The sequence below is a fragment of the Ursus maritimus genome, unplaced genomic scaffold, assembly GCF_017311325.1.
Source record: "Ursus maritimus isolate PB19 unplaced genomic scaffold, ASM1731132v1 scaffold_24, whole genome shotgun sequence".
NCBI classification, from domain to species: Eukaryota; Metazoa; Chordata; class Mammalia; order Carnivora; family Ursidae; genus Ursus; species Ursus maritimus.
This window is the reverse complement of record NW_024424897.1, coordinates 16,074,028-16,146,116: the sequence shown is the minus strand read 5'-3', so window position 1 is coordinate 16,146,116 and position 72,089 is coordinate 16,074,028.

Here is a 72,089-nt window from a genome sequence, read left to right as displayed (position 1 = left end):
CCATTTTACTGGGGAAGTATTTCTATTGTTTAGAATATTGATTGGCAAACTTTGACCCTTGGGCCAAATCTGCTCTGGTCTTGTAAACAGTTTCAGTGGGACACATCCACCTCCATTAGTTTATGTATTATTTATGGCTGCTTTTACAGTACAGTGGTGGAGCTGAGTAGTTGTGACAGGGATCATATGTCCTACAGGACCTAAAACATTTTCCATTGTTTTACTAGCTTGTTTTACAGAAAAGTTTGCTGACTCATAGCCTAGAGTTTAATTTTAGAGTGATCTTACATTCTGGTTTTCTCTAGACAGTTATGGCTTACCACCAAGGTAGGATAATTTTAACTAATTACTTTTAACACCCTCTTTTACTCTGAGTAGTCCTTATTTACATGATAAATTATGTGCAATTTTAACCTTAGATTATTTACACTATATACTTCAGTGCAATGCCTTGATAGAAAATTCTTTATTCTCTGGGATTTATTCCAAACAATATGTCAATATGCATAATCTGAGTATCATGAAGAGACATTTGCTGCAATTATAGCCTCAAAGTATACTACCCGGCAAGCTAGCCCAAAGTTCACAGAACAGAAAGGCTCAAGGACCCAGTTAAAATGTTTGAATCACACAGTTTATTAAATCATTTTAAACACACAACAATTAGTAAGGGGGAATACAGAATAAATTAACAAATTTAGGGTATGGTGAATGGAAGGACCATACTACCTGAATCTAAGGTACACAGGTGCATAGTAAGTTTTGTGTCTCTCTCTGTTCAGTAGCATTAGTTTTCTCTGCCACTGATGTGGTGACGAGAACCAGGGTTGAGGTTCAAGCAGATGGGCCAACAGATGGAAAGTGCTTTAGCCGATGATACAGACTTGCTCGTTCAGAAAGACACAGGGACAAGTACCTCTAGCTAATAGTTGTAGCTTGCCATTAAGGCTGTTGAAAGAGCCATAGGTTTTGTGTTCCTCGAACAGAAGACACATAAGACCTAAATGGGTGTCACCAATGAGTTGCCAAATTAAAGTTATTTGAATAATGGGTTTCATGAATATTTACCATATCTTGAATATTTAGTGCTTCTTTTAGTGTCTTGAGCAATTTTAGAGTATCATAAATATTTAGAGCTTGTTATATATTTAGTCTAACGCATATATATATAGTGAACAGTTTCTTCATGTATATTTAAAGCCTCATGAACATTAGGACATCAGTCCTTCCATTCCTTTCTAACTTATATATCCTTTACTTAAAAACTACTCATCCATACTGCACACATCTTAAAAGATTTAGCCCCTGTTTTATACACTACAGACTTGAACTAATGTACTTACTTAACTTCTGTAATAGAATTAAATGTTCTCAAAAGCAAATGCACATTACACTGGATTAACATATTAAGTAGTGAAGTAAAATCAGATAGAACACTCATAATTCAGGGAATAACAGAGACACTGAATTTTAAATAAATATCGGTGATATTTTAAATAACTTGGAATCCCCCAAGCCACTTATATCTTGTTTAAATTACTTTACTCCATAATTATGGATACTGAATTTTTTGGGCTAAGGGAACAATTCTGTTTCCATGATCTCTTGCTACTTTGTTCATAGCTGTTGAATGATCTACCAAATAGATAAATGATTGCTTTTTTTCATAATTTGGATATTCATATTTCATATTTAGGTCATATTCAAACTTTCCATGTACTTTCATTTTTTCTTTGAAGGAGGAGAAGTTAATGTCAGCGATATTGAAAGTGTTTTGGAAAAAACTGGGATAGAGCTCACAGATAAGGAGGGCTTGGAACTAAAGAAGTATCTGCCAGTTGATGGTGAGCATTTAAAATAACAATGTAGCCTTTAAGGAACTTAGAGTTGTGTTTATTCTTTTGAGAACTTCCAGAATTATCTCCATTTGATAAAGAAAAAGGATTAGAAGGAATCATACAATTCTATCTTAAGTTATCCCTGCTGTGCCACTTTATTTATAGTAATTGGCCCCTTCAGTCACTAACCTGGTATTCGGTCAAGAAAGGGCCTATTCTAACTTCTGATTCCAGTCAGAAGGCATCCTCAAGAATGAACAGGGACATATGGGAAAGTAAAAAGAATGAGAAAATACTAGGAGGGGAAATGGAGAAATGAAAGGAAGACAGAGAATTAAGATGTGTGTATTTCAGCATAGTAGAACTCCAGCCAGGAGCCAGAATTTTCTCTACTTGTTACTGGTTTTTTGTTATTTAAAATTAAATTGGGCCTTTTCTGGGGTAAATTATGATGCCTGCCTTCTAAAATTAAGGCTTTGGTAATGCCTAATTTAACCTCTCATTGATGTGGTCTGGTTTGTGTCTTCTTTACAGCTGTTGGAAAGGTGTACCAAAATAGGTTGATGGATGGTGTGAAAACTCTTAAAGGTGAGTGACAAGTATAATGAAAAAGGAGATGAATCTGAAGCTGAAAAGGAGATGAAGAGACTTTTGCGCACTTAATTTAGAATCCTGCTACCGTGTATGCATGTATGTGTGTGAATGAAAATATTGATGTTTTTTTCCAAAGATCTTTTCTGTGTATATTTTACCAGATGGCCTCCTGTACCATTCTTTAACCTTAAGATGGAAGTGAAAACCCACATAAAAGTAGGACTTTGAATGACTTCACCCTTAATGAAATGGTAAACTAGAAAAATGCCTGATCAGTACAAGTAGATAAAAGGAAGTTTATCTGTGTAGTCATGGACTCTAAGATCATGAAGAAATATGTTCTTGGAAAATTCATGACAATGGGTCTATGCTCACATTGGTTCCTGTTCATATTTGCACTCCCTGCATGACCCAGAAACTCACAAAAAATTGACAAAAAGCACCAGCATTGTAGTAACTCTAGTGTTTAAGAAATATACCCTCATATCATGGTCAGTGAGATTTTCCCTATAAAACCTTTCTTAAAATGATCTTGAAACATAAAATTACAAAAGATATGAAAAAATCTATCCCCAATTAATACCAATATATACAATAAAAAGACTGAACCTGGAAGACTTCCCAAGATACAAATATTTTAGGTAGACTATAAAATAAGTATGCTTTAAATGATTAAATTCATAAAAGACAAATGGCAATAATTTTAGAAGAAATAGTAACTACCACAGGAAAAAGTGGAATTGAAAGGAGTCAAAATAAAATTTCAAAAAATGAAAAGTCTAGCCTGAAAAAATTGAAAAACATATGGTTTCATTAGCAGATTAGATGTAACCAAAGAATTAATTAGATAACTGGAATAGAACTCTGAAAAAATTGCCAAGATTCCAGCATAGAGACACAAAGATTACAAATAGGTAGGAGGAATAGGAGACATGAAGGTCAGAGTGAGCCATCTGCCAATTTATCCAGTAGTAGTACAAAGAGCTAACAGAGAGAAAGAAGGAAAATGCTAATTTGAAGACCTAATAGTTGGTAATTTTTGTGATTGTTGAAAGACATGGATCCTAAAATACAGGACACATAATGAATCCTAAGATGATAATTAAGGGGTCTCTGCTTAATCATATCATAAGGAAATCACAGAATTACAAAACAAAACAAAACAAAAAACCCTAAGAGCAACCAGGGTACATTCTGACTATCTACAAATGAGTAACAATTAGACTTATATTGGACTACAATGAGATGCCACCTCACACCCCATAAAATGGCTACTTTAAAAAAAAGAACAGAATATGACAAGTGTTGGTGAGAATGTAGAGAAATTGGAAGACTTGTGCACTGGTGGTAGGCATGTGAAATGGTGCAACCACTATGAAAACTAGTATGGTGGCTCCTCAAAAGCTTAAAAATAAAATTTCTATATGATTCAGCAGTTCCACTTCTAGATATATGTCTTAGTTCATTCAGGCTGCTTTAACAAACTGCCAGACTAGATGGCTTATAAACAACAGAAATTCATTTCTCACAGTTCTGGAGGCTGGAATCCAAGATCAAGGTGCCAGCATGGTCTGGTCAGGACCCCTTCCAAGTTGCAGACTTCTCATTGTATCCTCACAAGGGGAAGGGGCAAAGGGATCTCTCTGGGGCATCTTTTATAAAGACTAATTTCATTTATAAGGGCTCTGCCCTCATGACCTAATCACCTCCCAAAAGACCCACTTCTTAATACCATCACTTTAGGCAGTAGGTTTTCAACATATGAATTTTGGAAGGACACAAACATTCAGACTATTGTGTATATCCAGCACTATTCAAATAGCCAAGAGATGAAATCAATCCATGTGTTCACCAGCCTTAAAATGGATGGAGATTTTGCCACATTCTACAACATGGGTGGGCCTTGAAGACATTTTGCTAGTGAAACAAGCCAATCACAAAAAGACAAATATTGTCTGATTCCATTTATGTAAGATACCTAGAGTAGTTAAATTCATAGAGACAGAGGCTGGGTATAGGGGGGAATGGGGAGTATTGTTTAATGAGTAGGGACTTTTGATTTGGGAAGATAAAATTTCTGAGCATAGATAGTGGTGAAAGTTACAAACCAAGGTGAGTATACTTAGTTCCACTGAACTGTACACAGAAAAATGGTTAAAATGGTAAACATATGTTATTCATATTTTGCTATATGTATATAATAAAAGTAGCAGGAAAAGATACCTGGCTTTAACAGGGTAATAAGGGTATAGTATGAATAAGTACATGTCAGTAAGTTTGGTAACTTAGATGAGATGGTAAGCCACTCTGTCCTAATAGTAAGCAAAAAGCTGAACAAATTTAAAAATCAACAACTCTTCTTGGATCCACATGAGAAATGAGGTCACAGGGAAACTGTGGCACCCCGATTGGAGGGAAAGACATGCAAACCACAACTTCCTGAGCAGAAACCTCTCTGGGAACCAGCGGCAGGGCAGGAAAACCTAAACTGTAATTGATGAAATGCTAAAGGCTCAGTGCGGTCGAGTCTAAGAGTCAAAAACTCAAAGGATGGGTCATAGAGGAAGTGCCCACACCTTTTGTGGGTTTTACCACTAGGAGTTCAACCAGGTTCTCACAGTGAATATTGGAGAAGAATCTCCTCAAGAAGCTTCTGGCAGGGGGAGAGGAAAAGTAACCATTTTGAAATGTACCAGAGCATTCTGTTCTTCATAAAAAGGTTGCCCTAAGGAGAAACTATTTAACCATAGCCTAACCTGCTGAGGTTTTATCAGAGCCTAACTGACCTGGGGGAAGGGAAGCACCCAACTTCAGCACATTCTAGCCACAGCACATATGATGTTCACAGCCCAAGAGGCAAAGGCTCACGAAAAGATTGAGACTTAATCATAGGATTATAGTATGCTTCTCTTCCCCGTACACCTTACCACCAGATCACTAAAGGCCTGCTTATAGCAGTTATTTTTACCCAGTACGTTATGCCAAGCTATCAAGAAAAAATCACAAGCATTGTAAAAGGCAAAAAACACGATGGGAAGAGACAGCATGCATTAGAACCAGATTTAAATTTGGCAGGGATGTCGGCATTCGAAACAATTATGATTAATATGCTAAGGGCTCCCTAATGGATGAAGCAGATAGCAGGCAAGAACAGCAGGCACAATGTAAGTAGAGAGGTGAAAATCCTAACAAAGAAGCAAAAAGAAATGCTAGCGACAAAAACACTATGACAGAAATGAAGAATGCCTTTGATGGGCTTATTAGTAGATTGGACATAGATGAATACACTTGATTTAAGAAAAGGCCAAAGATTTTTTTCTGACTGACAGATTTCACATAGCATTATACTCTCTAACTCCATCCATGTCATTGCAAATGGCAAGATTTCATTCTTTTTTATGGCTGAATAACAACCTCCCCAAAGAAGATACACAGATGGCAATTAAACATATGAAAAGATACTCTACATCATATATCATTAGAGAAGTACAAATTAAACCTCAAAGAGATACCACTACACACTCATTAGAAAGGCCAAAATCTGTAAGAACAAGCCGAAGAACTAGTATTGAAGTGAACAAATATGGGATTTGACAAAAGAGATCTCTGTGGGGCCAATCACTTACAAAAAGTACTTCATTTCACACATAATCATGGAAGTCTAAGTTAAAACAACAGTAAAATACTAGTTCACAGATCTCAAGTTCACCAAAGTTGTAACAGTCAAGCCACACTAAGTTAATGGCAATGATATGGAGCAATGGAAATTCTTGTGCACTGCTAATATTAATAGTAGCACTTTCAAAAGCAACTGGATAAAATCTTAAGAAATTAAAAATGTATGTATTTCACTTCAGCTATTCCACTCCTGAATATATTACTCAGATTCTTACCCTTGTCAACAAAGAGACGTACACGAGAATGTATGTTGCAGTATATTTTGTAATGACAAAAAATTTGGATACAACCTAAATGTTATATATGGGAGAATAGATCAGTATATGATGATATAACATTGTAATTATGTTAATAGTATTTAGTATTTAAAATGTATGAAGTATTTAATGTGGAGAAAGGGGATCCCTCCGACATTGCTGGTGGGAATGCAAGTTGGTACAGCCACTTTGGAAAACAGTGTGGATGTCCCTTAAAAAGTTAAAAATTGAGCTACCCTATGATCCAGCCATTGCACTTCTGGGTATTTACCCCAAAGATACAGACGTAGTGAAGAGAAGGGCCATATGCACCCCAATGTTCATAGCAGCATTGTCCACAATAGCTAAATCGTGGAAGAAGCCGAGATGCCCTTCAACAGATGATTGGGTTGAGAAGATGTGGTCCATATATACAGTGGAATATTACTTAGCCATCAGAAAGAACGATTTCTCAACATTTGCTGCAACATGGGCGGGACTGGAGGAGATAATGCTAAGCGAAATAAGTCAACCAGAGAAAGACAATTATCATATGGTTTCACTCATTTATGGAACAAAAGAAGTAGGAAGATCAGTAGGAGAAGAAAGGGAAGAAGAAAAGGGGTAAACAGAAGGGGGAACAAACCATGAGAGACTGTGGACTCTGGGAAATAAACAGGGCTTCAGAGGGGAGGGGGGTGGGGGAATGGGATAGGCTGGTGATGGGTATTAAGGAGGGCACGTATTGCGTGGTGCACTGGGTGTTATATGCAAGTAATGAATTATGGAACTTTACATCAAAAACTAGGGATATACTGTATGGTGACTAACATAATAAAAAATATTATTAAAAAATAAAATGAAGTATTTAAATGTATTAAAAACGAATGTATTTAAAATGAATGTATTTAAAATGAATGACGGGCCGCCTGGGTGGCTCAGTTGGTTAAGCGTCCAACTCTTAGTTTCAGCTCAGGTCATGATCTCAGGGTCATGAGATCAAGCCCCACATCTGGCTCCATGCTGAGCATGGAACCTGCTTAAGATTCTCTCTCTCTCGGGGTGCCTGGGTGGCGCAGTCGTTGGGCACCTGCCTTCAGCTCAGGGCGTGATCTTGGCGTTATGGGATCGAGCCCCACATCAGGCTCCTCCGCTATGAGCCTGCTTCTTCCTCTCCCACTCCCTCTGCTTGTGTTCCCTCTTTCGCTGGCTGTCTCTGTCTCTGTTAAATAAATAAATAAAATCTTTAAAAAAAAAAAAAGATTCTCTCTCTCCTCTCCCTCTGCCCCTCCCCTACCCCTGCTCACATGCTCTCTTCAAAAATATAAATGAATGAATGAATGAATGAATGAATGAATAAAATGAATGAAAGCGTTCCATGTTTCAACACGAACAAATATAAAAAACAGGAATTCGATGAAAATGCATGTGGCAAAAGGAAACTCACATTGCGATATGATTTATATAAACTTTAAAGTTCTGCAAAACCATTTAATATATGCCGTTAAAACATGCATGAGAATTATAAACACTATAAGTCAGTAAGTCACCCTGGGAAAGGTGGGGAAAGAAGGGGGATGAGGAGGGACCTAGAAGACAGTTTTGTCGTATCTATTCTGTTTATTAATGAAGCTGGGTGAGATACATAGGTGTCAGTGATGTCATCATAAAAGTCTGTATCCCTGTAATATTTCATAATCTAACAAAAAATGAGAAGAATTATTAGACATTTTTTGGAAAATGTATTCAGAGGAAAGAACCATGTGAACTTTTTTAAGATTATATTTATTCATGAGAGACAGAGAGAGAATAGCAGAGTCAGAGGGAGAAGGAGGCTCCCTGTAGAGCAGGGAGCCCGATGCGGGTCTCCATCCTAGGACCCTGGGATCATGACCTGAGCCAAAGGCAGACGCTTAACCCACTGAGCCACCTAGGTGCCCCCCCGCCCCTGCAATGTGAACTTCTGTTTAGGAAACAAAAATAATACTTTCCTGCTGGCAGCATATGAATTTTATTTTCTCTATTTCTGTAAATAGTCTTGAAGTTACACCACAAGCTTTAAAAGCTAGTTATATAAATTGATTCCCAAAAAAAACCTCAGTGGAGGAAGTTCTAATTTCACCATTATTACTGACAGTTTTTATACAACTGAATAGACATTCAACCTTATTCTTTAAGGTGTAGCCAATATCTGTAACACAGAGCAATTCGTAGCTTCTGTCACATTCTAAGGTTATTCAATTTTGCTTCTATTTTTTTCTTTCTCCCAAGGAGGGGTTGTTGATGTCGCTAAACTAGACACTGCTTTGCAAAACATGGGAATGAAACTCACAGGAATGGAAAGTGTTGATTTGATAAAGAACCTACCTGTTGATGGTGAGTAAGCATATTAAATTTTCGCACTGCTAATTATAACTTGAGGTGTGAGCCCAGTAAGAAGATATTTATTAAAAACTTAGAAAGGAGCTGAGAAAGAAAATAAAGCAATATTCTTTCTTGTTGTTTTATTAACAAGTATCATCAACCTTTTAAATTTTGGATCCAAAGAAATACTGAAAACACAGATAAGTCCTATTATTAGGAATATAAAAAGCGATAGAAAAACAAGCAATTAGGGACAAAATAGCATGAAAAACAGTTGGGAAGGAGATTAATGCAGAAAAAATAGGAAAATAAAAGAGAAAATATGGGATATTATTAACTTGAGAAACACATTCCATAGCCATATGATAGCACTCGTCACATTCTCAGAGTTAGGGGTCGTCAGACATTCAGGCTTTAATATATAGAATTTTGCCTTTTTTTGGAGCCATATCATATTCCACTCCCTATTTCAAATTCCATGATCTAAAGGCCATAGATTCTCAGGCATCTTCCTTGATGAATTAGAAACAAACTCTGAAATATAATTAAAGCTGAATTAGGACTGAAGTGCAGTGGATCAATGAAAATATGAAGCTAGAAAAAAGCCAATCACAAAAGACGACGTATTGTGTGATTCCATTTATATGAAATGTCCAGAATAAGTAGATCTGTATTACTACATATTAAGGTTTCCGTTTGGATTTCAGAAATTATCTCCTCATGTAATGTATTGACACTTAGTAGTCATTCCTGACATTTTCCCTGACACAGATTTTAGTGATTGCCTAGTATTAAGGTTGGGGCAATGGGCAGGAACTGCAAACTAACGGTATGAGGTTTCCTTTTTTTCTAATGAAGTTTCTTTTTGTGATGATGACAATGTTCTAAAATTAGATGTGGTGATAGTTGCAGAATTCAGTGCATATCCTAAAAATGTTCATCTTTGTACTTTAAATGAGTGAATTGTTTGGTATGTAAATTGTATCTCAGTAAATTGTTTAAAAATGAAAAATGGCCTGCTCTATACTTTTAGAGCCAGAAGAAAATAAAGAACAACATGAATCTTCTATTTAAATATTTGTCATCTACAATTAGACAAAAAACAATATTTTATGCAAATGCAATATCTTAGTTGTTTTTTGTCTAATAAAGAAAAATCTGAGATCCTATAGTATTCCAAATTTCTGAGTTAATTCTATCTTTGTAATATGCTTTCATGTTAATGTCTTTAAATATTGATTTAAAAATACACAGAATCTCTACTTTTAAAATTATCTTAAGCTGATCACTGAAGTGATCTTTAATTTATTTTCACAGAATAAAGGAATAAGAAACTCTGTCAAAGGGGCGCCTGGGTGGCTCAGTCGTTAAGCGTTTGCCTTTGGCTCAGGGCGTGATCCCGGCCTTATGGGATCGAGCCCCACATCAGGCTCCTCCGCTATGAGCCTGCTTCTTCCTCTCCCACTCCCCCTGCTTGTGTTCCCTCTCTCACTGGCTGTCTCTATCTCTGTCAAATAAATAAATAAAATCTTAAAAAAAAAAAAAAAGAAAGAAACTCTGTCAAAGAAAAGTCAAGAACTACTAAGTATTAGCTTATTACATAAGGAGATCAATTATAACAGCCAAATACAAACATTAATATGTAGCACAAACAAATTGTAAATCCTATTCTTTGTGCTTGATATAAACAGTAGAGGGTTTTCAAATACATAGGAGCCATGAAGCGACTCTATGGAAAATGGTGATTTAATTTTGTATCTCATCCTTAACTGCCAGAGGTTTAATTTCCTACAGCTGAATGATTTTAGTAATATTTTAGAATTTCTGGCCCATGGTAGGAATGAATATATGATAAAATATTAGAATATACTTACATTGTTTTATTGTTAAAGTTTCATATTGCTAATGAGTGTCAGTGTTATATCTGTTTGATTTACATGTGTTTCCTAACAGATAATGGTAAGGTGAAAATGAAAAAGTTAATAGATGCATCGAAAGCTTTTTCTGGTGAGTGGCAAGTTACTGTAAAATTGTACTGTTTTATTAAGAGAATGGGAGAAAAAAAAAAGAAAAGAAACATAGAGGCAAACCAGAAACAGACTCTTAACTATAGAGAACATACTGATGGTTATCCGAAGGGAGGTGGGCAGGGGGATGGATGAAATAGGTGATGGGAACCTAAGGAGCTCACTATTGTGATGAGCACCAGGTGTTGTATGGAACTGTTGAATCACTATATTGTACATCAGAGTCTAATATTACACTAACTAACTGACCGGAACTAAAATAAAAACATAAAAAAAATATATCATCTTAAAAATATCTTTTCAGGGGCACCTGGGTGGCGCAGTCGTTAAGCATCTGCCTTCGGCTCAGGGCGTGATCCCGGCGTTCTGGGATCGAGCCCCACGTCAGGCTCCTCTGCTAGGAGCCTGCTTCTTCCTCTCCCACTCCCCCTGCTTGTGTTCCCTCTCTCGCTGGCTGTCTCTCTCTGTCAAATAAATAAATAAAATCTTTAAAAAAAAAATATCTTTTCAACTTACCCAAACTGTTATATTTTGTCTTTATATTATGTTTCATCAAATACTTACTTTCAGAGTCCTACACTGTACTTATTTGCACAACTTAAAATTTTGAAATACAATTAAAATTCTGTACTTTGTTAAGAAATTTGGCAGATGTTTTCCGTAAGGCAGTAATATCATTTACCTCACCAATATTCAAATAACCTCATACTTTGACAGACATATATAAAGAGAAAAATCACATAATTTACACTCTCCCCACAATTCTAAATTCCCCTGCTGGAATCACAAATTTACATTATTTCCATTATCCTAATTTGTAGGCCAAACTTACCCTCTGCTTCATTAGATGCACACAATCCATTGCTGAGAGTATTCCTTTTTTTTTTTTATTTTTAAGATTTTATTTATTTATTTGAGAAAGAGAGAAAGACAAACCATGAGTGGGGTGGCGGGGGCAGGGGGAAAGGGAGAAGCAGACTCCCCACTGAGCAGAGCTCAGATGAAGGGATTGATTCCAGATCCCTGGGATCATGACCTGAGCCAAAGGCAGATGCTTTACCAACTGAGCCACCCAGGCACCCAAGAAGTATTCCTTTGATGACTTTAAGGACCTGTGTTCTGTTTGTGGTTTCCCTGTAATTCTGAGTAGTTGGGTGTGTCTCATCTTACCCATTCACTACCGCCAAGATGAAGGTGGTCATTTCATCATTATTTGGAATCATTAGATTCCCAATCATCAAGCTCTGATGTTCCTGTCTTTTGAAAGGAAAAAAGATTGATGCCAACGATCTGCTAAAAGTTCTGGGAAGCATGGGGATCGAGCTCCCTGAGAAAGAATTTGTGAAGCTGAAACACACTGTGCCAATTGACGGTGAGCCATCTAAGTGCCAGGGTAGCCTTTCTGGGGTCATTGTAGACAGTTCTAGAATGTTGTCTCTTAAAAAGGATTTTTAAAAAAGGTGAGTTCACTGACATACAGATTCAATCTAGGAGTCACCAAACTCTTGCACTGAGAATTTTGCCATCAAAGCTGATGCAGATTGTTATAATGCTACCAGCTCCCACTCCTGAGAGGCCTAAAGGATGGGAAGGGAAAGGAAGGAAACTGAGGGGAGTGAGAGACTAGGGGGGAAAAAGGAACAGGGACACAGAGAAGTAGTGATGTTTTATTTCTACACAGTAGAGTTGCCATCATTCTTCTTGGTCGCTGAACACTATCTACATTTTTGTCACCAAGACCATGTTCTTTTTCCCAAAATAATTTTTATTTGATGGAAAGATGGAAGAGATTTCTCAGGGAAAAAACCTTTCCTACTGAAATTACCCAGTTGCCAATAACTCTGTGTCTGTCCATGTCCTTTTCCTTCAGATATAAACTGTGCTTTTTCTATTTTCTAATAGCTACTGGAAAGGTGTATCAGAACAGATTGTTGGATGGTGTGAAGTCTATAAAAGGTATTTAAGAACCATGATTAGCAGGAAGGTCTGCTAAATATCAACACAAATATCAACACAGACATCTTTACCAGCAGGTTTTGAAGCATGTCCACATTACTATGTTTAGATTTTGTATTTCATTACATTCACCACACAGTACTTTTATATAATCACCCATGTTATAGCATTGCAAGGAATCCATTCTCTCTTGAACGGATGTGAAATCTAATTTATACAACAAATAATATAGAGAGCATCATAGGCAGTTTTTCTGGGGATTTGCCCAACAACAACAACAGAAAGAATTTTGGAGTGCTCTTTAATATCATTTCATTGCACGAATCAAGTTATTTTCTATAAAACGTTCTTACCCAAAGAACAGTTAGCAACAACAGCAGTAACAACAAATGTGGAAAAGAAGTATGGTATTGTGGCCACGATACTTTTTTACTTCCTCTTCCTATCAGTCCTCAGAAAAAGATAGGAAGGGGAAGAAGGAAGGGAAAGAAGAAAGTTTACAGGTTTGTTGCTTCCTATTTGATGAGAAAACTCCTGCAGGTGGCTGGTCTGCCAGCCCAGATCCTTGGAATAATGACAGTCAGCAACATTCCTTGCAGAATTTTGTGGTGAATGTGTTGTTCGTGACACTCTTCCCTGTGAGAACAAATGAATCCACTTGTATAATCTTTTAATCTTTAATACACTTTCTGTGTATTGCAAGCACAGAACATTGATGATCTGAAACTTGAACTATCCCTCTCAGCTGATGCCTTGACTTTGTTTTGGGGACAGACATGCACAGTATTCTCTCTGTATTCCCCATGGGGATGATCTTACCATTGGTATTCTTTTGGTCCCTCTTTTAACAGGTGAGTATTACTTACTATTGCAAATAATACCTCTAAACACATAATACAACCCAACACCCAGTAATGCTTCAACCTCAAAATAATGTTTAACTAAGCTCAATACCCAGTGTGGGTCTCAAACTGATGACACTGAGATCAAGAGTCACGTAGTCTACTGACTGAGCCAGCCAAGCGCCCCCAGCATCAGAACATTTTTATCTAAGTTGTTCTTGATCTCATTATAGGTGATGTGCTGAGCTAACCTTATATGCATGTTCACTAATAGAAATAAGTTGTACATTTGTCTTTGTTTTCTATTAAACTAAATGCATGTGAGATAAAAAAAATTTACATATGTACCTTAATCTTTTGAAATCATGTACTAATTTTTCTTCATGATTCTTTCCTGTTTGTTTCTTAAGGAGGAATGTTTAAAGTCAATAACCTAGACAATGTTCTGGAAAACCTAGGAATCAAACTCACAGAAAAGGAACGTGAAGGTCTGACAGAATATTTAACACCTGATGGTGAGGACTGTAGATACTAATGACCCTTAGAGAGGAGTTTACATTTATGGGCTGGTGTCAGAAAATGCACGTGAATTAGTGATATTGGGTATACCAAAAGAACGTAGAAGCATTTTGCAAAGATAGGGATAAACCAGTCCTAATTTAAGAACAGAGCATGGGTTATTTAGGGTAAACTAAACTTTTATTTAAAAACAAACCTAAAACGTGTCATGGTTAAACACAATAGAAGTTTAGTTCTCTTCTCCATGAAAGTCCAAGGTGAGAGTGTTCTTGGTTGATGGAGAGTGGCTCTTCTCCATTCAGTGACACAGGTTGCTTGCCTCTTGGATTCCGTCTTAGGGCCTTTTCATTGTTTTTATCTAATTAATGGAATGGAAAAGAGAGCGCGAAGGAGAGAGCTGTGGCATGCATCATTTCCATAAGCATTCTTTTGTGGGGAACTAGTCACATGGTCCATCTAAATGCAAGGGGGAGGTGGGTTGGGCAGTGGTAGGAACATACTATCTGGCTGGGCATCTACTTCCCTCTATAATTCTATATTATGAGAGGAAATAAGAGTTTTGGTAGATAGCCGTTTCTCTGTTTTGTTTTCATTAACAATTGCCTAAAATATATATGCACCGTGTGATTTGAGGCCAAGTAGCACTTTCCTAAAAAGCCTCACGTGTCTACAACTAAAGAAGATAACGGCAAACGAAATCCAATCAAAATAAATCAATAAAGGAGGACTGTTTCCCAGTCATCTGCACTGAAGTAAGAATATATATTTCCAGGTTGACATCCAAAAACCAGATTGCAGCAGATAGGTTTGCTTTGTCCCCAGCTGAGACTTGTTCATTCTTAGAGGAGCCTGGCACCAGCCACAATTTAGACAAGCCTTAAATTTCACAGTAGGGAAACTGGCTCATATCCAGATTATTCTGGTGTAATCTTAGGCTTCTTTCCTCCTCTTGCACACACTCAGCTTCTCTGTCACCTCCCATCTCAACTTCATGCTCTTTGAGTCCTAATCACTATTTACTATATTGTGATGCATTATCTTCTCATTATATTTTAAAACATTATTCAGAAACTTTACGAAGACCTAAGGAATGGGGATTATGGATTATGCAGTTACCCCTCCTCTTGAGTCTTTTGCTTCATAAGTTTGAGGCACTACGGGCCTTCCTTTTATCTTGCTTTGGGTAATGACAGTGTGTGACCAGTGCAGTTAGCAGGACAGAGCCCTAAGCCAAAAAGAGTGCCATGCTTGGGGTTTAATGCTCTGTTTTGGCTATCATTGAGAGTATCTTCATGATTTTATCTTTGAATTTGTGTTTCCTAATTGATATCCGATGGCAAACTAGAGCATGGCTGGGGCTTGGCACCCTGGCTCAGGCATCTATTTCTTAATTTAGCTCCTTTATCTTTTTATAGCATTGCCACGTCCTAATTATATTTCTTACAGCTAATGGGAAGATTGGTCTCAAAAAATTGGTGGAAGCAGTGGAAACTATTACAGGTTAGTTAGAAGTTTCTATAAATCTAATGTCTTAATTCTTTACACTGATTTATATTTTTATGTAGACCCATCATTTCTCCATTTCCTTCTTTATTCTACCCATTTTCTTCTATATTGATGAATACCTGCATTCAGTTGCCCAGAATTACACTTTAGAATATCTACCCTTTAGCACTAATTTTTCAGTGCAAAATTCTAGTAGCAAATTTCTTTGTTCTGAAATATTTGCCAAGAGTAGTCACTATTCTTGATTTTGACTGCCAAATTTAAATTAGCACAGCAAATGATAGAGCAAATTTTCACAAAGATAAAGTTCTCTTATCATTAAGAAATTAGGGGAGAAATAATATCCTTACAAAATAAATGGATCTTATGCCTACAGTGTCCTAATTTGCATTATATAAACTGCACCAGTATGTCTATTACTTTAGTAAGAGTAAGGAAGAAATTCTGTTCCTACCCCAATTAAAGGCAGTGGTGAACAGTTAGCATATTCGTGTTTGTGTGTGTGTGTTGGTCATTCAGCTATGGTAGCTGAAGCTGAAAAGACATCAACATGTTTTTGGAGGTGTTAGACCCTTCTCTATACTAATCTGTGCCCATTTTGTTATGTTGAAGGAGGAGAGGTTGATGTCAGTGATGTGGGAAATGTCCTGGAAAACATAGGAGTGAGTGTCACAGATAAGGAATGTGGAGAGCTAGTAAAAAATCTGCCAGTTAATGGTAAGCATTTAAAATGTTACTGTGGTCTTGAAGGAAGCATACATTTCTTATTTTGTGAGAACATCTATAAACTTTCTAATATAGCATAGAAAAACTACTTTCAACAATTACTTAGAATAAATGATTTCACTAATGTAACTATGTATCTATACATATATTGATAGATAATGTAAAGATATATTCTAGATTCTAGATTGTTAATGTGAGCTATCTGGGGGCTTGTGGCTGGACCGTAAACTGAGAAGGGAGAAGTAGAGAGGCATTTATACAAAAACGAAACCAAAGACTAGACTGGAAAAGTATAGCCATTATATTATGGTTCAGTTTATACATTTAAGTAAAATTATGTCTATAGTCCAATTAATTTTTCAAGAAAATGATCCAGTTTCACCTTAAAAGGATTCTATCAAATGGTAGAACATCGGTAACTGAGCAGAGTACGTAGGGGGATTCATTGTTTCTATTCTGCTTTTGTATATGGTTAAAAGTTTTCATAATAAACACATTTTAAGAGAAGATTTTTAAGAAGGAATCCTATCCATTACAGAGTTTTAGTTGGAAATCAGCTGCTGCTTTATTCACAACCTGCCGTCAAGGTTAAGAAATATCTTTTGTAGCCGTGATTCCATAGACAGGGGATTCTAAAAGGTATACCAGATCCTAACTAGATGAAAGAGTGGCAAAGGAATTTTTTTTTCAAAAGCATGAAAGCATGGGACACCTGGGTAGCCCAGTCGTTAAGCGTCTGCCTTCAGCTCAGGGCGTGATCCCGGAGTCCTCCTCCACTGGGAGCCTGCTTCTTCCTCTCCCACTACCCCTGCTTGTGTTCCCTCTCTCACTGGCTGTCTCTCTCTCTCTCTCTCTGTCAAATAAATAAATAAATAAAATCTTTAAAAAAAAGCCATGAAAGCGTTGCAGATTGCCAGCATTAACATGCTTAGGTGCCAACAATTGAATAGAGTGGATACATTGGTGGCCATTTCACTTTTTTAAAATTTGAAAGTAATTTGGAAATTTTCTAGAGAAAAGTACAAATTCTCCTTACATTAACTTATGACTTGCTGCCTTGGCGAATCTCCACATCACTTACTTGTGTATGATTTGATTTATGTTTCCTGTAGCTAATGGGACAGTCTACAAGAATAGGTTGCTGGATGGTTTGAAGTCTCTTACTGGTAAGTGAGAAGTGTAGTCAAAAGCCAGATGAATCTAGGAGGCACATACATACTACTTCCTAGATACCCAGTTGTGAGTTTCACTAACCTGCTTAACTACTGATGTCATTCCTAGCTTCTGATATAGACCTGTGAGCAAATTATCTCCACTTTGGACTTTTAAATAATATTTTGCAGGAAAGGAACTAATATTTGTGTTAGAACAGTGAAATTAAAGGGAAAATATTTGGGGAATTTGGTGAGGAGTTGAGACAACTAATAAAGTAAACAAAAATGAGCCCACTTATGAGTGAGAAGATGAGACTGTTTTTTCCATTTCTTTCATTCAAGTCCATTTAAGTAATTTCAGTTCAAAAACTATATAGCATGCTAACTACTACAACAGAATTCATTCTGGACAATGAGTTTAAGATTTCAGATTTTCTTCCCACAGAGGGAGATTTCTAAGAAGTAAACTCCCCAAAACCAAAATTTTAGGAAAATATCCCTTGCCGGCAAAAGGAAAATATTTCTGACAGAAAACACTCTTTACATTTCCACCTATACTTCAGTCCTGTGGGGCCCTGAGTTGTTTAAATATATACACTATATTTTTCTTTCATTTTGTTCTTTTTTGATCATTTTTCATTTCCAAGGAGGGATTGTTAATGTCAATAAACTCGATTCGGTTTTGAAAACCATGGGATGGAAACTCACGGAAGACGAAATTAAGGATCTCAAATGCAACCTGCCCGCTGATGGTGAGCACGTAAAAAAAATATTTTTAAGTTCTTTGGGAAAATCCTCCCATGGTGATTACATTCCCAGCCCATTGTTCTTTATGGATCCTGGCTATGGCATTGAGGAAATCCTACTTTTTTCATTATTTGTCTTCCCACATCTGAAGAAGGCACTGAAGAATAGCCCCTTCTCGTGGGCTTAGGCAACTTTTTTAGTCTCCTTACTGTTTGTTGAGAGCAGGAGACAGATTTTAAGTCATGAGCAGAGTATGTTTTAGTTTAGGTTTTATACTAAAATAGAGTGGACTTTTTATTTGATTGACTATGACTAGCTTTTTGTGGCAGCAGTTACATCTACAATTCTTTTTGAGACTTGTTTCTCATTAGATTTAATTATAGATCCCTTGAGTTTTATTAGACTTCCTAGGAGAAAAGCACCTAAGTTGCTTATTCCTGAATTGTTTTTTCAAACTTAGAGGATTTACTAGCCACCGCATTAATCAAATCAGAGAGTCTAACAAAAGGAATGATGACCTCACTTTTCATTTTTTCTTTGCCAGAAGCCTTATTTTTAAATGCCCTTGGTCACTAAAAGAAATCCTCAGGGTTACCTCCTATTTGTCAAAGATGAGAAATAGTTCACTTTTGTTTACCATGCAGGACCCAGAATTTCTGGATTCTCTTTTCTTTCCAGCCAGTCAGTTGTTTCCTGAGCTCATTTCTTTTTTCTAGTAACTTCTCCATGGCAGCCAGTATCAACCAGATACTCCAGGAACACTGTATTTCCTCACCTTTTCTTTTAAAGCACAAGCATATTCAGTACATTATCTGCCCTCTCGGTGGTTGAAGTTGATAGACTCACCAACACCATTACAAGGCAGGAGTTCATTCCAGCCTCCAGGGACAATTTCCTCACCAACCACTCCCAGCTCAGAGCCAATGCCACATATTTTCAGTGTTCCTGCTATTGCTGCTGTTGTTGCTAAGATAGCACCACACTTGTGTTTCTAGTTTCTGTATCAGTTAGCTATGGTGGGTAGTAACAAACAACCCCCACATCTCTGTGGCTTATGGCAACAGGATTTTTTCATGTCACTCAAAATTGACATAGGTTGCTGCCCATAGGTTGGCTGTAACTCTGCTCTCCATTATGGGGCACAGGCTGAAGGAGCAGTCCAGTCTGGGTGATGTCACCTTTGTGACAAGGAAAAGAGAGATGATGGCACCATGTGGTAGCTCTGGAAGTTTCTGTTCAGAAGAGACACAAACATTCCATTAGGCAAAGCACCTTACGTGATATCATTAGGAACAGAAGTATGATCCTCCCACAAGGACAGCCTTGATAGAGAGGGGTAGAGAATATTTGAACAAACAATATACGTTCTCTTAAAACAAGATACCCTAAAATAAAGGGAAAAGCAATATATATCTTTTTAGCGCATTTTAAAATTGATTCCATAATTACAGAACATCTATTCAGTGAAATATATAGAGCCATCAAAGGAAGCAGCCAACTTTATATTTGTATACAAATATATGTATAGAATATCTCTAAAACAGATTAAAATGTCAGTGTTTGTTCCTTAGAGGGAAGAGAACTCTGATAGAAGATATGTTTATGAGGGAGATTTATTTTTCACTATATACCCATTGGTATATTTGAGCTATGTAATTTATGCTTATGTTACCTAGTAAAAGTAAATTAATTTAGAAACATATTACCTGAAAAGCATGAATCATAAGAGGAAAAATGGATAAGTTAAACCTCACCAAAATGAAAAGCTTCTGCTCTGTGAAAGCAGTGTGGAGATGGTGAAAGTCAACCCACAATGTGGGAGAAATATTTGCAAATACACATCTGACAAAGGAGTAGTAGCTCTGATATTCAAAGAACCCTCAGAACTCGGCAACGTAAAATACAACAGTCCAATTAGAAAATGTGGAAAATATGTGAAAATATATTTCCCTATACAGGATCTACCAGTTATGGAAAGATGTTTGACATCATTAGGCATCAAGAAAATGCAATTTAAAACTACAATGAGATATCACTGCATACCTATCCAAATAGCTAAAATTGAAAATGGTGATACCACCAAATGTTGATGAGGATGCTAGAGAATCTGGGTCGCTCACCCTTGCTGGTGGGAACATAAAGTGATATAATCACTAGAGAAAAAAGTTCCAGCTTTTTAAAAAACTGAGCATAAAACTACCATAGGACCAGCAGTTACACCTTTGGGCATTGATCCCAGAGAAATCAAAATTTATGTTTGCACAATAATCTGTACATGAACATAAGGGCAAAAAACTGGAATCAGCCAGGTATCCTTCAACAGGTAGATGGCTTAACAAACTGTGGTGCATATCATGGAATACTATTCATCAGTAAAAATAAAGTAACTATTTGATTCATGCAACAACTTGGACGAATTTCCAGATAATTATGCAGAGCCAAAAAAGCCAAGCTCAGAGGTTACACACTGTAAGATTCCATTTACATAAGATTTTGAAATAATAAAAATAATAAAATTTTAGAAATGGAGGGCAGATAAGTGCTTGCCAGGATTTTGGGAGAGGGGAGTGGTGGAGGCAGAGGGAGGTGGGCGTGGTTAGCAAAGGGTCCTTGTGGTGCAATCAGGATCTTGACTGTGGCAGTGCATACATGAACCTTCACAGGTAACAAAATGGTATAGAATTTAACGCAGACACACACACAAATGAGTACAAGGAAAACTAAGGAAATCTAAATAATGGTGGATTCTATCAATGCCAGCATCCTGTTTTTGATATTTTACTATGGTTTTGTATATCTTATCATTAGGGGAAGCTGGGGGAAAAATGCACAAGGCATCGCTCTCTATTTTTTCTAACAACTGCATGAATCTACAATAATCCAAATAAAAATTTCAAAAAAATATTAAATTGAAAATAAAAATCTATTAGTCTCTCAGTATGATAACCAGCCCCCCAACTGCTGATATAAAGGAATTATCTTCAAAGTGATTGATCCAAAAAGGAAGAACTAAGTCAGTCTGGGTTTATTAATCCCTCAGGGAATACTGAATGAGAACACTTAACCCGGGAAAATCATTGCTAAAACCTCAATGTCAACATTTTTGAATAGCATATACCAACTTGAAATCCTGTTGTAGGGGTCTGATATAAATAAGAAAGGTCTTCAAAGTCTTAAGTGTCTTTCAGATCTTATCCCTTGACTGTTGTAGGTTGATTTAAGAAGAATGAAATCACAGTTATAGTGTTGAAGTTGTTATATTTTTCATATTTCACTTCTTTGCACACATTCTCAGGAAGAGGGTATAAAAGTAGAGAACATTCTTAGTACATCAGTGTTGCTGGAATATTTTTGTCTCATATTATTTCTACGTCTCACAGTCTGTTTCTGTTTATTTTTTGCATTTCTTCTTACAGTGTATGGGAGAGTTGCAATGAAAAAGTTGTTTGATGGATTGAAAGCTTATACAGGTCAGTGGGAAGTTACATAAAACCAAGATCAGCAGGCTTTATGTTGTATTAAAGTTTTAAATAATATTTTCTACCATTCTAGTACTGACTTGTAAATTTTAGCTTTCAACCTTTTCTAATAAAACATTTGCTCCTAATGTAGTTTGCCCTTTTATATAGTAATTAAAAGTCTCTAACTTACTAGCAACTCCTGAACTTTCTGGAGATTTTACACTAACAATATTATTCACTTCAATGTTATTAATAGATTTCCAAGTTAAAATATATCAAGCAACAAGATAAAGCATTTTTATTGTCAGTATTGAAAACAAAAAACATTTCACAAAAAAAAATTTAAGTATATAATATTCTCCAGTAATATGTATAATTGAATTGATATTGATATCTTCATTAACCAGAAAGTTATTCAGATAAAATTTATTCTCTTCTACTTTGACTGCTTGTCGGATTAGGAAATCATTCTTTTCAGTATCTTTACGTAAACTTGATATTTGATCCTTCTTAATTCTGTATAGATGTCTATATTTTATTATATCTTTGAACTTCTTCCCCAAATTAGGAAGAAACATGTTTCACATTATTAAATTATTATTTGAAATAATTATTCTATAAAATTCTTGAATGGTCACATTTCATATTTTCAAAGGAAAAAAGATGAATGTGCAACATGTATCACATTCTGTGAGCAATTTGGGTGTTGAGCTAACAGATAAAGAACAAAAGAGGCTGCTGAAGAAGCTTCCAGTTGATGGTGAGCCGTAAAGATACCTTAGTTGCCTTCTGAAGTACTTGGCTTTAATAGTATGCTGGGAGAAGTTTTTAAAGGTTCTCTTTTAACCTTAAAAATATAGCATGGAGGACCACAGGGGAAGGGAGGGAAAACTGAATGGGAAGAAATCAGAGAAGGAAACAAACCATGAGAGACTTTGGAATCTGGGAACCAAACTGAGGGATACAGAAGTGAGAGGGTGGGGGGATGAGGTAACCGGGTGATGGGTATTAAGGAGGGCACGTGTGGTGATGAACACTGGTTGTTTTACGGACCTAATTAACTACATCAAAAACTAATGATATATGTTGGCCCTTTGAACATTAAAAAAAAAAAAAAATCTCCCCCAGAGCAATATGGCCAGTCCATGGCCTGTGCCCCTGGCTGGCCCTTTGGGGCTCCAAGTACAGCCCTTGAAGCAAACATGTAAGTAAGTAAATAAATAAACAAACAATAAATAAACAAAAATAATAATAAATATATATATTTAAAGTGATTAGAAAAATTAGGTCTTAAGTTATATGGATACCTTCTGTTCATTTTACCCAGTCCATCAGGGGCAAACCAAATGTTTTTATGTCATGACCTCTAGCCAATGACAAAACTACAAGAAAGAAAATGCAGGAATGTGATCTGGGGAGAGATTTTTAGAAGAATTGGACATGGGAGATGAAAGAAGAAAGAAATAGTGTAGAGTACCTTTGACCATTCTGTCAGGTGTTTAGAATTGCATAATTCCCACTGAAAGTTCTCACATAGTCTCCATTTTTTTTTAACTGGAGGATGAATTAAGAACATATTTATTCAGTAAATGAAAACTCTTCCTGAGATTATGGAATATATGTAGCATCTTTCTGACCACTGACACAGTATTTTATCTGACATAGAGTGTGCTTTGCATTGTAGCTTCTGGGAAGATCTATCAAAATAGATTGTTGAATAATCTGAAGTCTTTCAAAGGTGAGTTAATGAGCAGTTTGAGAGTTAACGGTTTAATTGATTTCATTAGAGTCTTAACCAAGCCACGCTACTAGGAACTGATTTTTAAATGTAGTTTCTTTATTTTAAATGTGATATTTTTATTTTAATATTTGTTTAATCTTTGTAGGTAAGTCCCACATTTTCTTATATTTTCCAAAACTTAATCTTGAAAATATAAGTTGAATTCTAGGTAGATACAACAAAACATAAAAAGAATGATAGGTAGCTAGTCTGGGGATTAGTTAAGCAAGCAAAGAAAACAAAAATAGTTTCTGTTGTCAAAAAGATTGGGCGTTGTTTCCTAATAGAATCAAAATCATAACTGTTCATTATAGTTCCTCTGAAAGGAATGTCTTTAGTGAGATTCAGTTAAAAAAAAAAAAGTAGGCAAGGGCTGTGCCTAGGATTTGTTTGCTTTTGTTTTTGTTTTTGTTTTGCTTTCCGCCTTCCCAGTGCTTAATCCAAAAGAAGAGAAGAGCATAAAGAGAATGAAGGAAAGATTTAGAAGCTCTGCCACTTGATACCTCTGCCACAAGGAGAACGGCCCTTTGGAAGAGCGGCAGCAGGATTATGTTTTCACTTAATGTGGATTTAACCATGCTGCCCACTTGATAACAGCTTGCCCGGTGTCTTTCTCAACTAAGTCAGTGTCACCTTAGAAATGGGACAATGATAGCCAGAAACTTGTATTGTCAGTCTCCTGTAGTTCTGTTCCCCCATCTAGCTACTTTTCTCCAGTCTCTAGGCCTCCTGTTTTACAATTTTAATGATACATTTTCCTTTCCATGCACTTCCGGCCTCAGCTCCTGCTTCAGGTTCAGAAAATTTTTAACTAAAGTCCTCTCTGATACCATGCCAGTTTCGAAGATAATTATATATTCTTTGACACTAATACAAATAGTTTTCTGTCTTAACATAGTCACCAAAATATCTGTGTTCATAAACTATGTTCACAGCATGGATTCACCAGGCTTAAGGGAATTGTCAAGTTCCAGTGGAAACCAGTACAAGTTTTCTGGCACCTGAGACCTTTTTCAAAATCCTTCTCTGCTATAAATTCAATGAGTTGTCTTTATCTTCATTTGCAAAACCCCTTCATAAATTATTTCATGCCTGTAGTTTCATCAAGGTAAAGCTTACGGTTCTTTAACACAACGTTAAAATTTGGTACTCATGTTTCAAAGCAATATTAATAGTATTACTGAAAACTGGATTCTACTTTTGCTCACTCCTACTTTTTTTCATTTTAACAGTAAAACATTTTTAATACAAAGTAACAGAGCACTGATACATTTCTAGCATTTTTTTTCTTTATTTTTCTTTATTTATTTTTAGAGTGAGAGGGCATGTGGGGGAGTGGGGCAGAGGGAGAATGAGAGACAGAATCTTAAGCAGGCTCCATGCCTATCTTGGAGCCCGACACAAGGCTTGATCTCAACCCTGAGAGCATGACCTGAGTCGAAATCAAGAGTCGGACATTTAACTGACGGAGCCTCCCATACACTGTAATATTTCTAGTATTTAATGTGCTTTCATATTTAATGGTTTTTCTCACTGTTTGTCTCCTTTAAGGAGGGAAGGTTGAAAGAAATAAAGTCAATACAGTTCTAGAAAACATGGGAATCGAGCTCACAGGAAAGGAGCTTCGAAGTCTAACAGATCACCTACCAGTTGATGGTGAGTGCTGTAGTCATTACTCTGCCTTTCTGCAGAGCTTTACCTGTGAACGTGTATATGCGAGTTTTGAAATAAGGATTATTTGATGCTAAAAGGAAATGTCAGTATCTTATAGTTGAACCCATTTCTAAAGTAAAAAAGAAATACTGCTTCATTTTTTAAAATTTAAAGTTAGCAACATGTTTTCTTGTAGATAACAGAGGAACCAGGATGTTTGAGCAATAGGTAGAATGTAGAATAAAAATTTTATGGATTAAGTTTGAAAGTGATCATATGCTTGCTAACCCATCATTTCTTAGCTCCTCCAATCCTGAAACATTTGCTTTTTTTATTTTACATGCTTTCCCTCAGTGATTTTATGAATTCCCACTTTTAACCATCTATTTGAACCATCAAATTTTTTAAAGATTTTATTTATTTATCTATTTGACAGAGAGAGCACAAATGGAGGGGAGGAGTAAAGGGAGAGCGAGAAGCAGACTCCCTGTTGAGCACGGAGCCCAATAAGGAGCTCTGTCCCGGGACCCTGGGATAATGAACTGAGCCGAAGGCAGACGCTTAGCCAACCGAGCCACCCAGCTGCCCCTGAACCATCAAATTTTGTATTCTTTCCAGTCTTTTCCCCAATCCTCAAACTATTTTATTCCAGATTTTGTAAGACATTTATATTTAGTCACCCCAAACAGCTGTTCAAACATAATTTTCTTACTTATATATTCCACATCTTCTTAAACTGATCCTTTTTTCTACCTCATTGACCCTGCCAGAAACATATATCCACTTAATTACTTTATGTTGCCTATTTAAACCACTAAATATTTCTTAAATCCATTCCTACTCCTTAGCTCTGTATCACTGCCCTTATTTCTATTTTATTTATTTATTTATTTATTTATTTATTTATTTGTTTGTTTATTTATTTATTTATTTGATAGAGAGACAGCCAGTGAGAGAGGGAACACAAGCAGGGGGAGTGGGAGAAGAAGAAGCAGGCTCCCAGCGGAGGAGCCTGACATGGGGCTCGATCCCAGAACGCCAGGATCGCGCCCTGAGCTGAAGGCAGACAGTTAACGACTCAGCCACCCAGGCGCCCCTCTATTTCTTTTTATCTCTGCTTAGACACTAGATAACTCTCTCTTTGCCTACAATTTTGTTACTTCATATCCGCTCTTCACATAATAGGCAGAATGATCCTTTCTACGTAAATCTGATCATTACTACTTGGGTTTTTTTCTCCCTGTCTAGTCTTCCCCTCTTCTACTTTTCTGTATCTTCTTTCAAAATGGTGAAATACCTCAAGGCTCAAATGGGTTCTCTAAGTGATCTTATCTGCTTTCTTAGCTCTTAATTCTATATGTATGATAATGAATCACTAATATATATTCCTAATTTAAAATTCTCCTTGGATCTCTCTTTGGTTTATCTGTTACCTGTTTGCAGTCTCCACTTGGATAGCTCAAATAATCTGTAACTTAACTTGTTTAAGTCTGAGCTCTTGATTTTCGTACTAAAATTCATTTCTTCCCATTGTCATTGTAAGGCATCACCTGGTAATTTATTTTTCTTGTGATGTGTTTGTCTAGCTTTGTATCAAAGTAGCACTGGCCTCATAGAATGAATTGGTGTTTTTCCTGCCTCTGTTTTCTAAAATTATTTGTGTAGGGTTGATATTTTTTCTTAAATATTTGAAATAATTTACCAAAGAAGCTATCAAGAGTCAGAGGCTTAACTCACTGAACCACCCAGGCACCCCTGGTTGTTCATTTCTAATTTAACTCTGTATGGTCAGAGAACATACTTGGCATATCAGTCCTTTAGATTGCTTTATGACTTAGCATACAAGATAATCAGATGCTCTTTGGAGTCTCCATAAGCTTTAATGAGCTTTTATGAGTAAAGGGATTCTATGACCAAAATGTTTGATTTAAACTTTTTTTTTCTATAATTCTAACATTTGAGCCATCTCAGGGTTGGCATGTGTTGATTACCATTTCACTTGGTAATTGATCTCATTTTCTTAGCTTTTTGTATGTTAAATAATTCTGAATTATATCCTTGACATTGTTAACTGTTATGTTGTGTAGACACTGAGTCCTGTTAAAATTCTTTGAAGAATGTTCACTGTTTTTGTTTTAGTAGATAAACAACTGACTGAGATTCAGAACACAAATTCCATCTCCCCTTCTCTGGATGATTCCAATCTCAGTTCACTCTTCAAACTTTGTTTTACTGCTTTGGGTCTATCTTGCATGTGCCACTTGGGTTAATGTGACACTTGGGCCCTGGTTTAATCTTTTTTTGGGGGTGTGTGTGGAATTTTAAGTCAATTTTATTATTTTTTTATTGTTTTTAATTTTTTTTCCTAATAATATTTTTATTATATTATGTTATTCACCATACAGTACATCCCTGGTTTTTTATGTAAAGTTTGATGATTCATTAGTTGCGTATAACACCCAGTGCACCATGCAATACGTGCCCTCCTTATTACCTATCACCAGCCTATCCCATTCCCCCACTCCCCTCCCCTCTGAAGTCCTCAGTTTAAAACAAACTGGTTTAATCTTAATTAAGTTCTCAAAGCTTTTGCTATGATACTTTGTATCTGTCCCATGCAGGCACAACTCAAAAGTGAGCCTAAGACTTTTGCAGATTCATATATAGAATTAGGGGGTCCCTTTCTCTATTGTTCTCTTCTCTCTGGAATTCCCCCATATTTTCCAACCTGAAGGGGGGCCCCTTTTCCAGGTTTCCCTGGTCAGAGAGATGGAGTTTTTATCAGCGTTTTAGCTTCCTGCTCTGCCATGTTGTTCTGTGACTGGGGCCCCACCCTCAGGACAAAGCCGTTAGGGAAAAGAGAAAGAAAACCAAAAACAGAAAGCTCACTTGTGCAAGTTTTTGTTCCCTTGTGTAGAGTAGTGTTGTTGCTTTCTGTGTTTTCTTTAGAGTTTTTATTCTAATCTTCAGGAAAAATAAGCTGTAGAGAGCAGATACTGTCATGGCAGAATCAGAACCGGCCTCCTATTTTGTCATTTAAAAAATACATATTCTTTGACATTTTGAGATGTGCATTAGGATACTTCTTATAATTGTTGTCGGTCACATAATAGAGTTATCACATACTTGTCATGGTGTCTGCATGTGTGAACTTGGTTTTAGCTCGTCATTGTGGTACATTACAACTTTAAGTTGTGTACTGTCGGTACACATATGTTGAGTTTAATTGCTGTTTAAAAACATCTCAAAAAAAAAAGTCTCCAAAATTTTGCACTGTGGTTAACAATTAAACAGAAAGTTGTATACACAGGGAAAGCATGGAAACAGTGGCAAGGTGTACATATGTTATTAGTTAGGAAAACAATTCATCATTGGAGGAATGATCATAATTCCATTTTTCCAAATTTTATTGTGAAGCTATAACAAAATACTTTTTGGACCTAAGAAAGGAAGTTACCCACAAAGAGAGAACCTCTGTTACCTGTTGTTACTGACACATATGTAAAAGAATTTCCTGTGATACACCATACACTGCAGTTGAAGGCAAAAGAAACTGCCAAATCCTTCACTATAAGTGAAACAAAATTCAAAGCAATGAAAGGATGGGCATCAAACATCAACTTGTCAAAATTTCTCATTAACTTTAATTGCACCAAAAAGAATGAAATACCTAGGAAAGAAAGTATTTTACTTCTTTTTACTTCAAGATGTATTTATGTGGCCTATGTGGAGATGTAAAAAACCTATGCTCTGAAAAACTATAAAGCATTGGTGAGAGAATTTGAAGATGATAAAAACAAATGGAAAGATATTCCATACTCAGGGATTGGAAGAACAAATATTGTTAAAATGTCCATATTACCCAAAGCAACCTACAAATTCAGTGCAATCCCTATCAAAATACCAGCAGCATGTTCTACAAAACTAGGAAAATAATCCTAAAATTTGTATGGAACCACAGAAGACTATGAATAACCAAAGCAATCTTGAGAAAGAAAAACAAAGCTGGAGATATCACAGTTCATTTTTCAAGATATATTATAAAGCTATAATAATGAAAACAGTATGGTACTGGCACAAAATAGACACACAGATCAATGGAAGAGAATAGGGAGCCCATAAATAAACCCATGATGATATGGTCAATTAAGCTATGATAAAGAAGGCAAGAATATACAATGCTCAATAGATAATATCTTCAACAAATGGTGTTGCGAAAACTGGAGAGATTGAAACTGGACCACTTTCTAATACCATACACAAAAATAAACTTAAAATGGATTAAAAACCAGATTAAGTGTCTGCCTTTGGCTCAGGTAATGATTCCAGGGTCCTGGGATTGAGCCTGGCATCAGGCTCCCTGCTCAGCAGGGAATCTGCTTGCCCCTCACTCTTTGCCCCTCCCGCCATTCATGCTATCTCTCTTGCTGCCTCTCTCAAATAAATAAAATCTTTTAAAAAATGGATTAAAAACCTACATGTGAAACCTAAAATGATAAAAATCCTAGAAGAGAGCACAGGCAGTAATCTCTTTGACATCAGCCATAGCAATATTTTTCTAGATACGTCTTCTAAAGCAAGGAAGACAAGCAAAAATAAAATATTGGAACTGCATCAAAATAAAAAGCTTTTGCACAGTGAAGGAAACCATCAATGAAACAAAAAGGCAGCATACCGAATGGGAGAAGATATTTGCAAATGATATATCCAATAAGGGGTTTGTATCCAAAGTATATAAAGAAGTTTTACAACTCAACACCAAAAAAAAACAACGTAATGCACAGGACCTGAATAGACACTTTTCCAAAGAAGACATACAGATGGCCAACAGACACATGGAAAGATGTTCAGTATCACTCATCATCAGGGAAGTGCAAATCAAAACCATGATGAAATATCATCTCACACTTGTCAGAATGGCTAAAATCTAAAACATAAGAAATAACAAGTGTTGGTGAGGATGTAGAGGAAAAGGAACTCTCACACACTATTGGTGGGAATGTACATTGATATGGCTACTGTGGAAAACAATATGGAGGTTCCTCAAGAAATTGGAAATAGAAATACCATATGATCCAGTAATTCTACTACTGAGTATTTACCCAAAGAAAATGAAAATGCTAATTCAGAAAGAAAAATGCATCAGTGATTCTGAGTTGAAGAGTTGAACAGCGATTCAAAAGAATTAGACTCTAAATATGAAGTTAAAGTAATTGCAAGTTCATTTCACATATTTTTATGTTTGCGTAAGAGTATTTTAAAAATCTATTTAAACATCATTCAATAAATATAAAATAAACATTCTAAGTAATAAGGAAAAAAGTAAATTTCCTGGCCTAGATGATTTTCATGTTCTTATTACAGTTTGTCATCTATCTTTTGAAGTAGGACACATATATATTTATAATACTTTGCTTAAGAATAATAGATAATAGGGGCGCCTGGGTGGCACAGCGGTTAAGCGTCTACCTTCGGCTCAGGGCGTGATCCCGGCCTTACGGGATCGAGCCCCACATCAGGCTCCTCCGCTATGAGCCTGCTTCTTCCTCTCCCACTCCCCCTGCTTGTGTTCCCTCTCTCGCTGGCTGTCTCTATCTCTGTCGAATAAATAAATAAAATCTTAAAAAAAAAAAAAAGAATAATAGATAATAATCCCCTAATTTAATTTGTTATATATGGAAAAGGAAAATTACTATGTGGTGTACATGGGAAAACTTGAGGCAGTTGCATCAAGAGCCTTCCGTAAGTGTACACTATCTCTGAATTTTATTTACTCAGCATACCAGTTTTTCTAAACTCTGAAGTAATGTTAGAAAGTACCCTTTAATTATCTTTGTACCCTTGTGACCTAGTATATTTCAAGTATTGGGTATGTAACTTGAAGGAAATGGCTCTCCTCTGACAACTTTGCACATCTCCACATAGGCCACATAAATACATCTTGACGCAAATCTAACCTAAGTCTTTGTTGAAAGCTTCATGATTCCTCCTGGAACAAAGGGAGGTAAGCAGCCTTGTGAGGAGCTCCCACCAAATGGTTTCTCTATCTGCTTCCCTATCTGCAGGAGACTGTTACAAGGTCATTGCTCATTTATCTCCCTAGTTTCTGTTGAACACAGACTTTCCACCTCTCTCCCTTAGGGTACAGCTGCAGGGTTCTGTGTAAGTCTGTAAAACTGGTTGGTTACAGTTTTGAGTGAGCTCCTCAGCGGTTGAACAACTCGTTGTATGTGCCACCAGTCATCTGGCCCAGGTGGTTCAGTGCTGTACTCTGGGACTAAAGAGTCAGGGATCGACATTGTGCTGATCTTGCTTCTAGTTTATAAGTAACTGTCTTAATCCATTTGAGCTTATTGTCTCATTACCATCAAAATCAGTGGAAATGTGGCAAGCCAAGCTAACAGCTTCAATGGTGACCTTCGTGACCCTGTTAAACACTACACCACTGCTTAGGGACTTCTTGGCCACTTGTCAGTAACTAACATATAATGACTAAATAAATAGGGAAGGAAGGGAAATTTACCTATGACGAGATGAATAAAGTCTTTAACAGTTGCTTCAAAGATGCACCAGTCATGTGTCACTAGCCATTCCATGATTATCGTAGTAATTGAACACTTGTTAAAAAAATTGTATTGGGAATATATGAAAGATTATAAGTTTTATCATTTTTCCATTTATTTTTTTTTTAAGATTTTATTTATGTATTCGACAGAGGTAGAGACAGCCAGCGAGAGAGGGAACACAGCAGGGGAGTGGGAGAGGAAGAAGCAGGCTCATAGCGGATGAGCCTGACGTGGGGCTCGATCCCATAACACCGGGATCATGCCCTGAGCCGAAGGCAGACGCTTAATCGCTGTCCCACCCAGGCGCCCCCATTTTTCCATTTATTATACAATGATAGATAGGCTTTATGGCTATACCATAATTGAGCAGGGTCATAGAATATGGCCAATATCAGTAATGCTTTCTCCCATGTTTATAAAGTAAGGTGAATCAAAACAACTCAGAAGTATATATTGTCACTTTGTAGACTCCATCACCTTGGGCAGAGTTGGCAATGTTTCTGTAAAGGCCAGATCATAAATATTTTAGGCTTTATGGACAATGTAATCTCTGTCATACTGCTCAATTCTGTTGTTGTAGTGCGAAAGCAGCCATAAACAGTGCATAAACAAATGAGCGTGTCTGTGTTCCCATAAAATTTTATTTGTGGACACGAAAATTGAAATTTATATAAATTTTATGTGCCACAAATAATATCCTTTTGGATTTTTCAACCATTTAAAAATGTAAAGATGATTCTTAGCTCATGGGCCATATAAAATTAGGTGGTGAAAAAATAAGAAGATGTATGCACCTTAAAAAAAAAGACGATGGGCTGGATTGGGCCAGGTTCCATAGTTTACTAATCTCTGATAGGGAACATGGCATGTGTTATATTACAGAATTTCTGAAAACCAGGATTTATAAGTTGAAGATTGACATAGGGCACAATATGAAAAAGTGGACTTTTACAATATAGGGGTTTCATACTTTGTTTCTCTGAGTCTGGGTCACTTTATTATTCTTATTTTTATCTTTACTTATAGGTAATGGGAAGGTTGATTTTGATAAGTTAATGGATGGAGTGAAAACTCTTACAGGTGAGAAGTTAATAGTAATCTAAGAGTATAAATTTTACTCAAAATTGTATTTCAGAGATTTTTTTTTACTTCCTTGTTTATTCTACCATTTTATAAAATCTTTCATTTGATAGAATTTTTTAAATCTAATTTCTTAGAGTTAGGCTTTTGATCGTCTACACTTTATTAATAAAATTTTCAGTTCTGTGCCTTGGTAGCAAAATCTTCGTTTTTTGAATTTGACATTATCACTTTTCCTATGTTGGAGAAAAAATACTCTAGATCAAATCAATGAATAGTAAAGTGAAGTTTTAATTATATTATTTAAAGATGATCAGAAACATTGTCTAATCTGATGACAGAATTATTTGGATCAATCCTAATAAAATCCTAATTCACTAGAAAAATATGTAACCCTTTTTTTCTTGTGTTGATAGTCCACACTTCTTGTAATTGTGTTATTTTATCTCCACTAATATGATATGGCTCATTTGAGTAGTGTTAAGGGAAGGGATTTATTTACATGAATGCTACTGGTTATATAGTTAGATACTGCCTTCAACAAGCAGTAAAGTTCACGTGGAACAGGCTCAGATGATTTTTTTTTTCACATTTTGACATTAGGTCATCCTTTAAGTTCTTATCTGATTCCATCTTGTGTTTTTGAAGGAGGGGAGATTGATGTCAGTGATGTGGGAAATAGTCTAGGAAACATGGGACTAGAGCTCACAAAAAAGGAATGGTTGACGCTGCTGAAAGATCTACCAATAAATGGTAAGAATTTCAAATACCAGTATAGAGTTTAAGGGGACTTATTGTTACATATTTGTGAAAAGTTTAAAAATTGTCTTTATTTGATCATGGAAGAAAGAATATGTATCTTGAAATATTCAGCATGACCTTGTTCTGCCTCAGAATGTGGAAGTTCCATCTCAGTTTAGGAATAACAAATATAACAGTCATGAACCCTGACATTAGGGGAAAAGTGTTCATATTGTCACTTTTGAGTCCACTGAGAGGCAAAGAAAATTAAACCGTGAATATGAGAAACAGAAAGTATGCACTAAAGATGAAGAAAGACAAGTCAAAGAGAGAAATGAAAAAGAATATGTTTCATTAGCCGAGAGTAGCTTCCTCTACTGCTCTTGAGTATGTGGAATGTCTGCATTGTGAATCTTCTTTATTTCTTGGTTTCATTGTTTTAGAGTAAATTGGATATTTCTAGGGTAAGTAATCAAATATATCTTTTTAAAATTCTAGCTCTAATATTTTATCTTAGTGAATTTCTATATAATTTGTGACCCTAATTGTGCAATTTCCTATAGCAGATGGAAAGATCTATCAAAATAGGCTAATGGATGCTGTTAAGTCTCTTCGAGGTGAGTAAGAATTGTTAGAAAATACAGATAGATCTGGAATCTCTCAGGTTTTTTATTTCCACTCTTCCCTGTCATTAAATTTTGAATATCACTGGGCATCTATATTGATCTTATACTCCTTCATAAGACTGTTTATAATTTGCTATTGTATTTTTACTTTTGTGTGCTGGGAAGAAGAATCATACTCTTAGGGAGTATTTTTTAACTTAAAGAAAAAAATGAATGAAGCCTGTCTGTAATTTTTTTTGAAAAATTAAGGAATGATTAATTTATGCACATAATTTGGTCATTAGTAGAAATAATCTGAAGTTTCATCTAATGAAAATAAACTTCACTTATTGGTCAAGAAAATAAAAAGTTGTCATCTTTATATATGTTTCTAATACTGAATTGACTATACAGTAGTCTCCCCTTATCCACAAGGGATGTGTTCGAAGACCTCCAGTGGATGCCTGAAACCATGGATAATTATGAACCCTATATATACTCTGTTTTTTTTCCTATACAAACATTCCTATGATAAAATTGTTTACAAATTAGGCACCACAGTAAGAGGTTAACAATACTAATAATAAAATAGAACAGTTATAACAATATAGTATAATAAAAGTTATATGAATGTGGTCTTTCTCTAAAAATATCTTGTACTATATCATATTTTTTGTGATGATGTGAGGTGGCACTACAATGATGAGATGAGGAGACGTGAATGACGTAGACATTGTGATGTAGCGTTAGACTACTATTGACCTTCTGATGATAGGTCAGGGAGATACCTGCTTCTGGACAGGTGGGTAACATAGTTGACAGTGGGTAACTGACACTGTGGAAAGCTAAACTGAAGATAAGGGGGGATTATTGTAACCTTCAAATTAATTAATTTCCCCCTTTAAAACTTTATGCCATATAGCTTAGTCCTTGAAACCAGATTTATTTAAAGAAGTTTCAATTATTATATCTGTCATTGATTTTTGTTATCATTTTTATCAGATTTACTGAGCTTTGGGTCTTACTCCCTTATGCTAAACAGTTAATCATAATACATAAGAATTCATGGTTTTGTCACTTTTTGGATTCCTTAAATTTTGTCTATACACATGTCTCTTTCCCAAGGAGGAATGGTTGATGTCAACAAGCTGGACACAGTTTTGGGAAATATGGGCATGAGCCTTACAGAAGAGGAACTTAGAGATCTGACACAGAATCTTCCAGAAAATGGTAAACATGTAAATCTTACTGTGCTCCAGAGGAGCACTGGAAAATGTGCATTTTTTTTTTTTTACAAAAACCTCTGAGTATGATTATTTGGAATCAAAAGCCCTTTAGAAAAACTTAGAGTGAAAAAATAGGCTTAAAGTAAGAATCCTTTCTCCCATCAGTCTCATCAACTTCATTAGAGCTTTTTGCACTGTGGAGCTAGGCTCAGGGAAATTCCCAGGACTAAGAGGAAAAAATAAAAGAAGTAAAGTAAGAGAGGGTGAGGAGGGATGGAAGTAGAATATAATGAGGAATGGAAGGAAGAAATTATAATAGTTGAAAATTATTAAAGTGCCACTGGGAATTTTCTTAAGTAAATAGTGATGGTCATATTTTCCATAGCTATTCGAAATAGAAAGTTAAAAGTAATAAGGAGTAATGAATATGACTGCCCCCCAACTATAGATGGCAGCTACCGCAGAGGAAGACCACTGTGGTGATTCTAGGAAGTATATCATGTTTCTGCCAGTCTTGATGCTATGGATTCCCACATCTCTGGGCAAGTGTCCATGAGTCCATGCTAATGTTCAGGAACTTGAAATCCCAGTTGAAAGAAGGAAACAGTGAGACTTTTCCTAACCTCCCTATTCATGTTTTGGAATTGACGAATGAGGTGTATGTAATTTTTGTTGGCATATTTTCTTTGTAACCTGCCAGGTTTGTTTGATCCCAAGAAACAGACCTGTAGCAGAGATTTATATGCAAGAGGTTTCTTGGGAAATACTCTCAGGGCAATACCTGTAAGGGAATGGAGGAAGGAGGATTGGGCAGAGGAAGTTCCACTGCAGTATAGTTGCTACAGAAGCCTCTGCTGCTCCCACAGGGGTTGGGCCTTTGTGCCCGCACCAGCCAGGCATTGGATTCAGGCTGTTCCCTGAGAGGGGACATAATCGTAGGTGAGGCAGCTCCTTTGATGCTGATGGTGAGCCTCAAATGGTGAATGTCATTCAGAGTCAGACCAGTGCAGTGGTTAAAGACACAGACGCTGGAGCCAGACTGACTAGGTTTGAATTCTGACCCTTCTGCTTAAAATTTGTGTCACCTTAATGTTTCTATGCCTTAGTTTCTTCATCTATGAAAGGGGTACATTAATAGCACCTACTTAATAAGAGTTTTTTATAAGGATTAAATGAGACCCATGCCTGGCACATAACAGCGTTCAATGAAGTTGTTTATTATTATCATCATTTTGTTATTATTATAATCATTACTATTATTATTAAGTCCTTCTAAAAGTTTACGGGATTATATTTGCAAACGTTTTCAAAATGTTTACTTGACATCAGTCATTTAGAAAAACTTTGAGAAGGACCGAATACTAGAGTAAAAACAAACCTTTTCTCTTGACATTTACATCAATCTATGTTAGTGGTTTCTTGTACTGTGAAGTCTGCACAAATTGAGGAGAATGTCACCAGAATCGGTGAAGGGCCAGGAGGGAGGCAAGGATAAAGAAAAAATGTGGAAAGAGGGTGCAGAGGGCAGGACCTGTGACTGTGGAATGTAGGAGAATTTAAAAGGGTCAAATAGAAATAAATAAGGGAGAAACACTAAAAACCCTAATGGGCGTAATAATGATTAAAAATTCACCCAAAATTGCTACAGATTTGGAGAGACCATGTTGCCTCAATTCACAATACAGAGAAAGAGATAGTGTGTCACCTTTTTTGTTCCCTCATAGACCCTTGTCACAGAGCAAAGTTATGTACAACTTGGGCCCGCATGTTTGACATGTTCTCCCTCCTTAGAAGGCTTTAAGGATTCCCATATGAGGTAGCCAGACTCCATCATCTGAGAGCTGATACTAGGCTTCACTCCCCTCTTCATTAGCCAGAAACAGCTCTGGTTTTTAAGAAATGTTAAATAAGGTTGAAGTGTGACTGTTCACAAAGCAGTTCGCTTCTGGAAGGACAAGGATTGGAATATGTTAACTTTAGAACATTCCAGGAAGGCCAAGAAATATCTCCCCTGGAACATTTCCTACCTAGCTACTCCCATTGGGCAAATCCATTTTTTCTCACCTTATTTTCTGTGCTGTTCAGTGACATCTTTTGCCATTTCTTACTTTCCATTTGTCAAAGATAAGCTCTTTATAGAAAACATTTTGTTAAATTACTTTTATTTTCCATTATTTTTGATCCACTAGTGCAGCATGTGTGTTTTGTTTATTTTGTTTGTTGCTTGAACTTACATGTACAGAGAAACATGATTCTAGATGTGAGCCACTCAACTTTTGCCTTGAAAACCTTCTTTTAGCTCAACATGCCTATCTGAGATCATAATGGATTTTTGTATTGCCCTTATTAGTTATAGTTTCTCTATAATGTAGTTTACATTTCAAATTTTGTCTTCTGTTAGTCAAACAACAGGTAAATATTCAGAAAATAAAAGTGCGAAAATGTTTTTGCTGCTTTTCTCTTTCTTTTTTTTTTTTTTAATAATATTTATTTTGTTATAATAGTCCGGGACTGGAGGAGATTATGCTTTTCTCTTTCTAGAAACACAATACAATTGAGATTCTGATTTAGTGAGCTAATTCTGTGTAATGTTTCCATTTTATTGTCCCTTTAAAAACTGATACAGCGGCATATGGGTAGCTCAGTTAAGCATCTGACTCTTAGTTTTGGCTCAGGTTATGATCTCAGGGTCATGAGATCGAGCCCCACATCAGGCTCTGTGCTCAGTGGGAAGTCTGCTTAAGATTTTCTCTCTCCCACCCCTTTGCCCCTCCCCACCCATGTGTTCACTTGCTCTCTCTCAAATAAATAAATAAATCTTTAAAAAAAATAAAAACTGATATAACAAACCATTGATTATCTCTTATATATCTGAAGGCTACCCTTAACATCTAGTATGTCTTAAATCATTTCTGACTTGCACATATAATTTAAAGGGTTGATGAAGTCTTTTCAGTTTAATTGTAATAATGAATAAGTAGTGTAATAATGAAAAATTCATGGTTTTACATGAATGGAAATTTTCCAAACTTAAAACATTGAAATATTGTAGATGTTAACTTTTTGATTTTTCCCCCAATAGCCTAGGTAAATAATAATTTTCTAAGATCTAAATGCTAAAAAGCAGCTAAGATCGAAGGGCTTTCCTATATATAGTATTCTTTTATGAATTAAAGCAAAAAAAGTTAACGTCACATTAACTGTGTTTGTGAAGTGTAAAATCTTTTTCTTCTTCACAGTAATGAAGGGGGGAAATAGAATAAGATTCTAGAGCAGGTGATAATTACTAAATTCCCCTTTTGGCTCATTTTCTCATCTCTGGTGTTACATATGAGTGTAATTTGTATGTTGTCTTTCAGTTGATGGGAAAGTTGATATGAAACAGGTAATGGATGCAGTGAAATCTTTCACAGGTTAGTGATACTTTAGTAGTAAACTGGGGGCCCCAAGGCTTTACATTAAATTCTGTTTTTCTGTGGTGTTTTCCCAATATCCTGCCACTAGAGCCAATAGAAAGTTTTGTCTTAGATTAATAAATTTAAGTTTGGCAAAAGGAAATAAAAATAAAGCAATAAAAAAATACCTATAGGACTAAATCTTAGTAAGATCCTGCATTCTGTAGAGCTTTACTTCCTAATAAAAGGTTTCCCTACATGAAACTCTAGGCAGGCACAGTAAATGGCACTGTGAATTTTTGAAGGATTGAGTTAACATTGTCAGTAATTACATTATTAATAAAATCACATAACACTTTCTTACATTAGCCACCTATGTGGATTTAATTTGAGCAGTAATAGAAATGAATTTATTTTTCCCAAAATTTAAAAATATCCCTTACCTATTAGTATTGAAAGATCAACTAAGGTTTCAAGACTATATAATGAATGAGGACTGCATTGTGCTTTTGCTATTCAACCTACAATTTGAAATCATCAATAATATGTACACCTATTTCTAACTTTTGAAGGTAAAAAGGTTGATATCGATAACTTGGAAAATGTACTGAGAAATATGGGGATTGAACTCGCTGATCCGGAATATACAAAGCTCGTGAAAGCACTGCCCATTAGTGGTAAGCCTAAAAAATGCAGCTGGAAGCTTTTTAATAACTAGACTTTGTATAAACCTGAGAGGGAAGTCCTAAAGCTTTAGAATGTAATGCCTAAAGACTATTGGAAAACAGAAACTTTGGGTCATTTTTAAAAGCCTGTCACCCAGATTGGAGGATGTTTTACAAAGTTAATGTTTTGTACTCTCCAAAAATGTGAAAATCATAAAATGCAAACACTGAAGAATTGTCCCACATTATAGAACAAAGAGGGGGCGCCCGGGTGGCTCAGTTGGTTAAGTGTCTGACTTCAGCCCAGGTTATGATCCTGGGGTCCTCAGATCAAGCCCCACATCGGGCTCCCTACTCAGTGGGGAGTCTGTTTCTCCCTCTCCCTCTGTCCCTCCCTCACCCCTGCTTGTGCTCTCTCTCAAATAAATAAATAAAGTCTTAAAAAAAAAAGAAGAAAGCCATGACAACTTAATGCTTGTTATAGAAGACATCAGTGGAGCAATTGGTGAAATTTGAGTAAATTCTGTACATTAGTTAGGTGTACTGCACCAATTATAATCTTTTAATTTGGGTAATTGTACTGTGGTTGTGTGAGAGAAGTCTTTGTGTGTGTGTATGTGTGTGTCTGTGTGTGTGTGTTTTTTGTTTTGTTTTGTTTTGTTTTATTCAACAGAGACAGAGACAGCCAGCGAGAGAGGGAACACAAGCAGGGGGAGTGGGAGAGGGAGAGAAGCAGGCTCATAGCGGAGGAGCCTGATGTGGGGCTCGATCCCATAACGCCGGGATCACGCCCTGAGCCGAAGGCAGACGCTTAACCGCTGTGCCACCCAGGCGCCCCTGTGTGTGTATTTTTAATTTAAATTCAATTTAATCAACACATACTGTATTATTTCAGAGGTAGAATTTAATGAGTCATCAGTTTCCTACTTTTTTTTAAAGAAAATACACACTAAAGTAGTCAGGGGTTAAGGGCATTGTGTCTGCAACTCACAAACATGCAGAAAAAAATTAACATTCACATACAGAAAGGATGACAAAACAAGTACAGTTAAATGTTAACATTTGAAAAATCTGGGTGAAGAGTATGAGAATTTTTTGTACTATTTTTGCCACTTTCTGTAAGTCTCAAACCATATTAAAATAAAAAACTAAAACTAAAAATTAATAAAGCTCTGTCAATATCATGTAGGTTTTGGTTTGAGACTCTGAACTCTCTAGTGAAAACCTGCCACGATAAGGTAAGCAATGACCCAAATGTTACTTAAAAAGAATTTTAATATTTTTTGATGGTTGGGTTTTTTGGTCCCTATTACTTTAACTTTTTATTTTTATTTTGACATAATTTCAAACTTACAGAAAAGTCTTAAGAATAGTACAAAGAACTCCCTTTACCCAGATTCACCAATTTGTTCAGTTTACACATTTGTTTTGTGATTTATTCACACCTTCTCTTTCTCTCTCCCCAACAGACACACACGTGCACACACACTTTTTTTTCTGAATCAATTGCAGAAATATGTACCATCAAACACCCAGAAATAATAAATTCACAGGATTTAAAACTTCTGCATGAGAAAAAAAGAGCAAATCACATTTTAGAAAAAGCATTTGCATCAGGTATGACAAAGACTTAAGGAGCTTCTTAAAGACCTTTTTGTTAAGTAAAAAGACAACCCAATGTAAGAATGGACACCGGACACAGGACATCAACATGTGTGTGTAAATGGAAGTGAAATACCTGAAACACTTTTTTTTTTTTTTACAACCTGATCATGTGTATTTCGGCACAATAGAATTCTGCTAAAAACAGCCTTGTGAGACAAAGTGTACATTTGTAAATGTAAAGATTTCAGCATTCCTTAACTTCAGTGCTACTTCAAGGTAAAACAGAACAAAATGTTCTAGGACAAATTATTATTCTTTTTTTAATCTAAGAAATAAATTCTATTCTTATGAATTCCGTTATGCATTTCCCTGTATCAGAAACCAAATCCCTTTTTTTTAAAACAGATGATGGAAAGGTGTATCAAAATAGGATATTAGAGTCTATGAAGTCTTTAAAAAGTGAGTAAGAATTCTAATATATTGTTCTTTTTGTCTGAAATCTTCAGGCTTTGCTTTAGAGTCCTGTCTCCCTCTTTGTATTTTTATTCCTTATTTTTGCTTCTTTCAGTATATTTTCACTTGACAGAGAAATGGTGTATGTACTTTTATCTTCATAGGAAATAACATACTTGGAATTTTCCTAATTTTGTTCCCAAATAAATAACTGGTGTCTGGACATGCTCAACAAAATTGAAGTAGAGGATTATGTTCACGTTACCACATTTAGGAAAGTTGTCCAGCCACAGACACAGCCAATCTTGGAGTCTGAGCAATGAAAGAAATACTTCTTACTGTGCGTTAGGACTATTAGAAGTAACCGTTGAGTAGGTGCCAGTTGCCATTAAGCCTGATAACCTTCTTAAGAACTCCTTTTCTATGTAGACTTGTCACCAATATAGGTTTTAAGGAAATGTATTCCATTTTCATTGTTCCTACTGACTTTCTCTGTCCTCTTGGAAAAGTCAAATGGAAGTTATAGTCTTATCAGGAATGGCAATAACAATACGAAGATGCAAATCATATTTTTTGATGCCTCTTTTACTATAAATAGCTATACATACTCATTAAAAACATTTAAAGGCATGAATGTATTTTTCACACTTTAGATCATTTAGTTACTCTCCTGTTCCTTTTCTGCCTTTCTTAAGGAGGAAAAGTTGATATCAACAGCCTGATACCTCTTCTGGAAAAAATGGGTGTCAAGCTCACTGAAAAAGAACTTGCACAGCTGAGAGAAAATCTACCTGTTGATGGTATGGATAACAGATACTATTGTCAGTCCCTAAAAGGAATTTTTTCTGTCCTGTAGATGAGAATTTCTAACACTAGATTTAGTTAGTGGTATAATAAATGTTCACAATCTTGGGGAACCCTAAAATGAGGAACAAGGTGCAAATGCTTACGGAGGTTACTGCCACACAACATTGTTTTAAAGGTTCTAGCTACTTCAGTGAGAAAGTAAGATTAAATAATATTGGGAAAGACACAATATTACCTTCAGTTTCAGATGATATGATTGTGTATCTAGGAAACCCAAGAAACACACAGCCTAAAGGAAATCTGTTAGAACGATTGAGTCTTCAATAAGCCGTTTTGGTTCAGGTGGCTCAGCATAAGATAAATGTGCAAAACTTAACTGCTCTCCCTAAGCTCGCAATAACCAGGTAGAAATAAAAATGGGAAGAATATCAAACCATGAAATATCTAGGAATGAATTTTGTAAGAAATAGGCTAACAACACTAAAAAAAAAAGGAAGTATTATTCATATGAAGAGAACTATAAAATCTTAAATGGAACATAAAAAATTAATGTTCTTGAAAATTAACATACAGGAGCAGTTAAATCAGATTTACATGAATCAGAGATTTTATTAAGTATCAAGCTTTACTAAGTCATGTCAGTGATAAAAGCAATCCAAAAAGCAAATACAGGTCTGAGTGTCAAGGGCAGCTCCACAGTTTTCTTTCTTCCCATGTTGGACATGCCATTCTGACCCAGAATAGATGAAGTCTCTGTGTGAAGACCACAGGGTCACCTTACACAACAGAAGCATCTAAATTATGAAACATCTCCAGAGAGTTGTATAGCCTGTGTTACATTTCCAGTGAGCCATGCCTCATGAGTCATGGGTTCTATTTACTGTAGGTAATTCTTAGCCAGAGACATACTGTTAAGGGCATTTCAAACATAAAGTCTCTTCCCATAGCAAATATCATTAGTCTGTTTATCTGGAGGACCATTTGACAAGGATATTAAACTGGGTTATTTGCCTTCTTTTCTTTCCTCCAAGAGCATCTCCTCAGTAAGGGAAGTTAATGAATTATAGACCATCTGCTTTAACACTTTCCTCTCAGAAATATTTAATATAAAATATTTAATTTAATATAAAATTTTCAGAATCCCAGTGGGGTGTTATTATAAGAGCTTATAAATGATATAAAAGAAAAAATGAAAGAAAAAATGCCCAACTATAGCCAAGAAAACTATGAAAAAAGAAAACTAGAATGGAGATTTGCCTTACCATGTATTAGCACTTACTATAAAACACCTTAATCAATATAAAATTTCATTGGCAAGTAATAAATAAGTAGACTCAACAAAATAGAGAGTTAAAAAATAGATCCCAGTATAATAGCTATCTTGATATATTTTAAAGAATGATTTTCAAATAGTATTGGCTATCTGTCTAAAAGAAAAAAATTAGAAATCACCTTACCTAACAATATAAACAAAAATACTTTCTATGTGAATCGAAGCTCTAAATATAAAACATAAATAAATAAAAATATTAGGAAAAATTGGGGGAATATTTTATAACATTAGGTTGAGGGAGACTCTCTAAAATAACACAGTTACCCAGAAGCAGGAAAAGAAAAAAAAAATCCCTGAATTTGTGTTGTTTTAGATTAAACATATAAAGGAGATCATACAGTATTTGCTTTTCTCTGTCTGATTTATTTCACTTAGCCCTCAAGGTCTATCCATATTATTGCAAACGGTAGATTTTCTTATTTATAACTGAATACTATTCCATTGTATATATACACAGCATTTTCTTTATCCATTCATCCATTGTTATATGCTTAGGTTGTTTCCATGTCTTTGCTATTATAAATTATGCTACAATGGATGTGGGGATGCAGCTGTCTCTTCAAGATAGTGATTTTGTTTACTTTGGTTTTATATACAGAACTATAATTGCCAGATCATATGGTAGTTCTATTTTAATTTTTTGAGGAACCTTCATACTCTTCACATTGGCTGCACCAATTTTCACTTTCACCAACAGCGTACAAGGATTCCCTTTTCCCCCACATCCTTGCCAGTACTTGTTATCTCTTGTCTTTTTGATACTAGCCATTCTAACAGGTGTGAGGTGATATCCCATTGTGGTTTTGATTCGCATCTCCCTGATGACTAGTGAGGATGAGCCACCCCCTCGTGGACTTGTTGGCTATTTGAATATCTTTTTTGGAAAAATGTCTTTTCAGGTGCTTCACCCATTTTTAAGTTGTATTATTTTATTTTTTTGCTATTGAGGTATATCAGTTCCCTATATAGTTTGTGTATTAACCTCTTACCAGATACATGGTTTGTAAATATTTTCTTCCATTCTATAGGTTGCCTTTTTGCTTTGTTGATTGTTTCTTTTGCTGTATGGAGAAGATTTTCAGTCTGATGTAGTCCCTCTTGTTTATTTTTTATGTTGTTGCTTGTGCTTTAGGCGTCACATCCAAAAAAATCATTGCCAAGACTAACATCAAAGAGCTTTTTCTCTGTTTCCCTTGGGAGTTTTATGGTTTCAGGTCTTACATTTAAGTCGTTGATTCATTTTGAGTTAATTTTTGTAAATGATCTAAGACAAAAGTCTAATCTCATTCTTTGGCACGTGAATATCCAGTTTTCCCAGATCCATTTAATGAAGACACTTTCTTTTCTCCATTGAGTATTCTTGGCTCCCTTGTCCAATATTAGTTGGCCATGTATGTATGAGTTTATATTTAGGCCCTTAATTTTCTTTCATTGGTCTAAGTGTGTGTTTTATGCCAATACCATACTGTTTTTATTACTATAGATTTGTAATATAGTTTGAAATAAAAAAGTGTGATCCTCCAGCTTTGTTCTTCTGAGGATTAGTTTGTCTTCTGTGGTTCCAAATGAATTTTAGGATTATGTTTTATGTATCTGCAAAAAAATGCCATTGTAATCCCAATGAGAATTGCATTGAATTTATAGGAGGTTTTGGCTTAGTATGGACATTTAAGCATTATTAATTCTTCTGATCTATGAACGCAGGATATCTTTCCGTTTATTGGGTGTCTCTTCCAAATTTATTCCTGAGCACTTTATTGTTTGTGGTGCTATTGTAAATGAGATTGTTCTCTTTATTTCTTTTTCTGGTAATTCATTATTAGTGTATAGAAACACCACTGATTTTTGTATGTTGATTTTATATCCTGCATCTTTACTTGAATTCATTGATTAAATCTAACAGGTTTTGGGGGGTTTGGTTGAGACTTTAGGATTTTCTGTATATAATGTCATCTGCAAACAGACAATTTTACTCTTCCTTCCTGGTTCTGATGCCTTTCATTTCCTTTTCTTGCCTAATTGTCCTGGCTAAGACTTCCAGTACTATGTGGAATAGAAGTGGTGAGCATGAGCACCCTTGTCTTTTTTTTTTTTTTTTTTTAAAGATTTTATTTATTTATTAGACAGAGAGAGACAGCCAGCGAGAGAGGGAACACAAGCAGGGGGAGGGGGAGAGGAAGAAGCAGGCTCATAGCGGAAGACCCCGATGTGGGACTCGATCCCAGAACGCCGGGATCAGGCCCTGAGCCGAAGGCAGACGCTTAACCGCTGTGCCACCCAGGCGCCCCTGAGCACCCTTGTCTTATTCCTGATTTAGAGAAAAGGCTTTCAACCTTTCACTATTGAGTATGATGTTAGGTGTGGGTTTGTCTGCAGATGGGCAGAGCCAATGGCTGGGCTGTTCACTCAGCGCTGCTGCAAGAGGAACTGTAGGGTGACCTACACAGTCTCTGGATCTTCAGGGGGCCTGAAGTTGGGAACAACCTATGTCACCATCTTGATGACATTACTCGATATCAATACAAATGTAATTTTGTAATAATAAAAGTAATTATAATTTAAAGAAGGTTAAAATAAAATGCAAATTAGGGGCGCCTGGGTGGCACAGCAGTTAAGCGTCTGCCTTTGGCTCAGGGCGTGATCCCGGCGACCTGGGATCGAGCCCCACATCAGGCTCTTCTGCTATGAGCCTGCTTCTTCCTCTCCCACTCCCCCTGCTTGTGTTCCCTCTCTCGCTGGTTGTCTCTATCTCTGTCGAATAAATAAATAAAATCTTTTAAAAAAATAATAAAAAAAATAAAATGCAAATTGGTCTGTATCATTCCTGAACTTATAACCGCTCAATGATTCTAGTAGGTAAAGGCTAAGCTTCTTAAAATTGCTTACGAATCCCTCCATAATCTGAGCCCAATCTGCCTCTCTTATATGAACTTTCCTCTTCCAAACCCATACTTTATTTTTCATGCTGAACTGACTATAGTTCTCCATACATTGCTTATTATACATTGTGTATATTGTGCCTAGGTTTTGTGGTGAGTTGTTTTGTTTTGTTTTGTTTTTACATTTCTCAGACTCTCTTCCATGTAGAAGTCTCTTTCTATGCATTCCCCTTTCCTTTAGTTAAAGTCTTGATATTTTAACTTGCTCACGCACTACATACTCCAGGATGCAATCATTTTAACACCCTAGTTTGCAATAGTGATTCCTGTGTGAGCTGTGACACTCATGGCTCATGGCAACACCTGAAAGGTTACCAGATAGCTGACCAATACCAATGATCCAGGAACACTAGGAAAAGATTCTTCTTTGTGCAAACTCCAAAATTCAAGACATCTTTTTGCCAATATGTAGATCAGCTTAAATTCCTGAAATTCAGAGATTTAATGAAAGTATGGGCAAAATTATGATATTAATGGAACTTATCTGGAATTTTCCATCAATCTGCATCCTTTATATATGCTTTTGGAGCTCATAACATTGATTACATATCTCAATTGTCCCTTTTCATAGCTGTTGGAAAAGCTGATCTGAGTCAAGTGATGGATAGAGTGAAAGCTGTTACAGGTGAGTGAGAAGTTAATGTAAACATAGGATCTAATTTTTATAGTAACTATTTTCTTCATGCCTTAATTGATATGCTAATTCTATCATTTTTACCTCCTGTTTGTTTAATATTTTCTTATCCAGTAGTCCAAAAGTTGGAATATTTTCTGATATGTTTTCCACTAATACACTTCATTTTCCTTATTTTAAGACAGCCAAAGTCTACAATGAAAGGTGAAATGATCTTTGGAAAAGACCCTGGTAGTCACTTAAAGAAGAGATGATATGTTCTTTATGTCAGTAGAATTATTAAGATACATTGTTTGCAGTTTGCTAATTAACAAAAGAGATATAATACCCATTTCTTTTTTTTTAATAATTTTTATTTTGTTATATTAGTCATCATACAGTACATCCCCAGTTTTTGATGCAATGTTCCATGATTCATTATTTGCATATAACACCCAGTGCACCATGCAATATGTGTCCTCCTTAATACCCATCACTGGCCCATCCCAATCCCCCACCCCTCTCCCCTCTGAAGCCCTCAGTTTGTTTCCCAGCACCCGCAGTCTCTCGTGGTTCATTCCCCCTTCTGTTTACCCCCACCTTCATTCTTTCCTTACTTCTCCTAATGATTTCTTATCATTGTCATTTTGAGTATGTTAGTCCAAGCCTTTCAAGAAGCAGGATTAAATGTGAAAGACATTATTAAGAGAAATGCCTGCCTAAGAGAAAATAAGGAGGGAAGGTAAAAATGCTGGGAGGCTGTCAGACTATGATGCAAATCTGAAGTGAAGGAAAGAGGAAGAAAAGGTTGGGTGGAAGCATCCTAGATTGCCATGCAGTGATGAAGGTCTGGCAATACTGCTTTCAAGAATCCTCTGGTTAGGGGCACCTGGGTGGCTCAGTCAGTTAAGCATCTGCCTTTGGCTAAGTCACAATCTTGGGGTCCTGGGATCCAGCCCTGCATCAGGCTTCCTGCTCAGTGGGGTGTCTGCTTCTCCCTCTGCTCCTCCATCCCACTCGTGCTCTGTCCCTCTCTCCCTCAAATAAATAAATAAAATCTGTAAAAAAAAAAAAAGAATCCTCTGGTTAAAGTCATCATCCCATATCACCCAGGAACAGGGCTCCCTTAGGAGCTGCACCCAGCCCTTGACCAGTGCCAATGGTAGGTATAGACTTTGTGCAAAAAACACAGATTAATTTCAAAGCAGAAGATGGGGTGCTTGGTTAATTATGTTCTCCATAGTTGGAAATCCTGCAGGTACATTATCATGGTTACCAGTGAGATATAGCCCTCTCTTATTTCCCTTTAGAAAACCAATTATGTTTCTGTGAATGACATTACCTCTGTGTATTTGGTCAGAGCTCAGCGATCCTCACTTTCCCCAGCTCATACTCATTTTGTATGGTCATCATAATTTAGTTTTATTATTTGCAATCATTTGATTGTACTTTAATTCCATGGATGTCATTATTTTAATCTTTTTATTAAGGAGAAAAGGCTGATCTCAACTGTTCTGAAAACTTGGGGATAGAACTTGAAGATAAAGAATGCTTGGACCTAATGAAATGTCTTCCTTCTAAGGGTAAGCGTTTTAAATACTTGATGTAACCAAAAAAAGACTTTAGATTTCTGTGTCTGTGAGAACCTCTAAAATTATCTCCATTTCCTTAGTTCCAGGAAATAGAAAGTCCATCTCAAAAAAAAATTTTTTTTAGAATGTCCATTTATACCTGAAATGAATCCCTATCTACACAGTTTTAGATTGGGAAACAACATTTCCATTATGATGAGTGTTATTATCAAGAATGAAAACAAAAGGGTTAATCTGGGATTTGTGGAGGAAATAGATTGTTTAGAAGTGAAGAAAGCAGGATTGGGTAGAAAAAAAGAGGTGTGTGTGCTATTAAATGCTTGATGTGCTAATTTTCTCTCAAATTTTATTATGAGAAAGTTCTAGTGAAAACTCTTGAAAAGCCATTTATCCTAAGAGTATCCTAGTGATTTTCCACATTTCTCTGTGACTTAAATTCTGCCTTTTCTTGTAGATGATGACAAGATCTTTCAAAACAGGTTGCTAGAAGTCGTGAAATCTCTAAAAGGTATGTAAGCATCATAAAGGAAGTGCAGACAAATATGGCATCTTTGCATTTATACTCTTTCCAAGATATTAGTGCATGCTGCTATTTCTCATATACACTGATTGTAAATTATGCTTCCACTGAAGATCAAGTTTCACTTTAGGAGCCAATCTTTTACTTTATATCTAGGAAGAAAAGTCTTGCACTTTCTCAAGATTTTTCCAAACTTTTCAAGAAAACAAATATTAGATTTCAAGTCTGCATAGCAACATGTAACAGAAAAAATTAACACTGACTCAGGGAATTTAATCAGCTGCCGATAAATATTAAACTGGGAGTTGGGTCATCGAATTAAATATTGTTACTACTTTACTTCTGAACAAATAACAAAATATTGTTTGGAAATAAAACATGTTCCTCCAGAACTAGAATTCACTTAGCATTTATTCAGTGCTGTTTAAAACTTTGTGTTTTATAGTCTGGTCCTCAAGACAAGTCTCAAGAGAAGTGACCTTAATTCTAATGTCATAGTTGACTTTCTCTATAAACATAAGATTCTTAGTCTCTTGTTCTAAAATTGATGGTTTTCTTTTTTTTTTTTACACTTTACAACAAGCATTATTAACCATTCTACCGGGGGGGGGCGGGGTCTGTGAATAGGTTTTAGAGAATACATGACCCCCCTGAAATTGTACACAATCTTTGTGAACACGGACATATACTTCATGAAATTCACAACAGGGTATGTGTCTGTAAAAGATTTAAGAACCTCCTTTTCGGAGTTACATCATTTTCTTCACAGACTGTCTCTTTCCTTAGATGGGAAAGTCAATGTCAACGACTTGAATGCTCTGCTGGATAATATGGGAATCAAGATCTCAGATAAGGAACTTAAGGCTCTGACTAAAAATCTCCTTGCTGATGGTGAGCAAGTTGTCAGATACCATAGTTACATGCTGGGAGAGATTATAAGAACCATAGCCAGTGGTCCGAGGGAAAGGGGCCTTAGGAATAATAATCTACCCTGATAATAATCAAGAAGCTATAAATATGGGCAAAACATGTAACCAGCATATAAGCAAGCAGTTACTAACATCAACATGAAAACATTGCACTTTGTATGTATGTCTTTTATGCTCTTTACCCATATTATGTTCACTAGAAAACGGTCTTCCACATTTTGAATAGAAAAATGCAGGCAACGTAGATGATGGTACTTTTGAACTTCTTCCCATTTTTTACTAACACATATGGGTTTGAAATATGATAGAACTATATGTAAAACTTCCATTATTGAAATGGTATATTTTTATACTTAAGCTTTTCTTTCTAATATTAAGGAAGACAATAAAAATTGAATAAATCAATAGCCTAGAAAAATATTATTCAGTAAATATTTCTTGAGTAAGCATATGTAAGGCACTTAAGATAGTGCCTGGCACAAAGTAAATGAGGATTTATTATCTTTACTGCCATGTTGTCTTTCACTGTATTTTGTATCTTTTTTATCTTAGTGTGACTTTTTCTCCTACAGTTGATAGAAGGATTTCACTAAAAAGACCGATGAATGAAGTGAAAGCTAATTTTACAGGTAAATGAGAAGTAAGGTAAATCTAGGGGTTTAGTCCTTTATATTAGTTTTTCTCGGTGGCATTTCTAGTATCTTACTAAATTCTGATGTTTCATTATTAAGTACATGCTTCTAAGGCCCCTTGGATTGGCATTAGGAAGACTTCTCAATAGAATACAAGACTATATATCAATTTTAAATCCTAAATTTTCTGTTGCTTATGCAAGTGATATGCTTCATGTCACAAATGTTTAAATGAACATCATCTAGAAATGTACATGGGGAGGCTTAGAATTGATCGAGATAATGTATTCACTGAAATCAATAATTATCACCAAAACAGTCAAATGTTTTTGAAGAATAATTTAGATATGGATCTGCATTATCTTAATTCACTCATCAGATTTTATTCTGGAAGTTGTCTTTTCCAACTTTAGAAAAAACTTTCTTTAATTTATATTACATATGGTATTTTATAAATACCAAAAGTCATGTTCAGTGGTTCTGCACTTGAGAATATCTTTGCCTAACTCTTCATCTGGAAACTGGGATATCATTAAGCTGCAGAGAGCATATTTTATAACTTGAGATAATATGAGAGTACCTAAAGCTTGTACATGTACGATCCCCTCTCTTGAAAGGTGAGAAGATTGATTCTAGTGACCTGAAAAATTTCCTGGGAAGCCTGGGGATTGAGCTCACAGATAAGGAAAAAGAGAAGCTGCTGAAAACACTGCCAGCTGATGGTGAGCTATCACAGAGGTGCCATGGTCTTTTGTGGGTCTTTAAGTCTGCGTAAATATCTCCAATTTCATTTCTGTTTATTTTCCTCCAAAAGTGCAAGAGAAAAAATATTAAATTGAGTTCCAAGTTATATAGAAACCTGTCTTAGAATTTATAATAGAAGTTAAGTAACCCTTCAAACAAGAGTTCACATTAACAACTAAATATGTTGTTACCTGTCAAGCCCCTGATTTGTTTATATCATGAGAAGAGGAAAAAAAGAGAAAGATTGGAGATCCATGAAGAAAAAAACAAAGATAGGAAGCAGAAATAAAAAGAAAGGGGAGTTCTATATCATTTTACTCATGTGTGGAATTTAAGAAATAAAACAGATGAACATAGGGGAAGGGAAGGAAAAATAAAATAAGATAAAAAAACAGAGAAGAAGGCAAACCATAAGAGACTCTTAACTATAAGAAACAAACTGAAGGTTGGTGGAGGGGAGGTGCGTGGGGGGATTGGGTCACTAGGTGGTGGGCATTAAGGAGGGTGATTGATGGAATGAGCTCGTTATATGCAACCGATGAATCACTAAATTCTACCCCTGGAACTAATACATTAATACACTGTATGTTAACTAAGTTGAATTTAAATTTTAAAAAATTGAAAGAAAAAGGGAAGCTATACTCATGTTTGAGCAAGTAGACTCCCTCAGGTACTGGAATAGGAAGGTTTGTCACCATGAGAGAAGTTTCTGTTTCCAAACTTTGCTATGTAAGATGAAATAAACTAAAAATTAGAGACAACTCTTCTTAAAATGTTATTTCTGAAATTACTTAATTCATGCCATTTTTGTGATTCCATGTTTCACTGTTACATGAATTATGGCTTTTCTTACAGCTGCTGGAAAGGTGTATCAAAATGGGTTGCTCAAGAGTATGAAGTCTCTCAATGGTAAGTAAGAAACCCAATTAAAGGTCGTATTGTCTGACATTCCCCAACTTGACACCATTCAATTTTGAATCCTTGCTCCTCACTTTGGTATCATTCCTTATTTATGATTCTTTCAGTCTATCCACATTTTAACTGATAAGGGCTTATATTTTATCTTGTAGGAAATTCCATATGCTCTTACATTGTTTTTCAACTCTGAACACCCCTCCCCCACAAAAAAAGTCAAACCTAGGAAGTCACAGCATAAGTGAGGGGTTAGCCTTATTCAAAGGATTTGGCCAGCTCGATGCGTAGCTAATATAGAAACTCAGGCAAAAAAAATTAAAATATATATATATATATTCATGTGTGTGTATATATATATATATGTATGTATGTGTATATATATGTAATATAACATATATATATATATCCCCTATTTATTGCATACAAGTATTAGATTGGTTGTCTGCAGTTTCACTTGCTTAACTTGTTTTGTTACATAGGTTTGTTACTAAGACAAGCTCTAATTTTAACTATTTTTTTGACTTTGAATACTTGGACAAGTCTGTTTGGGATTTTAGCTTCGTTGGAAGGTAATTATACAGAGACACAAAATACATTTTTCTTTTTTGTTCTATTTTATTTTAATAGGATTTATGATTATTATATCCATTAGGGCTTGGTTAGGGAAGCAAAATCACTATGAGTGACATGGAATAAGAGATTTATTATAAGGATTAGATTTTATGCAATTGTGAGAGCTGGTGCAGAAGTCTGTGAAAGCTGTCACCCCCACTTTTGGTGGTGGGCCTAAGGTCCTGAAATCACTGTAGTCAGCAAGGCCAGCACCCAGGAGGAAAAACTGATATGAAAGAGTTGGGGAGAACAAGAAAAAACTAGAACCAATGAGGACAAACTGGAATCCATGTCTATCTTATTTTCCCCACCCTTAAGAATATAAGTGACCTGAGAAAGAAACTGGCATCTGTCTCCATGGAGATGTACATGTGCTTAGCCTAAGACAAGGAGAAGTGGCAAGAGCCAGAAGATCTGGATGCCTGGCTTCTACCCTATGCCAACAAGGCAATCCAGAAGATTAAGAGCAATATCATGGGCTGTAATGGCACCTGGAACCCGACACTGACATTTATTTATTTATTTATTTATTTATTTATTTATTTATTTATTTATTTTTGGTAATTTTTTTTTTGAGAGAGAGAAAGAGAGCGTGTGTGAACTGGGGCAGGAATGGGGGTGGGGGGTAGGAGCAGAGAAAGAGGCAGTGAGTCTTAGGCTCGATCTCACAACCCTGAGATCATGACCTGAGCCAAAATCAAGAGTCAGATACTTAACCAACTGAGCCACCCAGGGACCCCCGACACTGCCCTTTAGAGTATAGGAGTAGCTGCTTCACTTTTGCCTTCCAAATGTCATGCAAAATTTTCTGTGGCAGGCCAGAACTCTATAGGGAAGGGAAGTCCTAGAATATAATTCCAGTTTAGCCAATTTGACACAGTAACAGTCTACGTTATCTTCCTCTTGGCAACTTCGCATCCATGTATACATCTTTTAGCCTCTCTTATATTTCTAAAGAAAACAGTAATAACAATTTCTCATACAACCAAAACTATGCTAACCCTCTTCTCAGAAGATGTTACAAAATCCCAGCTATCACTCTATCCATCTCTAGGTTATGTTTATTTTCTAATTGACTCACATTCTTCCTTGACATCCTATAATTTGAACAATGATACATAAGGCTAACTACTGTTCACAAATCTTACGTAAATGTGGGGAAATGGGGGAGGAGATAAAAAGAAAAGAATTGGTTAAAATACTCACAAATACATCTATATCAAAAAATATAGAAATACTCATAACTATTACAATCTTGTGCAGTCCTTTAGCAACTGGTCATGTGGTTGTAGCTGGTATTTATCTTTCTTTTCCCATTGCCATTTCATATTGCTCTTTCTCTCACCAAGCACTTTGGCTGCTCCTACCTCATTACCTGGTAGGTGATCCTAAATTTTGTTCCTCAAGGATAAGGGCCATTATCAGACTTGTCTATATTGTATTGGGTTAATTTACAATTAACTTTAATCGCAGGACAAGGGGATACCAGCAGGTGTCCTAGATTCTAGACCTATTTATCTCTGTCCCAACTGTGTATTAGCAGCAGCCCAGTTTCCCGATGGTCAGAATAAATCACGCCCACCAGGAAAGTCATCCCTTTCTTTACTTGTAGATTCGTAGCAACAGGAAGCCAGAGTGGCTCAGATTCAGTTTTTTTTCTTCCTCAGTCAGTTGGTCATAGGATATTCTTTTCTTTATCAGCTTTATTGATACATAATTAACATATAACATGTAGGTTTAAAGTATATGGTGTGATGATTTGATACACTTATGTATTGTAAAATGATTACCACATTCATCTCCTCACCTTAAAAAACATATTAAATAAATAGAATATTGATATGCATGCAAAATTTTGGTATAATTTGGTATACTCCTATATTGTCTCTTTCCTAAGGGGGGAAGGTTCATGCAAACGACCTGGACAGTATTCTAAAAAAATTGGGAATTGAGCTCACAGAAGAGGAACTTGCAGATCTGTCAGAAAACCTACAAGCTGATGGTGAGCACTACAGATACTTTCAGAGCATCTTTTATTTTGCTTTATATCTGATATGTTTAATAATAGATTTATTTGACAGAGACATGTTAGAAAGGTTGGAGGAGAGCCCAATGTAATTTTTTTAATTAAAGCTTTTTAAAATTTTAATTCCAGTATAGTTAACATACAATGTTATGTTATTTCAGGTGTACAATATAGTAATTCAACAATTCTATACATTACTCAGTGTTCATCATGGTAAGTGTACTCTTCAATCCCCATCACACATTTCACCCACTCTCCCAACCCCCTCCCTCTGGTAACCACCAGTTTGTTCTCTATAATTAAGAGTCTATTTCTTGGTTTGTCTTTCTCCCTCCTTTTTTTTTTCCTTTGTTCATTTGTTTTGTTTCTTAAATTCCACAGATGAGTGAAATCATACGGTATTTTTCTCTGGGTAACTGATTTCACTTAGCATTACACCCTCTAGCTCCATCCATGTTGTTGCAAATGGAAAGATTTCATCCTTTTTTATGGCTAAAAAAATTCCACTGTGTGTGTGTGTCACAGCTTCTTTATCCATTCATTTATGCATGGATACTTGGAGGAGAGCCTAATTTTAAAGTCAGAATAATCCTCGCCAGCATTTGTTGTTTCCTGTTTTGTTAATTTTTGCCATTCTAATTGGTGTAAGGTGGTATCTCATTGTGGTTTTGATTTGTATTTCCCTGATGGCTAATGATGGTAAGCATTTCTTCATGTGTCTGTTTGCCATTTGTATGTCTTCTTTGAAGAAGTGTCTGTTCATGTCTTCTGCCCATTTTTTGCCTGGGTTACTTGTTCTTTGATTGTTCAGTTTTGAGAAGTTCTTTATAGATCTTGGATATCAGCCCTTTATCTGTAATGTCATTTGCAAATATCTTCTCCCAATCCGTGGGTTGCCTCTTAGTTTTATTGACTGTTTTCCTTTGCTGTGCAGAAGCTTTTTATCTTGATGAAGTCCCAAAAGTTCATTCTTGCTTTTATTTCCTTTGCCTTTGGATGTGTGTCTTGAAAGAAGTTATTGTGGCCGATGTTGGAGAGGTTACTGCCTGTGTTGTCCTCTAGGACTTTGATGGATTCCTGTCTCACATTGAGGTCTTTCATCCATTTAGAGTTTATCTTTGTGATGGAGTTTATCTTTGTTTGTGGTGTAAGAGGATGGTCGAGTTTCATTCTTCTGTATATAGCTGTCCAATTTTCCCAGCATTGTTTATTGAAGAGACTGTCTTTTTTCCATTGGATATTTTATCCTGCTTTGTCGAAGATTAGTTGACCATAGAGTTGAGGGTCCGTATCTGGACTCTCTATTCTGTTCCATTGATCTATGTGTTTGTTTTTGTGCCAGTACCATGCTGTCTTGATGATCACAACTTTTTTTTAAAATATTTTTTTATTATGTTATGTTAGTCACCATACAGTATATCCTTAGTCTTTGATGTAGTGTTTCATGATTCATTATTTGTGTATAATTGATGATCACAACTTTGTAATATAGCTTGGAGTCTGGAATTGTGATGCCTCCAGCTTTGGTTTTCTTTTTCAACAATCCCCTGGCAATCCGGGGTCTTTTCTAGTTCCATACAAGTTTTAGGATTGTTTGTTCCAGTTCTTTGAAAAATGCCAATGGTATTTTAATAGGGATGGCATTGAAAGTGCAAATTGCTCTGGGCAGGATAGACATTTTAACAACGTTTATTCTTCCAATCCATGAGCATGGAATGCTTTTCCATCTTTTTGTGTCTTCCTCAATTTCTTTTGTAAGTGTTCTGTAGTTTCTTGAGTATAGATCCTTTACCTCTTTGGTTAGGTTTGTTCCTAAGTATCTTATGGTTTTTGTTGCTGTTGTGAATGGAATCAATTCCTTAATTTCTCTTTCTACAGTTACATTGTTAGTGTGTAGAAAATCAACTGATTTCTGTGCATTGATTTTGTATCCTGCCACATTGCTGAATTGCTGTATGAGTTCTAGTAATTTGGAGGTGGAGTCTTTTGGATTTTCCACATAAAGGATCATGTCATCTGCGAAGAGAGAGAATTTGACTTCTTCTTTGCCAATTTGGATGCCTTTTATTTCTTTTTGTTGTCTGATTGCTGAGGCTAGGACTTCTAGTACTATATTGAACAATAGTTGTGAGAGTAGGCATCCCTGTTGTGTTCCTGACCTTAAGGGAAAAGCTTGGAGAAAGGGGAACCCTGTTACACTGTTGGTGGGAATGCAAGTTGACACAGCCACTCTGGAACACAGTATGGAGTCTCCTCAAGATGTTAAAAATAGAACTATCCTACGACCCAGCAATTGTACTACTAGGTATTTATCCCAAAGATACAGATGTAGTGAAAAGAAGGGGCACATGCACCCCAATATTCATAGCAGCAATGGCCACAATAACCAAACTGTGGAAGAAGCCGAGATGCCCTATAACAGATGAATGGATAAAGAAGATGTGGTCCATATATACAATGGAATATTATTCAGCCATCAGAAAGGGTGAATACCCACCATTTGCATCAACATGGGTGAAACTGGAGGGGATTATGCTGAGTGAAGTAAGTCAAGCAGAGAAAGACAGTTATCACATGATTTCACTCATATGTGGAGCACAAATGATAGCATGGAGGACCACAGGGAAGGGAGGGAAATCTGAAGGGGGAGAAATCAGAGAGGAAGACCAACCATGAGAGACTATGGACCCCAGGAGACAAACTGAGGGTTTCAGAGGGGGAGGAGTGAGGGAGGGGTAACAGGGTGATGGGTATGAAGGAGGGCACATGCTGTGATGTGCACTGGGTGTTACACATAACTAATGAATCATGGAACACTACATCGAAAACTAATGATGTACTATACAGTGGCTAACTGAACATAATAAAAAATAAAGTCAGAGTAAGTCTTGGATCTTCATTATAATTAATCTAAAATAGCATCACCCTCCCCTATATATACGAAGAATTGCCGATAGTACTGTTGGGATTCTAATAGGTCTAGATAATAAGCAAAATAATAGGAATATGAAAATCTATTTATAGAGAAGTCAACAGGCCCATTCTTCTCTCTCCTTCTGTCTTCTGAAATCTTCACTCTAAAATGAATTCAAAGATTCTTATCATAGTGCATGAGACCTTCAATCTCCATCTGCCCGTCTGGATATATCTTCTCTCATTTTCCTTCTGTTCAAGCCATGTTGAACTATTTGTAGTTTCACACACATAGCATGATACCCCTCTATTTTTCCCTTTTCTCAGCTTCTCCGTGTGAAGTCTTTTTAATCCGTCCATATTTCAGATCAACTGCTCTGATACAGTAATATAGTTCATGCATTATCTCCTGCAGGAAGCAATCTTAGAACATACCAAGCTAGATTAATGGTCCCTTCCTCAGCTGTTTGTTGGTACATGAAGTAATATTTCCAGAACACCTGGCCAACCCCAATAGTATCTTCAACTATGGTTTATAATGGCATACAAAACACTAGGAAGAGCACAATTTTCCAGACCCAGTTTCTAAGACATAAGAGACCTTTATATTAATGAAGATCATTTTAACTCCCTGAGATCCAGGCATTTAATAAATGGTCTCAAGTAAAATGAAAATATAGGGAATTTTTCATGGAATTGTTTCCACAAAATATATGTCTTAAATTTGCGTTCTCCACTTCTGACATTATTTGCATTGTGCCTGTTCTTGTAGCTAACGGGATGGTTGGTCTGAAAGAGGTGATGGATGGAGTAAAAGCTACTACGGGCAAGTGAGAAATTATCAATCCAAGAGATTTAGTATTTATAGTAATTATATTTTATCATTTTCCCTCAATTGCCATTTAATTATGGTATTTATTTCCTTATTCATTAAATTACTAGCAATTCATTTATTTTCTGGTATATTTTTTATATATATGTTTTGTTCTTCTTTCTTTTAGAACAGCCAAATCTATATTAGCAAAATAATATATGAAGTAAAATTTTGGTAACGATTACAGAAAACTTACAAAAATGAGACTAACAGATCTTACCTTATTTGATACAATTATTTGAATAAGTAATTTATAATAATTCTAATTGAATAGACAGATACATAATGTAAATTTCTGGGTTCAGAGTTCCCTTGCCATTGTCAATATGATCGTGACTTCTTTTGTTAGCATTTAGAGATCAAATTCTTTTTCTGTGGATGTCATAGTCAGTATACGTGGAGAGGTCTCATTGGCCTTCGTTCTTTATTCTGTACATATTCAAGCTATGTAGCCATAGATTGATTTTCCCTATTTGGAATCCTTAGGTGATCCTTTAAACTCATGTATGTAATGGTGTCTGCCTTTTTTAAGGAGGAGAAGTTGATGCCAAAGATGTGAAAACTATTCTGAAAAACATGGGACTAGAGTTCACAGATAAGGAACGTTTGAAGCTGATGAAAAATCTGCCTTTCAATGGTAAGCATTTCAAATATTGATGTGACCTTAAAGGATTATATTAAGCTTTTTAAAAAAATTTTTATTTAAATTCCAGTTAGTCAACATACAGTGTAATATTAGTTTCAGGTGTAGAATTCAGTGATTCAACACTTCCATACATCACCCTGTGCTCATCACAAGTGCACTCCTTAATCCCCATCACCTATTTCACCCTTACCCCCACCCACCTCCCCTTTGGTGACCATCAGTTTGTTCTCTATAGTTAAGAGTCTGTTTCTTGTTCTTGCTCTCTTTTTCCCCCTACCTTCATTTGTTTTGTTTCCTTTTGAGCTTTTTTTAAAACTCAAACTATCCCCATTTGCTAAGATGCAAAAATAAATAAATAAACAAATAATGCCCATCTCAAAATAATTTAAATGTTCACTTACTCCTGAGGGAAATTTCCATCTATGCGTTTAACTTTCAGTTTTGGACTAAGCATCCCCATCATGTTGACTCGTACCACTGAGGGGAATACATTTCTGAGGCTACCCTTACCTTGTAGATTAGCTACAGGCCATTGAGGGAGGTAAACAAGGGAAAGAAGGATGTTAAATGGAGGGGATAAAAGGTGAGACGTGCTATTACCAAAAAATGTTGTGCGTATTACAGGGTGCTTTGTGTGCTAAATTTTGGGTAGATTTACCGTATTATAAACTTTCCCTAATTTTCTCTCAAAATTTATTTTAATGGAGGAAATTTCTAGAGTAAATCATGACAATCTCAATTTTACTAAAATTTTAGTGAAAAGCCACACATTTCTCTATGACCTTAATTGTGCCCTTTTTTATAGGTGATAACAAAGTCTTTAAGAACAGGTTGCTAGAAGGTGTGAAGTCTCTTAAAGGTGAGTGAGAAACATAATGAGAATGCAAAGGAATATGAGATCTTCACTTTATACTGTTTCTGAAATATGAATTTGCTGCCATCTGTCATATATACTGATTGCAAATGTATACTTTTTTAGAGCTTAATCTTTATTTTAGCAGATAATCTCATCTTCTATCTCAGAAGTAAAGCACCATACTTTCTTGTCATTTTCCAAATTATCAGGAAGAAAAATATCAAATTTCAAGTTTGCATAGCAAAAAAATATGGAAATGATTAGCAGTGATTCAGGGAATTTAATAAATAGCAGAAGAAACTAAACTGGAAGTTCATTCATCAAAAGTCAACCTACAATTGTTTAGAACTAAAGAATGTTTACCTCCAGTACCAGAATTCCCCGAACATTTATTGAACACCATTTATTTTTTTCCCACCAGATATTTTTTTATTCACTAAGAAAATTGAGGCTAGCAAGAGTGATAGCCTTCAGCTTTCTATCCCCAATCCCTACCTTTACAGGTATCTTTAAGCACACCCATCCTAGTATCAAAGGATGAGTGAGGAGTACCCCTTCTTCCTCAGATATCCCATCCTATAAAATAAGCAAACTAAAACTCTTCACACCCCTCTTGGCCATAACTCAATCTCTTTCTTCTTTTTCTCATCCACTTCTTGAGGGACTTGTCCATACTCTGAGCCTCTATTTCTGTACCTTGCTCTCTTTCTCAAACTAATTTCAGTACTGAATGCCCTTTAAAACCTTGTGTTTGTGTAGGCTGGTCTGCAAGACAAGTCTCAAGGGAAGTAGCCTGAATTCTAACTTTGTAGTTGAGGGCCTGAAATATTTAGTCTCTGTGCTAAAATTGTTGAACATTAATTAACTTACTTTTTTCACTTTATTTTTTTAAATGGACAGATATATTTTATTAGTGAATGGGAAGTGTATTGCCATCAGAAAAAAGTAACAATTTCCCCAAATTATTCTTTTTTTATTATTCTCATTTTAGAGCAAATATTCTTTACTTTAGGCAAGTAGTAGACTTTGAGGGAATCCTTGAATAGGCTTTAGTGAGTATATAACTTGTCTGAAACAGTGGCAAATTTTGTGAGGAATGATCTGCTTAAGAAATTAACAAAGGCGGGGCGCATGGGTGGCACAGCGGTTAAGCGTCTGCCTTCGGCTCAGGGCGTGATCCCAGCGTTCTGGGATCGAGCCCCACATCAGGCTCCTCCGCTATGAGCCTGCTTCTTCCTCTCCCACTCCCCCTGCTTGTGTTCCCTCTTTCGCTGCCTGTCTCTATCTCTGTCAAATAAATAAAGAAAAATCTTTAAAAAAAAAAAAAGAAATTAACAAAGGGATACATGGATCAGAAGAGTGTAAGAACTTCTCTTTTGGAATCATTTAATATTCTTTATGGACTGTTATTTTTCTTAGGTGGGAAGGTCAATATCAACAACCTGGGCACCATTCTGAACAACCTGGGGATCAAGCTTGCAGATGTGGAACTTAAAGATCTGGCTGAAGACATGCATGTTGGTGGTAAGCATGTTATCAGATACACTGGTTAACTCTGGAGAGAGTTTAGTTAAAAGTAAGGAGGGCATGTATTGCATGGTGAACTGGGTGTTATATGCAACTAATGAATCATCGAACTTTGCATCAGAAACCAGGGATGTACTGTATGGTGACTAACATAATAGAATAAAAATACATTAAAAAAAAAAAAAAGAACCTTTGAGGGAAGAAACGTCCTTTTCCATAAAGGGAAGGGAAGGCCCAAGAGCTCTGTGGTGATACAGTATAGCAATGACTAAAACACAGAGAATGTCATTTGAGTTGGTGAGTATCCAGTTAACAAAGTCAAAGTTAAAACATTTTTTTATATATGTGATATGTGTGACTTTCGTGCTCTCTACAAGTATCATAGTTAGTAGTCTTTCCAAGTTTGAATGCAAGAATGCAGCATTCTTTCCACACACTCACTTCTGAATAACTTCCTCTTACTAACACAAATAAACTTGAGATATTATAGGCCAAATTGCATCATTGTGATTGTATGGTTTTCATGTTTAGGATTTTCTTCTTATTCATGCTTGTCTTAAAATAAAAACTGGGGAGAATAATAATCTGGAAAGTATGTTCAAAAATATTTGTTAAATAAAAACAATTAGGATGGGGACTGACACACATAGTAAGTGCAACTATTATAGTTGTTCCTATGTTTTTCCTACAAACTTTTGTATCTCATAATATATGAGATCTGTATAATATAATATAATGTGATTTTGATCTTCTCCTATAGTTGATGAGAAAATTCCTCTAGAAACACTGATGGAAAACATCACAGATTTTACAGGTGAGTGAAAATTAGGTGAAGATCCATATAATTAAGATTCCAATTATCTACATTATCTAATATCTACATTAAATTTAGTTTTTTCCTGGTATTTCCTAGTACTCCCTTGTTGACTTATAAATTCTGGTATTTCTCTATATTTATTAATGAAGTATTTGTCTCTGGCGTTTCGTGTATTGTATAAAATTATCTGTTTCTACAATGAAATTACTGTACTATCTCTTGCTTTCAAGTTCTGTAATCTCTGTTGTTTTTGTCAATAATGTAATTCACTTCCTGAGTGTTTAATAGCCACAGTATAGAATGACACAGCAAATCAGAGTGGAGCCTAAAATTGATTGAGGTAATGTCTTCATTGTATTTATCATATAATTCTTTTTTTTAATTAAAATACTTTTTCAAAGAAAAATTCATGTAAGCATCTATTTTTCAATTAATAGATCAAATTTTATTCTGAAAGTAGTCTGCCCCTGATTTTAGAAGAAACTCTCTTGTTCATATTAAGGAAATAAATTTGACCTAACATCTACATTGATTTTGTAGTTGAAAATGTTTCATTTTTACTTTATTCTTCAATCTGAAACAAGGAGATGATATCCTGAAATAACTTTTTCATTAGAAATAATTACTGCTATGTGAAATGAATATGTATACCAAATTTCCTATTTTCAAAGGTGAGAAGATTGAGTCAAGTGATCTAAAAAATGTTCTGGGAAATCTGGGAATTGAGCTTGCAGATAAGGAACGAGAGAAGATGCAGAAAATGCTGCCAATTGATGGTGAGTCATACAAGTGTCTATGGAAGCTTCAAGGGAACTTGGATTTTTGAGGATCTGCATGAAAATTTTAATTTCTTCTGAAACATGATAGAACATTAAAAAAAAAACCAAAATGTAAGCTACATATAAAAACTGTAATTGTCATTTAGAGTTTATTTGAGAAGCCAAGCAATTCCTCAGATGTAAGTTGCCATCAGAGCTAACAAATGTCTACTGTTGCCCTTCAGGGCTTATACCGTAAGAAAGAGAAAGAAGAGATAAGAGAGCAGTGGAAGAAATTAAAGATAAAAGTCAGAATTATAAAGAAAGGAAAGGGGGCACCTGGGTAGCTCAGTCGTTAAGCAGCTGCCTTTGGCTCGGGTCATGATCCCAGGGTCCTGGGATCGAGTCCCACACTGGGCCCCTGCTCAGCGGGGAGTCTGCTTCTCCCTCTGCCTGCTGCTCCCCCTGCTTGTGCTCTCTCTCGGTCAAATAAATAAATAAAATCTCCAAATAAATAAACAAATAAACACCTCCTCTTTTTAAAAAAAAGAAAAAAGGGAAGATATACAATAGAGTAGGCCCCCTCAAGGGGACAAGTTTATTATATTGAAAAAGGCTTCTCTTCCTTAATTTCATTGTTATATAAAGATGAAAATTTTGGGTAAAACATTTTTAACAGAATTACTGAGATATCATCCACATACCATATAGTTAACCCAATAAAGTATGCAACTCAGTGAATTCTAATGTATTCACAAAATTGTGCATTCATCACCACAATCAATTTTAGAACATTTTTATTATCCCGGAAAGATGCCCCATACCCATTGACAGTCACCTCCCAGTTTTTCCATCCCTTCAGCCCTGAGCAAGCACTATTTTCTATCTCCATCAGTTTTCCTATTCCGAACATTCCACATAAATAGAATCATACAATATGTGGTCCTTTGTGACTAGTTTCACTTAGCACAATATTTTCAAGATTCATCCCTATCCTGTTATGTATTTGTACAGCTGACCCTTGAATAACACAGGGGTTAGGAGCACTGACCCCCTGTGCAGATGAAAATCCATGTATACCTTTTGACTCTCCAAAAACTTAACTACTGATTGCCTGCTGCTGACCAGAAGCCTTACCAGATAACATGAACAGTCCCTTAATATGTGTTTTGTATGCTATATGTATTATATATTCTTACAATACATGAGCTAGGCAAAAGAAAGTGTTATTAAGAAAATTGTAAGGGGGGCACCTGGGTGGCTCAGTCATTAAGCGCCTGCCTTTGGGTCAGGTCATGATCCCAGGGTCCTGGGATCGAGCCCTGCATCAGGCTCCCTACTTGTGAGCCAGCTTCTCCCTCTGCCTCTGCCTGCTGCTCCCCCTGCTTGTGCGTGTGTGCGCTCTCTCTCTCTCTCTCTTTCTGTATCAAATAAATAAATAAAATCTAAAAAAAAAAAAAAGAAAGAAAAGGAAGGAAGGAAATCATAAGGAAGACGGGTGCCTGGATGGCTAAGTCGGATAAGCCTCCAACTCTTGATTACAGCTCAGGTCATGATCTCATGGTTCTGGGAAGGAGCCTGGTGTCCGGCTCCACACTCAGCGCAGAGTCTGCTTGAGATTCTCTCCCTCTGCCTCTGCCCTCCCCCACCCCACACGTATAATTAGGTCTTTGACCCATCTTGAGTTAATTTTATTTATTTATTTATTTATTTATTTATTTATTTTTTACAGAGAGAGTGAGCAGGGGCAAAAAGAGAGGGAGAGAGAGAATCCCAAGCAGGCCTCACACCCAATACAGAGCCTGATGTGGGGCTTGATCTCATGACCTTGAGATCACAACCCAAACCAAAATCAAGAGTCAGATGCTTAACTGACTTGAGCCAACCAGGTGTCCCATCTTGAGTTAACTTTTGTATATGGTGTGAGATAGGGATCCAAAAGAATATTCTCTTTGCACGTGAATATCCAGTTGTCCCAGCATCATTTGTTGAAAAGATTATTCTTTCTTCATTGAATGGCGCTGGAACCCTTGTCAAAAATCAATTGACTATAAATTGGAAGGTTTATTCCTGGATTCTAAATTATATTCTATTGCTCTATATCTCTACTTTTATACTAGTACCCCACTGTCTTGATTACTGTAGTTTTTAGAATGAGAAGTGTGTGGGGTCCCTAGATGGCTCATTTGGTTAAGTGTCCAACTATTGCTTTCAGCTCAGGTCATGATCTCATGGGTTGTGGGATTGAGCCTTATATGGGACTCTGCGCTCAGCAGAGAGCCTGCCTGAGATTCTCTCCCTCTGCCCCTCCCTCCACGCACACTCCTAAGTGAATGTGCTCTCTCAAATAGATAAATAAATAAATCTTTAAAAAGAAAAAAGAAAAGTATGAGTCCCCCACTTCTTTTTCCTTTTCAAGATTATTTTTGTTATTTAGGGCCCAGCTTTACCATATGAATATTAGGATCATCTCATCAATTTCTGCAAATAAACCAGCTAGAATTTTTTTATAAGATTGCATTGAATCCATGGATCAATTTGGGGAGTATTGCCTTATTCACAATATTAAATCTTCCAATCCATAAACATAGGATGTCTTTTCATTTATTTAGGCCTTCTTTAATTTCTTTCTACAATGTTTTATAGTTTCCAGAGTATAAGTTTCATACTTCTTTTTGTTAAATTATTCTTAAGCATTTTATTCTTTTTGATGCTCTTGTAAATGGAATTGCTTTCTTAGTTTCCTTTTTGATTTGCTCATTGCAACAGCATAGAAATACAGTTGATTTTGGTATATTGATAAAAGACTAGATTTTCTGTTAATGAAATTATTCTATTCATGCTATTTTTGTGAATCTCATATTCATTTTACCATTACATGAATTATGACTTTTCTTACAGCCAATGGAAAGTTATATCGTAACAGATTACTGAAGGCTATGAAGTCTCTCAAAGGTAAGTAAGAAACAAAATTATAAGGCATATTATCTAGGTTCTCCAGATACATCATCTAAGCATGAATCTTGGCCCTATGTAAGTTTTCACTTATGATTCTTTCAGCGTAACTATATTTTATCTGCTGTTAATATACACTTTCTCCTGGCAAGAAGTCCAGTATCATCTTAGATTTTTTTCAACTCTTTCTCAAAAAGAAAAATTAATCCTAGCAAGTACAAACAAACAAAAAACCCTGGTCATTACCAAGAGCAATGGTCAGCTACGATGATAACTAATATGTCAAGTCAGTAAACAAAAATAACCCAACTTTTTGTGCCGAGTATTTAAGTTAGTGGTCTGCAGTTCTATTTGTTCAAGCCCCTTAACCCTGTTCTATTAAGTAGGCTTGTCAACAACAATAGACTAAAGGAAATACAATTCTAATTCTGACTCTCTTGACTTTCTCTTTGGGTCTTCAAGTGAACAAGTCTATTTGGGGTTTCAGTCTTGCTGAAATGTGATGATAACAGAGGCATGAAATATGTTTTGTCTCTTTTGTTTTAATAATATGTGGTCATTAAAGTTAATAGTTTTACTAAAAAATTTTTTTTCATTTTGCTATATATAACTTTTTTTTTTTCAAATGTTTCTTCACTATCTCTTTCCTAAGATGGAAAGATGAAAAAGAATAACCTCCATACTAATTTGGAAAATATGGGAATGAAGCTCACAGAAGAGGAATTTGCTGAACTGTCAGGACAACTACAAGTTGATGGTGAGCACTAGAGATAGCAGTAAAGCATCTGGTTATCTTCTATTTAAAGGAGTGTCAATTAAAATTAGGATGTGAGTCAAATTGAGCTGGACTTTATACTATATGAATAATTTGTATCTTTTTCTAAACTCATGTCATTGATTATATGTCTCTTGTGGACTTATGTAGCAAATGGGAATGTTGATCTGCCTAACTTGATGGAAGCAGTGAAATCTATTACAGGTGAGTACAAAGTCACTATAAACCTAGAATTCCTATTGGAACAGTAACTATATTTTACCATTCACCTTAGTTGCCATGTTGATTCTGTTACTGTACTCCTTATTATAAATATTTGTCTAGAGTTGGACTTTGTGGTATCCATGTTTTGGTAGTAACATTTTAGTTTTATTTCTTGGTGGAAAGACCCATCTTCTCTAGAAAATTTTAACCTTAAAAATAACTTTTTTAGAGTCACTAAATTTTCCTCACAGGCCTTTCTCTTTCTGATTAAGGGAAGGTTGACATCAAGAACTTGGAAACCGTTCTAGGCAACATGGGAATCAAGCTCACTGACAAGGAACTTGAAGATCTGAAACAAAACCTGCCAATCAGTGGTGAGCATATGAGATACCATTGGATTTTGAGCTTTAGGTTTTATGTACCTTTAGCAATGAGAGGAATGGGATAAGGGAACTTTTTATGCAGAAGATGTCAAGATTGGAGATGAGACAATAACACAAAGAAGTCAGGAATGTAGTATTTGGACACAGGTGGCACGGTCACTAGAAGAGTCTTCCCAATTCTGAGAATAAGAAAGCCACTTTTGAATCCCACCTTTTCATCATCAAATTCAAGAGTTGATATTTTATGAAATAGAAAGTCAAATTCACATTTTTGAAATAAGTTTATTTTTAGTATTTTAAAATTTTTCTTCTACTTAGGCTTATAATATATTCTGAGTAAAAATTTATTGAATGACTCTTTAAAGTGCTTAATAAGATACCCGGGACACTTAAGTGCTGTTATAATCTGAAGAGGAGGAGGGTATTCTTTTGCTGTTTTACATCATTGTATGAGCTTCAAGTTACAGTTCTTTGTTACAGTTGATAATAAAATTGCTCTGAAAACTTTGGAGGATGAAGTGAAAGCTTTTACAGGTAAGAATTTGTTATAAATTATTTGCAATAAATCATGATTTACACTAAAAATTTTAAAAGCATGTTCTCAAAATTATATTAGCGGCTTATAAATTCACATATTTTCAGTATTAATTTTAATAAATATTTGCATCTACTGATCAGCAGCTTAATCTAACATTATCTGGGTTTATAAGTAAAACAAAGGATAATTTTTTCATAATAAGTCGTATTCTTTGATGCTTTTTTTCAGTGAAAGTATCTGGCTGGTACTTTTAGAGACCCCAAGACTAGGTGGACATAGTAAAAGCAGAGTGGAGCATTAAAAATAATAAGCCCATTGCCAACAGCTAATCACATAGTTTTAACAAAATAAAGTAAAATATGTCATAGTTTGTTTATTGTATATTATATTAACCATCTCTTGACTTTATTTCTGGGTAATTATATGACCAGATTTGCTTCTACACTATGTGATATTATTCTCAGTATTAGGAATAATTCCTATTTACTATTTTTTAAAAGATTTTATTTATTTGAGAGAGAGGGAAAGAGCACAAGCGCGGGGAGGGGCAGAAGGAGAGAGAGAAGCAGACTCCCCACTGAGCACGCAGCCTGAGGTGGGGTTCAATCCCAGGACCCTAGGATCATGACCTGAGCTGAAGGCAGGCACAACTGACTGAGCCACCCAGGTGCCCCTTCCTATTTACTATTATTAAGGGAAAAATTCTGTTTTTTATTTACCATTTGACTCTTTTTATCAGGAAATCTTTCACTCTGCCTTTCCTTTCCATTCTGGTATTAGAGAAGAGACTAGAACAACAATAGTATATGTTTAGATGGTTTTAAATAATTAAATTGTCCCTTCATATTTTAACCTATAACTATTCCATCTTTTCAAAGGAGAAAAGATTGATTCAAGGGACCTACAAAATATTCTGAAAGACATGGGGATTGAGCTTACAAATAAGGAACACAAGCACCTGCTAAAAACATTGCCCATTGATGGTAAGTAAATGCCACATAAATGCCAACATGCCTTCCAGGGAACTTGATTTTATAGGTCAATGTGAGTCATTCTTAATCTTTTAATAGTACGGTTTTGTCTTTTAAAAAAAAGCCATAAATTAATAGAAAGGCACTTCTGACTTGAAAAGAAATTCTGTCATTACCTCTTCGAACACAATTGGAGATTCATCACTACATTGCCATATAGTTGTCCAAATGACTAATACTACCCCCTCAGATCAGCAATAGTTTCACAATAAGAGCAATGAAAAGCAGTGAAGGAGAAATAGGACATCAGTGGAATAAAAAGAAAGAAATATTTTAATGTATTTTTTTAAATTGTACCATGATAGAGTTTAATAAATGTCTCTAATTCCAAAGAATGGGTAAGTTTGTCACTGTGGAAAACACCTGTATTTTTAAATGTCCATTTTGTGTAACTATAAAATAGATTAATTTTAAAGCAAATAATTGAAATGTATCTTTCTACAATCATAAAATTTATAATGTTTTGGTGAGTCTCCATATCAATTTTCTAGAGATCTGAATTGTACGTTTTCTTACAGCTCATGAAAAGGTGTTTCGAAACAGGTTGCTGAAGGATGTGAAATATAATAAAAGTGAGTAAGAAGCACAAAGAGGAGGCATATGAAATATCCTTAAGCATTAAATTTTTAAAATTTTATTTAAATTCAAGTTTATTAACATATAGTATAGTATTGTTTTCAGGAGTAGAATTTAGTGATTCATCACTTATGTGTAACACCCAGTGCTCATCCCAAAAAGTGACCTCCTTAATATCCATCACCCATCTAGCCCATCCCCCACCCACCTCCCCCCATCAACCCTCAGTTTGTTCTCTGTAGTTAAGAGTCTCTTATGGTTTGCCTCCCTCTCTATTTTTATCTTATTTTATTTTTCCTTCCCTTCCCCTATGTTCATCTGTTGTTTCTTAATTCCACATGAGTGAAATCATATGGTATTTGTCTTTCTCTGACTTATTTCATTTAGCATAATACGCTCTAGTTCCATCCATATTGTTGCAAATGGCAAGATTTCATTCTTTTTGATGGCTGAGTAATATTCCTCAGTGTGTCTGGGGGGACGGGGATGTGTATGTATACCACATCTTTATCAATTCATCAGTTGAAGGACATTTGGGCTCTCTCTGTAGTTAGCATTAAATTTATATCAATAGATTGTAACACTTTATTTTCCTGCATGTGTCACATCTGTGTTTTTCCTGGTAATAATCCTAACTTTATCATCGATGAAAGTTCTCTACTGGATTGTGTTTTTCAAACTTTCCCCGAAGAAACATGTGAACAGAAATAAAGATGGAAGGAAAGAAGGAGGGAAGAAAGGAAGCAAGGAAGGAAGAGGGGAGGAGGGAGGAAGGTAGAAAGGAGAGAGGAAGATTTAGCATTTATTCCAAAATGTAAGCAGGAGCAGAGAAAACAATCTAAGAGTAAGAGTTTGGAAACAAATACAATCTCTGTTTCTTTGTGGAGATTATTGATTAGTGCTCTTTAGTTGCACAGCCCTGTCCCACCTGACTTTTTCCTGGGCCTGTATTTTTTTTTTTTTATTAATAATGATATTTTATTATATTATGTTAGTCACCATACAGTACATCCCCGGTTTTCGATGTAAGCCTCGATGATTCATTAGTTGTGTATAACACCCAGTGCACCATGCAATATGTGCCCTCCTTACTACCCATCACCGGCCTATCCCATTCCCCCACCCCCCTCCCCTCTGTAGCCCTCAGTTTGTTTCTCATAGTCCATAGTCTCTCATGTTTCATTCCCCCTTCTGATTACCCCCCCTTAGGGTTAAGAAATTTCTAAATCTGGGAAGAGATCTGGATTTCTAAGTTCATAAAGCGAATAGGTAAACCACACCCAAAATTTTAATCCAAAATAATCCTTTCCAAGATGCATTATAACCAAATTATCTAAATCAAAGACAAAGAATTTTAAAAGCAGCAAGAGAAAAATAATTCCTCACATATAAAGGAACCCCTATGAGTCAATGAGCAGATTTCTCAGCAGAAACCTTGCAGGCCAGAAAAGAGTGGGATGATACATTCAAAGTGCTGAAAGAAAACTGCCTCTCAGAAATGAAGGACAAATAAAGACATTTCCAAGCAAACAAAACCTGATAATTCATCAGTTGAACTATGAAAGGTATGTAAGGTTACTGTTGTCATCTAAGGAATACAGGAGGCAAGGGATGTTGCTAAAACCCTACAATGCAGAGGACAACCTCCACAATAAAAACTAGCCATTTGTATGTCTTCATTGGAAAAGTGTCTGTTCATATCTTCTGCCCATTTTTTGATTTGTTTATTTGTTTCTCGTGTATTGAGTTTGAGAAGTTCTTTGTAGATCTTGGATACCAGTCCTTTATCTGTAGTGTCATTTGCAAATATCTTCTCCCATTCCGTGGGCTGCCTCTTAGTTTTTCTGACTGTTTCCTTGGCTGTGCAGAAACTTTTAATCTTGATGAAGTCCCATAAATTCATTTTATCTTTTGTTTCTCTTGCCTTTGGGGATGTATCATGAAAAAGGTTGCCTGTATGTTTAACATTTGAGGAAACATGTTCTAATTCTAACTTTTAACTCTTTAAATTGTAACTCTGCTTGCAGAGAATTGTGCAAATCTATTGTAGTTTTGTTCTTTGCTTGAAAATTTTAGTAGTTATACTAGATTTTGAAATCATTCTCTTTTAGCAGTATATATTCATGTAACAGTAACAACTATTACTGTCTTAAAGAG